This window comes from Homarus americanus, unplaced genomic scaffold (genome assembly GCF_018991925.1).
Source record: "Homarus americanus isolate GMGI-L3 unplaced genomic scaffold, GMGI_Hamer_2.0 scaffold56009, whole genome shotgun sequence".
In the NCBI taxonomy this organism is placed as follows: Eukaryota; Metazoa; Arthropoda; class Malacostraca; order Decapoda; family Nephropidae; genus Homarus; species Homarus americanus.
The window spans coordinates 811,177-883,265 of NW_024739542.1; the positions used below are offsets into that span (position 1 = coordinate 811,177).

The following is a 72,089-nucleotide window of genomic DNA, read 5'->3' on the forward strand; positions in this document are numbered from 1 at the left end:
GTTACCTGTATATTATTTGTCAATCAAGAGACCCATTCCGCAAACATGCAACTTTATTTTCAGCCTTCCGGCTGCCATGCTCTTTCAATAAACCGTTAATTATTATTATTATTATTATTATTATTATTATTATTATTATTATTATTACACACACACACACACACACACACACACACACACACACACACACACACACACACAACGTTTAGTTCAATATGTTTCTGACTTTTTGAAGAAAAATAGAATTGATGTATACAGCACATAGGAACAACAACCTCACCTATCCGTGTCTCACCTAGTATAAGTCGAGTTCAGTACTTTAGCTTAGATAAGGCTAGGTGAGGTTAGGTTAAGTTAGGCTCGGAGAGATAAGGTTAGGTGAGGTTGTAGGATTAGCTTCGGTGATTTGAGAGGAGTGAAGGGGGGTTTGGGGGGAGAGAGGGGACTGGAGGGAAGGGCTTAAGGTAATAGTAATTAGGCCAGTGCTATTATATGATATCTCTAGTAATTTGAAAACATCTGTACAGAAATAAGTGCACCTTTCATTACAACAGCCTTTCTTTTTTCTTTTTTACGGAGATTAGTCCACCCGGGCACAGATCACTGACCCACATCAGGGCCTGGGGGGTATATAATAATAATAATAATAATAATAATAATAATAATAATAATAATAATAATAATAATAATAATAATGATAATAATAATAATAATAATAATAATAATAATAATAATAATAATAATAATAGTAATAATAATAATAATAATAATAATAATAATAATAATAATAAATAATAATAAATAATACACAAATGAAAGAATATATCAAGAGTGAGAAACGATATACAGTATGCATGTTGTGTTGTCAATATTAAGAGAAACAATTGAGACCCTGCAATTGTGTGTAAATGAAGCAGAAAGTCAGATCAGCAACCTGAGACTTGGTCACAATTTTTGTGATGCCATATGGCAGCAGGGTTTACCATTAGACAACACATTATGCTTCCAATACCTTCCCAGGCGGTAGTACCTCCTGTTTGATAACTGCCTACTACCTACTACCTGGCCTGGCGGCCATCTTGAGAGAGCGAAGGACATCTTAAAGAAAGTCAGGTGTACCATATGGACACTAATGACAAAAGTTTATATCTTCCCATTGTTTTTTTTTTTAAGATGGTTAATATTTAAAACACGACAGACACATACAGTATACTGTAAATAAGTGTATTACTGGAATATCATTGACTCAAGTTTGTGTCTAGACAAAAGTATACTGTATACTCAGAAACTGTATATTCATCAATAATAACTAAATTGTAGAAGGCAATGCTACTTGTCTAACTGGAACTTTACCTAAAAACACTTACTACTGAAATGAAAGGAATTATAAAACTAGTGAAAGACTATTGTACAAAATTACAAAGATTATTAGACATTACATAAACTCATTTTTTTTTTAGATTTTCACTGGGAAACTTTCTCTGGTATACTGCAGGTTCTAGAGTCTTGGTTTACATGTTATCTGTTGTGGTGTTCCTTGTTCATCTACATCAACTGCTTCGAAGATTTATAATGAGTAGCTTGTAGTTCAATACGGTTACCATAGAAAACATTTAAGGGGGAACGTATGTAATTATCTAGGGAGGCGGTCAGTCAGTTGGTAATGATGAGTATGAGTTTCATGCTGGCCATCAGTATTCATACGTTTTAATTATACCCTGATGAAAATTACCCTTTCATCGATGTGGTTATGTGAGATAGAATAAATATGAACTTACTTAACCCTTTAAGGACATATTAACCCTTTGAGTACGATGTTTTAACCTTTTGGGTGCGATTTTTTATTCCCTTTAAAGGCGATGCTTTAACGCCTTGAAGATTTTAGTTTAAATATTTAATTATGATGGTTAATCTGCATTTGAGAACGATGGCATGACCTTTTCGGAAGAATAATTCAACCTCTGGGAAAGATAGTCAATCTGAGTATACAGTGAACGATAAGGATAAAAAAGAGGAGACCCAGTTGTTGAAAGATGATTTAATCCCCTTAAATACTGTCATTTTACTCATGGGAATAAATCAACATATTCAGGAACAAAGGTATTGCACTCCAGGGGTTAATTCACCTTACTGAGACGGGGATTCAGGTATGTTACTCACTGGTCTAATTCATTATGTTTAATCGGGGATTTTTGTCTGCATGGGGAACTAAATTTGCTCAATGTAAAATGTTTGAGAATTATCCCGAATCTTTTTGTGACATTAACACACACTGGTACTCAAACCTCTCCCTGGAGGATCTGTAAGAGAGTTTTTGTGCACTTTTCGAAGGATTTAATTTTTTCAAGTTAGTTTTTGGTATTCATGTTGCCTCTCGTGCGTAGTGTGAGTGTTTGAGAGTGTTTGCCAGTTTTTTTTTCTAATTCTTTGGATCCCTGTACTGTACCGAACCAATTTACTCTGCTAAAACTCTACTTTGGTGTAACTCTACTTTGCTGAGACTCTACTTCCCTGAGACTGTACTTTGCTGAGACCCTGTACTTTGCCGAGACTGTACTTTGCTGAGATTGTACTTTGCTGAGCCTTTGTACTTTACGGAGACAGTACTTTGCTGAGACTGAACTTTGCTGAGACTATGTACTTTACTGAGACTGTACTTTGATGCGACTGTTCTTTGCTGAGATTCTGTACTTTGCCGAGACTGTACTTTGCTGAGAATGTACTTTGCTGACCCTCTGTACTTTACGGAGACAGTACTTTGCTGAGACTGAACTTTGCTGAGCCTATGTACTTTACTGAGACTGTACTTTGCTGCAACTGTTCTTTGCTGAGACTCTGTACTTTGCTGAGACTCTGTACTTTGCTGAGCCTCTGTACTTTGCTGAGCCTCTGTACTTTACTGAGACTGTACTTTGCTGAGACTGTACTTTGATGAGACTGTACTTTGCTGAGACTTTACTTTGCAGAGACTGCACTTTGCTGAGCCTCTATTCTTTGCTGAGACTCTGTACTTTGCTTAGCCTCTGCACTTTCCTAAGATTTTATACTTTGCTGAGCTTCTGTACTTTACTGAAAGTGTACTTTGCTGAGACTATACTTTGCTGAGACTGTACCTTGCTGAGCCTTTGTTCTTTGCTGATACTCTATGCTTTGCTGAGCCCCTGTTCTTTGCTGAGACTCTGTACTTTACTGAGACTGTACTTTGCTGAGACTGTACCTTGCTGAGCCTTTGTTCTTTGCTGATACTCAATGCTTTGCTGAGACCCTGTTCTTTGCTGAGACTCTGTACTTTACTGAAAGTGTACTTTGCTGAGACTATACTTTGCTGAGACTGTACCTTGCTGAGCCTTTGTTCTTTGCTGATACTCTGTACTTTACTGAGACTGTACTTTCCCGAAAGTGTACTTTGCTGAGACTCTCTACTTTGCTGAGACTGCACTTTGCTGAAACTCTATACTTTGCTGAGACTGTACTTTGCTGAGTCTGTACTTTGCTGAGGCTCTATACTTTGCTGAGACTGTACTTTCCCGAGAGTGTACTTTCCTGAGACTGTACTTTGCTGAGACTGTACTTTCCTGAGAGTGTACTGTGCTGAGACTCTACAATTTGCTGAGACTGTACTTTGCTGAGACTGTACTTTGCTGAGGCTGTGTAGTTTGCTGCGACTGTACTTTGCTGCGACTGTACTTTGCTGAGACTCTATACTTTGCTTAGACTGTACTTTGCTGAGACTGTACTTTGCTGAGCCCCTGTTCTTTGCTGACACAATGTACTTTGCTGAGACTCTGTACTTTGCTGAGACTGTCTTTTGCTGAACCTCTATAATTTCCCAAGACTATTTTGCTGAGCCTCTGTACTTTGCTGAGACTGTATTTTGCCGAGCCTCTGTACTTTCCCGAGACTGTATTTTGCTGAGACTCTTTACTTTGCTGAGACTGTACTTTGCTGAGAATGTACTTTGATGAGATTGCACTTTGCTGAGCCTCTGTGGTTTGCTGATACTGTACTTTGCTGAGCCTCTTTACTTTCGAGACTGTACTTTGCTGAGCCTCTGTACTTTGCTGAGACTTTGTACTTTGCTGAGCCTGTAATTTTCTGAGACTATACTTTGCTGAGACTCTGTACTTTGCTGAGACCCTGTACTGTGTTGAGACTCTGTACTTTGCTGAGACTCTGTACTTTGCTTAAACTCAGTACTTTGCTGAGACTCTGTATTCTGCTGAGACTGTACTTTGCTGAAACTCTGTACTTTGCTGAGAGTCTTTACTTTGCTGAGACTCTATACTTTACTGAGACTTTGTACTTTGCTGAGATTCTGTACTTTACCATTATTTAAACTTTCCCTTAAAATCAAGACCATTTTCCGATAGTTACTCATTTCCTGATAACTGCCTTCCCGCTATTCACCTCCCCTACACTCTGGTCATTGTCCTATGTCCTCTTTATTTCCCTGTCTCGTGCTTCCATCCTGACATTATCCTCTTCTCCCTTCACCCTAAAATTTCCCTCGTGATTTGCTCGTTTCTCCAGTTTTGTTTTACCTTTACCCTCATAATTATCATTGATTTAACTTCTTGTGTCTTTGCGGACATTTTCGCTTCTATTATTGATTTTATTTTTATTTTATTTATTTTATTTGGGGGGGGGGGTTATGAAGGTTATTTTAGTAATTTTTTCACAACTTTATTAATTTTTTGTCCTTAATGTTATAACGCTGAGGTACAAATCGATTCGTTATTGAGAATACTGACTGGTCGATTATGCATCACAGCACCCAATCCGCCACAGTCGATACAGTGACCTCTTGATGTGCGAGGCCGTGGAAATTGGCTCCAGGTTCCAGTTACTATTATTGTTTTCATTCGTTTTGGCATTAACAACACTATAGATATGAATATTTATTTACATATGTGATTATTATTTATTCTGTGGACGGGCGACAAGAATATGCCAGAGAAAACAATATAAATGAAAATAAAACAATGTCAAGTACTTAATTGTAAAATGAATGAGTGAATGAAAATGCATGAGAAGATGGATGATAGTGAATGTTTAAGACGATGTTTGGATGTGATGGAGGACACAAGAGTAAGTGAATAAGACTGTGTGGGGAGAAGGGAGCCAGCGTGGGGGAGCAAAGGTGTAAGAAAAACCTTTGATGTGAAGTGAATTATTATTAAAGGATGATGGTAAGGAGTAGACGAAAGACCACTATTGATCTTAGGAAGAATTGAATGATAATTACTTGGAGAATTATAGGAATTTGATAGAAAACAAAGTAACTAATACAGTTAAAAGGATGGTGTAAACACTGAACTAGCGACTATAAAGAAAACTATAATATACAAAAATACTATTTTGTAGATGAAGAGAGATATCACTGTATAGCAAGATTGACAATTAGGAGACACTGGAAGGTAACGAGCAAGTATTAAAAAATACCAAAGTTAAGTAAACAATAGAATTCAGACGTCAAAACCAAAAAATCAAGCGTTTGTAAATATGCGAAAGATGGGAGGAGTGAACGTGGCACTGAAACGTGTAGGTAAGGCATAACGCTTGACAGATGTGAAGAACGACTGCAAAAAAAAAAATAGAATCGTGCAGTGTATAAAAGTATAGGAAACAACAGGTGCTTAACTTTTGCTTAATAAAGTTAACAATATCTCGAAAGTATTGGGATTATGAGCCTTGTATCACAGAACCTCTACAAGTTGTAAGAAACCAGGAGAATTTTGTGAGAGAGGAAGCTGTATGGATTTCAATTGTGTCTGTGCGCTATAAACTCAGGTGGGTTGCGGAGTAAGTTCAGATGAGGGAAAGTCTATGCTAATATTAGATCTTCAAAGGGAGGTCATGATAAATTGGATAACGGAGGACTCTTAAGGGTGTTTCAGCTCGCTCGTGCATGGAGGAAACAGTCGTAAAAAGATGAGTGTGTGAGGAGCGTTTGTCCTCGTCGTGCAAATGGATGGGGCAATATGTTTGGTGGATGAGGTATGGCTAGGTGGGGGAACGTAGCTCTTTTGTTAGCTTCATTGACTGGGTTGGACGGAATGGTAAATTGTCGTGGTGGAATACATTAATAAAAAACAATGATTAAATAAAAGTGAACTAATAAATCTGAGATTAAAACAAAGATATTGATCACACACACACACACACACACACACACACACACACACACACACACACACACACACACAGCAACAAAAAGAAAAACGTTACCTCTATTTGGCAATAACGTCAGTTGCTTTTCAAAGCTTAATTGGTGAGCATCACTATTTACCGTGACACTCACAAATACATATAAATGAATTAATAAATCAATATATACGTATATACGGTATATCAGAGCTGTTATGATTTATTTAAATCACGTGATTTAAATCGATTTAAATCAGAGTGAAAAATAATGATTAAATCTAATTAATTTTGTTTACAATGAAATGCAACTTATCTTTATTTAATTAATTTTGTTCGTTTGTGTTATATATAGTTTAAGATCATCTGTCTCTTGTACATGATCTCTACCTGTTCTGAAGCTCTGTTTAACCTTAAATATAAATGTTACGTTTGATACAATAAAAGCAGGAACTATTTTTTTCCCAGTAGACTTCCCCAAGTTAATTTTTAGTTGGTTTTCATTCAATGAAGACCAAAATGGTGTTGTATGTAGCCGAGGTCAATAGCCACTGACAACCAAAATCAGGCGTTATTAGCACCCTCAGAGACATGATTGCTTCCCGGATATGGGGCCATTAACTTGTGTTATACTGAGGGGGAATGAAACGTCACAATCTGTGAACTATAACAGTATGGACGTGTGTGAGGGGACGTAAACACATCCAAGTCAAGTCGACGAAAGTTCTTCATATAAAAACTATTTCAGTCTAGGATAAATTACGTCTTCTGTTTCTTGCAGATAATATATTCTGAAACAAATCATTCTCTTCGTGGTATCGCGTCAGGTAAAGGTGCACTATTTCTTCTCTCTTATCAAGAAGCAAGGAAATATAAAAAAGAATTATAGGGGAGCGAAATGATTTATGAACGGTTCCTACACGGCGGGTTGGGCTGGTTGACTGTCCGGGTCACATTGAAATTTTGCATCAGGCCAGAATACAGTTTTCCTACCAACCATAATAAAGGCTTCGACTCCTGACACACAGGGAGGCGAAATTGGATGTTGTGTATAATTTATGGTGAGGCATTAGAGTGAGAAGGGGGAGGGGGGATTGGTTTGATGTGCTTGTTTCATCACCAACTGACAGTGAGGGGGAGGGGGTTGGGCTTGGAGTGTGTTGTGGGTGATAGCTGCTAAGGGATAAGAAGGTGTTGTGTACTTGTTTACTGGTGGTGGCGTGGGGAGGGGTTTGTCTCTCTCACCAACAACTGTCAGTGTGAAGTTATTGTTGTTATAATGTTATTACTGCGTTTCAACAACTAAGGTATTTAGAGCGTAATTAGGCCAGCAATTACATTATTCCATCATTGGTAGTGTGAAGGGGAAGGTGAAGTTTGCATCGTCGTTGAAATATCATCGTAGTGAAGATAATTTAATAATAAGAAATCACTTCAACAAATAACTTCGATCATTGAGTAAATTATTTTCCCTTGATTATTATCCCCCAACCACATTTTTAATTTAGGTATGAAATTTACTTTTGTAAACAGTGCATATGAATATAAATATATATTAGATGATTTTGACATTAATTTAGATGATGATGCTTGAGGGAAATTTTACCATGGAGTCTGAAGATATTAGAGTAGAGTGCACTGTGAAGTACTGCCTTTGGGTCGGAACTCTCGTGTAATTGAAATACAGTCAAGTTTTAAATATATTACTTGACCTAAATTACTTTCACGACGCTTTTGCTTTTAAGAACTATGAGTTTATATGCAAGTCTTTATGTACAGTATATGTATTCAGGTAGCAAAACTATGATTATAAACCAAGTATAATTATAAACTAATTATAAGCTTTACTAATACGGATAAAGGATATTATTTATTAATTATCCATACCTGGCTATCTAACAGGTATATGTTATTATCAGTGAGACAATCAGATCAGGTGTGAGGTATCTAACACACACACTATACATGAATCTGATACACTTGTATTAAACATGTGGTAGACAAAGGCAACCCTCAACCAGGACAGGTAATCAAGTGATGTAAATAAGAGCGTTACCAAGAGCACTGTAAGACCTGCACCCACTTTGTTAACTATATCTTAAGTGGTTCGCCTCATCTGGCACATGCAGGTCTAAGCCGTGATTAAAACTCCAAGAATAAGGAGTTCCTCATTTGCATATATACATACTACGTAAGAGTGGAAATATTTTCATAATATTGAATAAAATAATGAATTCCTATGCACCGACTTTTAGAACAGTATGGAAATAAGCAGTCCTAAAAGCCACTAAAATGCTTATGAAATTGTAGACAGGATGATATGCCGAGATATCAGGACTACAGAGAAGTTAATAAGTTGAATGAATTTCTAAAAAATTTTAAGAAGCTGCCGGAAAACATTTACATAATATGCGCCAGCCGAATTACCTCTCTTTCATCAAGGCAAATTACATACTGTACTAAGGTTTTTAACAAAGTTGATAGTATACAGAGAGAGAGAGAGAGAGAGAGAGAGAGAGAGAGAGAGAGAGAGAGAGAGACATACATGTGGTGAAAAAAAAGACAGACAAAAGGATATTATACAGTATATAGAGAGAGTGTAGAAACCTACAAGGAAAATTTCCCACCTAAATACATGATTTTTTTTTTACGGGGATTAGCCCACCCGGGCACAGGTCACTGACCCACATGAGAGTGCGAATGGTGTGAATGTGGTTAGGTTAGGTTAGGTTATGGTGAAAGAGTAGCCACGTATGAAGCGGCTAGACAAGATTCATAAAGGGAATATCGGTGCATGGAAGACTTACAGTACGTAGCGGTAACTCTTCCCAGGCATAAACGGTAAGAAGTTTTATAGTATTGTACCCGACAGCATGAAAAATGACCACAGTGGATCGAAGGATAAACATGAGAAGCTATAAAATCAAGGAAGGAAATTTCTCACCAACATTTATGACCTTTTTTTGGTAGATAAAGAAAATTTTTATTTTGCGACATAGACAAATTTCGGTAAAGCGAATAAGAATATGAGATCTCCGATAATATTTGCTTTTTAATTATACATAAAACACTACCAATTGTCTGACCTTTATCTTGAAAGTAAGAATACCACTGTTAAGGTTTGGCGAAGCAGTAAATGGTAGTACGAGTTAATGGTATGAACAAAACGGGGTGGATGAGACGGTAGGGGAGGTGACAGGATGGAAGTAAGAGAATGTGGGATGCGGCAGAAGCTCAGAGGGAAGGGAGGAAGGAAATAATGAATGGTGGTTGTCACTTTTTCTGCAGGAGAAGGATGTTGTTCCGGTGTCTCTATGACTGCCAGCGTTTGTTAAGATAAAATATAGTTCTACCAAAGTGATACATAAGAGGGCACAATTAGATAGTGAATGTGTAAGGTACTAAAGTTTAACACTTCGAGTAAGTGCTTTGAAGAGAAAAGATCCTTGTGTTTACTTATCATAGTTTTCATTAAATCGGTAAGGAAAAAGGAAGTTGTGACCAAGTTGATATTCATTGAAATAATGTTCAATTAGTGTGACGATGGGAGATCTCTGAAGGTGATGAAAAAGGTAGGCGTGCCAGTAGTCAGTTGTTTTAGATAAGTTATATTCTTATGTTCTTATGCTTTAGATCGATGGAAAGTCTTCATGTGCTTACAGAAATCTATTTCTGTTATATATATGTGTATATATATATATATATATATATATATATATATATATATATATATATATATATATATATAATAGTATTTATTAATTTTCCACTGACGATTTAAAAATGGTTTTCAAACGAGGAACAAAGGATTAGAGTTTTCTATGTATCAATTCACCTGCAGTGCCATAATACATGCAAGAAATGCTGCAAATATTTATATATTATTTTATAACTAGCTCTTTGATTAAAACTTTATATGAACTACAAAATATCATCAATTTCGTAGACGTTTCAGTCATATATCTTATCAAGAATGTATTCTATTAAAAATTTTAATACTTATCTGGAAGTCAAATTCTGTTATCTCTGCCAGCACGGGGCGTGAGCATGGTGTATCACATATCCTCTCACGAAAGATTTGAAAAAAAAATGTGAAAATACTTTTTAGAAGACCTAGGTGATGAATGGTGAACCAGCCCCACGGGGGAAGGAGGTGGGATGGGGAAGCTAAAGCGTGGAACTTGTGCTGTGAAAAAACTACTGTGTACCAGGATACAATTTGTGGCCTGCAATAACCACGAGCAAGATCAGTCCCACTTAAGGACGCGAAATTGCATACTGTGTATAGTTTATAGGCGAGTCATTAGAGCCAAGTGGGCTGAGGTGGGGGGGGGGGAGAGGTGTTCTTTGCTTCACTTGCTGACAGCATGCAGTGAAGAGAGAGGAGGAGGTTCTCTGGGGGTGCGGCGGGGTGAGTCACGCGCTGCAGTGCTTATCCATAAATTTAAAGAATATTATGTAGATCCAACGATCACGTCAGAGAGAAAGTTTAGAATATAACCAAATCCCTTCAGATCTTTCCTGCAGTCCTTATTATTCGTTCTTATTTTTTTAACACAGCATATATAGGTCAATGTGCATGGGGAAAGAGAATATCATGGACGATCATTTGCAAGGGAGCAACTAATATGAGAAATTGCCTTTTGTTAAAAGAAATAACAGTAAATCATCAATGTTTCTATCACTTGTCAAGACAGAGGTTTCATTCATGTACATATTATACAGCCTTACTATAGTCTTCCCTGGGATAGACATAGAAATGTCAGTTGTTTAGACAATTTCTCGTTCTTAACATTACTTCATTGATCGTTAAATGAAAGTATTTAGTTTCCCTACAGCTTTTAACGAGGGACCCAACTCCGCTTGGTCATTAAGACAGTGGACTGGTGATTCATACTTCAGGATTGCACGGGACATGCAATTCGACAATGATCATTCGTCGAAACGGTGTATCGTGGGGTGCCCTCACCAGTAATTTCTTCTTCCTCTGTTAGACAAATTGCCCCGAAGGCAAAATGGGGGAAGTCCTCCTGCCTGAAATTGTTATGTATACGACACACGCTGATTGATGCCGTAGTGAAGGTTATATTAGACGATCTTAAAGTACAGGTATATCAATAGCAGCATCGGCCAGTGATGATATAAAGTGCAAGAGAGTTTCCCTCTTTATCTATAGACTAATGACTCAGCAGATGAATTCACCATAACCAGATAAAATAGATTTTCATTGAATTAAACAATGTATGGTGTAGCAGAAGTGGGACCTTTATTCTGACTCGAGTAACTAACATAAGGTGAGTATCGATCATCGAGCCAGGAGCCAGACTCAAGGTGCTGACCATCCAGCCGCGGGCCACAGCAGTAGTCAGTTTTAGTTCTTGTGAATGGCTATATATCCACAGTTGTTTATGGCCAAGCGATGACAAGTTTATCGCCTAAGATGATGTCTTACAATTGTTATATCGGTCAGTTTTATCAATCGCCTGCCAGCGCAATTGTGAAATATACCTTCATAACTCTCAGCTGTCGGGGCAACAGTATTTTTCTACACAATGCTGGAGAGAGACATAAAAAATGACTCAAACTCCGCAAGCACAGCAAGAGCCATCAGCCACACCACAATATGACAACGATCTCGCGGGAGGATACAGGAGAACCTTAGGGCCTTGCAGTCCAAGAACCGCCACCCACACCATAATAGAACTTGGACTCTTGCGGGAGGTGCACGGGAACCACAGAACCAGGCAGTAGAAGGGCCACACCTCCGAACCATTAATTATCTCGAGTGAATATTGAAGGTCATTTGAGACAACTGGAATACCAAGTACCGTTCAAGATAATAGAGATGATATTTCTTCTTCTTTTTCAAACTTAAGTCGATTGAGTAGAAATTTATATTTAATATTTCAGACACAGATGGCCTTCATATACTGTACCGGGAAAGTTGTAGTCGCACAACAATGTTATTTATACCTAAACGGTGAGCTGCTGTGTATAACTCAGGTACATGTGCACACTCATTATACAAGTACAGTTTACAAGATTGGGTGATACAATATAATTAAATTATCCAGAAAGATACTGCTTCCCTGGGTAACTGCCTCAACTGCCCCGACACAGAAGCAAGGTCCGGAAATACTCTCACATAGATCGTAGTTCTCCCAAGATAGATGTCTTCAAAGAAGCATCACGTCAGTAAAACTGTTTATCGGGGAAGACATATTCCAGACAAGTTTTTATTTAGTGATAATGTGTCTGGGAGACGTCTAAAAGAACCAAACAATGTCGTGGAAGCTTTTTTTTACGGCACATTCTCTCGGGAAAGATGTCTCACAGCAGCTATCACTCATGGAATCCGAGTCTCAAGGCCCCTACCGTCCGAGAAAAACATCTCTCAGAATAATTATATCCCAGGGCAACTGTCTCTAGGACACCTTCTTCTCAGAACACCTGTCTTCTAGGGCTGACATCAGACGAGGTAGTTGTCCCCTGCAGCACTCCCCTTACACAGAGAGCTTGCCTTTTAAGATACCATATTTCAGGGACATTTTTATTTTTCAGGATACTCTTGCCTATCAGTGCCGCAGTTGGACCTCACAGGACGTGCGGCTCTAGGGAACGAGCCCCAACAATGGCGCACTTCCGGAATATATCCTCGGCGACTGAGACAATTTGGTCTGTAACGGCCAATAACAGCCTCTATTTATTGTTTATATTGGTCTCTAACATGCGACTCCCTCGAGTAATATCCCCCGTGTGTGTATCTGACTGTGTGTACAGTACGTAGACGCGGCTTTACACATATAAACTGGGATATCACCCTCATTTATTTACTCACGGTAATACTTATATAAGCGTATTTGAGAAGACAGACAGTGACGTCTAGCAAGATGGAGGAAAGTACTATAGCATCGTTTAAAGAATGTTTGTACGTAAAGAAATACCTCATTTTAACCTCTCACAGCTCTTGAAAACCTCTGAGAACGTTAAAGAGAGAGAGAGAGAGAGAGATCACCAGGAACACTAATATGATAAATTTAGGTCATACAAATCACCAAAACTCTTATGACAACAGGAGTGAAGTACACCACCAATGATCCTTTTCAAGATCACCAAGCCACATTACTGTAAGATCACCAACCCGTTATAAACACTAGACCAATGATAATTACCAATTCAGGAGGATCACCAAACCAAATTCACGGAACCACAACTTTTACCTCATTATTCTCATTAATTAAGCATTTGTGCAACAGCATTGTCATTAAATCTGCATTTTTGGACGAAATATATCAGTATTTCAGCATTTTTATATAAGTATTGTCATCGAGTTAGAATACACTTTCAAATAGTCAAGAAAAATCCTGAACTAATAAGGGTTTTAATTATCTTTTATTTTTATGTATCTCTTAATGAGTAATTTATTAAGGGTTCATCGGAAAGCTTTTTTTTTTTACCCCGTGCATGTGTGTACGTGGGGGTGGTGTACATGAGTGTGTGTGTGTGTGTATTTTTGTGTATGTATGTGGATTTATGTGTTTATCTCTCTGTCTGCCTTTGTGTGTGTCTGTGTTTCCTTGTTCGTGTGTGTCTCTGTGCATTAACTGACATCTTGCTTTATCTACCTGTTTTTATTTACAACAATTGTTTCTAATAGTAAACAAAACGTTATTTACAGTCAGAATCACCTCAATCACCTGAAAGTTTAACTCCGTCACCTTTTTGTTTATAAGAAATTCTATAACTTCCTTCTCAGATACTTTCGTAACATCAAAGAATTTATCCTAAGACATCTCATCCCTCCCCAACGCTTCCACTTCCTCAAGCGTAAATTATATCCTTCGTACGTCGCCTGGACAAATTGGTCACATATATATTTTCTGAGCTGAAACCCGAGCATTCATGTCCTTCTACTTGCCTCCATAATTCTCCCTGTTTATTGCAAATCTCTTGAGGCAGACTGAAATTCTTTAGAAAACGGATAATTATGATTTCACTATTATTATTAATATTATCATTATTATTATTATTTGAAATGGCCGTCGACCTTGGTCTAGAGAAGGCTCATACACAACGATTGGACGACCGGATTAATATGACATACATCCCACGCTACTCATTGGACGACCCAATATGTAATTTGATATTGATTGGACGACCACACAAGTATCTTGGCTATGATTAGACGGCGATACATGTAGCTTAAGGCTGACTCAACGACAAGACATATACTTTCTCGCGAGTAATTGGGAAAATCTAGAAAGTTTAGGTACTTTTAATTACGCTAAAGTATATTTAATCACTGTAACGCACTCACGTACAAGAAAACAAAAAGATTTACTGTCTCCAGGTCATGCATAAATAAAGTTAACTTAAATTGTTCTTCATAGAAGCAGAGTAGAAGAAGAATACAAGTCAAAGACTATTTTTATTTATATATTTTCCTGTTTTCTAAGACAACTAGCGTTAAAAGTATATGATATCAATATGCTGGATTTTCCTTAAGTTGTGTTTATTCCTGGGGAAATTTTGGGGATATTATTTAAGGTCGTTTTCAACATACTTAAGAATGACAGGTTACTAACACTATCTCCATCCCAATCTGCCATTTCACCACCCAAATTACCACCCTGTCAACCCTCAACTGCAGCCCTATCCAAATTTTATTATCATTGCTTGTCTTGGTCCTGGTTCCTCCCTACAGATTCCTAAGAAAAATGAATCTGGTTTTAAGCAAATTGTACATTATTAAAACCTACTTCATATACAAAATTCACTAAATTCAGTTCCTTAGATAAGTTTTTATCAGATAGTTCAGTTAGATGTTCCAGCATTAATAGGTGAACACACTCCTCCTACGTCCCGACAGCCTCTGGTATGAATGGTCTCCAAAATCAGTGTGTGGACCAGCTGAGATGTTATCCACCCTGGTCTGACTCACTGCCAACTTCATCATAACTATGAGCCTCATAGATTGTGACTCCACATCTCTGCTCTCAGAAGATAATATGTCCAGGAGAGGCGTTTTTCTCTCATGCTCCATACAGCGATAACGTGAGTTGTTGACGACGTGTACTGAATCCTTTATGCTCCATGTGATCATGATGTGTGTTGTTGACGACGTGTACTGCTTCCGTTATGCTCCAGGTGGTGATGACGTGTGTTGTTGATGACGTGTACTGCTTCCCTAATGCTCCAGGTAAGGATGATGTGTGTTGTTGATGAAAAGTGTTGACAAAACCTAATGCGTTGGACTGTCAAACTCATCAGCTTCCTCCGACATTTTCCCTTGAACAGTAAAAGTGTAAATTGCACCAAAGAATCGGATGGACTCTGAGAATAAATGAAGTTAAGCGTAAATCCAGAGCCAACAGAGGTCAACAAGCAGCTCCCAACATCCGACTTTATCCGTTAACTTTACTCTTTAGGTAAAGTAACGTGAGTGCTTTCAGACGTGAAGGAACTTGTTTATCCTGTTCTGGCAAAGATGCCTCAGTACTCTGTTCTGTACTCACTCTCGTCTACAGGACAAAATATGAATGTCACTCAATGAAATTATCTGTGTGTTGATTTTTTTAAGCTATATAGTGGTATGTATGTCCCTCAACTACCGAGCTCTTCGATTCATTGTCCTCAAACTCTCAGGATAAGTTTACGAGGGTCTTTGTTTTTGTTATGTCGAGAGTCAAGATCATGTACATTGTAGACCACTAACTTTTATCCTGGAGGTCAGAATGTCGGTATATTAGTGTGTGTTGTTGAGAGCTGCCGTTGGTAAAATGTCTATGGTCGACTAGGCTGATATATTGTCAACTATTTAGATTTATTTCTTGAATTTAATTCTCGTGTCTGGTGAAGTACAAATCAATTCTGAATACAAACATGATAAGTTAATAGTATATAACTAACATTTTATTTCTAAAACCACATAGCTAAGAAATTACAAATTATAATGACTTTACTTCCTCGAAAAGAAACTTCGTAACTTTAATTTCGGGAGGAACATAAATTATTCTAGTTCTTCTGTCACCTAAATGTCCGCAAACTAATTAACACTCGGGGCAATCTTGTCATGATCCTTCACTCGCCTGACTTAGTGACGTTAAACTCCGGCTTCTCGACGTATAACTAACAAAATTACGCCTCAGTACTTGGTAATCACAGTGCCCTTAACACACACACCCCTGTAGTAGTTGAGGGCTGTAACTATAACCCAAATTCCTGTATTAAAATGAACTCTGTAATTTTAAACCTCACCCTCTGAGTAGACGTAATCCTCGGTACACAGCTCCCGCACCCGCTGTACCATCAACCTCCTTCCTCCACCCTCCAGTAATTATGCATTACTTGCTCTGTCAACATGTTCGCTATTCCCAGCTCTGAACCCGAAGTATGGTTTAGCAACACTGCCTCATCGCGCACCTCCCATCAGGTGTATGTTGAAACTCATCTCATGTGGTCATCATCAACTGGGTATTGGCAGCCCTGTCACCTCACGCCCTAATCACTAAAAACTTATATAATGTTATTTTTCACCTCACATCATCATCCTCATCACCTATCAGTTTGTGATAGCTGTTTTGGTATCACATTAATTGTTCTAAATAAGTTCTGGAACACTTTAAGTGGTAGGGCTTGATTGTAACACTTCTTGTTGGTTTTCCTTTATTGGCGAAGCAAATACTCGTATATACATAGTTGTAATCTGAGAGAATAAATTATGAATTCTCTCCAGGGAAGTGTTGTGAATGCACTTTCAGAGAACACTTGAGTTATGTCTTCTTTCTGATCAAGTGGTAAGGATCTGTCCCTCCTCTGAGCGTGAGAGGGGAGGCGTGGGAGGGAGCTAGCTGTTTTGATTAATCAGCTGACCTGCACTCGACCCCTGTGATAGTTACAAGGTCAGCCGTGAATAATCATCAACAACTGAGTCATTGTTGAATAACTTGGTGTTATTTATTTGGGTGAATATTCATATAATGCAAAGGTGCTGTTACAAGCTTGCATGACTCCATACTCACATCCCTGGTGTTGTGTCGTCAGTGTTCATTATGCTATGCCTCCTTGTGTATTTAGGTCGTCTAATTAACGTATTGATTCGGGTTAATCATTTCTTACCTCTTCCTGTGGTCTATTTACGCCCAGTTCTCACACACGCCAAGCAACCTCATTCATTTTTCCTGTGGCTGCAGTCATAACTCCCCAGTGGCACATCTTTCAAGGAAATAAACAAGTACTCTGGAGGACCACATTCTTGTCTGACCTCAAAGCCCCATAAACAAGTAAATTTAACCGTTTCTGAGAAAATTTTCGCATTTTGTTCGAGTCATTCCTTTCTGCTCCCCCTTGCCGCTGTTCTGGTTATGGAAATTTCCATTTAAGATGTTTTAATTACGTCTTTTCAGTTTTCTCTTCGAAGCATTGAAGATCTTCACATACTTGCAAGTAAGTGTTACGTGTTCTGCAATAAGTAGGTTTATGAGTATATCTTGAAGGTGTCATGTGGCCGAGTTACACCAGCATGGTTTTGATTGAAATATCTTCTTTTTTTTGTGTAAAATTTAATCACATAAACCTTCTGCTGGTAACTTGGAAAATATCGCTGGACTGGGGATATACATGAATCAAAAGAGGGCGTCAAGCTTGTTACCGCTGGGAACACAGTCATCTGTGGAGCGCAGTGCTTGCAAGCAGAGTTATGGTGTCAGCTATAATTCACATCAGATATAATGGTTCAAAAACATGGTAGAGGGTTTATAACTTCTTAGATTCCATAAATATTATACATACATATCATTTTTAATTTAAACATTATATACGAAAGATTTTATGCCATCACTTCCGCCAGTAGAGAAATCAGTCAAATTGAAATCTTTTGGGGGGGATGTAAGGTTGGATATAGACAAAGGCGTTGTTCTACGCTTCATCCTTTTTACTTAACCCGGTAACAAATGTAGTTGAGAAGTATTTTCAGATATATTAACGAATTGAGGGACGGACGGATAAACAGGCAAACGAATAGGTGGACATTAATATTTTCCCCCTTCATACACAGTGCTGACAAAAAAGAGGGTATCCTGGCTTATTGTAACAAGTACTTTACTTAAAACAAAAAAATAATAAGACTAAAAATCTATGAATAACATCACGATCCCTGTTTATAAAGGAAAAAACCGTTTCTTGCTGTTCGTGGCAGCAGATAAAGATACCTACTCATGAGAACCTTCGACTAGGTTCACAAGGAACATCTTGAAGGTACGAGGGTAACAGGCCACAGTCCCTGCTGGTTCTTTAAACTGGATGAGATATTTATTGGTAGAATTATTTGTCATTTATAAAAAAAAAAGATGAAGGATCCTTTTCGTCAAGGAGGAACACGAAGAGTGACGTGTGCATAAAATATATTTACTTTCTAAACACGAGATGGTGGCCTTGAAGATGTCTTTTTCATCTTTATACTGACAGTGTCGTCCGTACGTGAGTAGAAAATGAAATAACTTTTTGAGATAGCATGTAAGTATATATACTTCCGTCACGTCCCACATATTGCAGGTGAAGGTGGATATAGAGTGTCAGTTGAGAGTGAAGTGTGAGGCAGGTGTAAACCTCCAGCCAGTCGGCAACTGCCTCACAAAGTTCCTTGTATACACATGTTAGTGGACGTGTGGAAAGACGTACGACATCGTTTATACCTGATGACGAACGGGTGAGGAAACATACAACGTCGTATGTGCCTGATGGGATTCGCGTGGGAGACGGACGTCGACGTAATGCACATGTTGAGAAATGTGTGTGAAGACACATGACATCGTGTGCCCAGATGGAGAACACTTGTGAAGGCCTGAGCTTAATATACTCAGTTTAGTAACGAGTCACGAAGTCGTAAAAGCATGTCGAGGGACCATAGTAATTTCATCTGTATTTATAGGCGACGGTTGCAAATGTTCACCACGTGGCTTATACCTACTGTATTGAGGGCCATAAGTGACAGTAGTGGGAAGTTGAGGCAATAGTTCAGTCGTCTGAGTCAAGAGTATTCCCACTTACCCATATTACCTGACTCTCACATCTTTAGAGTGAACATCGTACTAAGTGTGGCGTCTTGTCCCTTGCCCGCCAGAATTCACAGTTAACTTGGACGAGTGACGAAAATAACAGAACCATAACTATCTCACGTAAGAATACACACCCAAGTGCTAAGCCACAGTCTCTTTTATCAAGGTAGAACATCGGCGGAGATCACAAACAGTACTCTAGTAACTGAGTCCAGAAAACACATAAAAAAAAAAAATGCATCCTCGAAACTATCTGCCAAACACGACACCAATAGAGAATTATAGACCGACTTCTCCTTCAGTAAGATATTGCCACCATAACTTGCCCACTTGGCTGATATACTCTATACTTCCGCCAACCCCAAACTGGTGCCGACATTAATTGCAAATAAACTTCATAAGCAGAAATAACCATGCCATCTTTTGTTGCACCTTAATTTACGAGGGCAATTGTGGTACTAATTTAAGAAAATCCCAATAAATCACTGTTAAGGAATAGATGTAAAAGGAAAGTGAGAATAAGGTGATATGAGACGTGAAATAGTAGGGAGGTAAAGAGGAAATAATGACGGAGAATAAGATGAGTGTGGTGGGTAGAGGTGGTCAGGTGAGTGTGGTGGGTACAGGTGGTTCAGGTGAGTGTGGCGGGTACAGGTGGTTCAGGTGAGTAAGGTGGAAACAGATGGTCAGGTGAGTGTGGTGGGTACAGGTGGTTCAGGTGAGTGTGGTCACGATAGTTTAGGTTAGGTTAGGTAACATTCGTGGGTAAAATTCCTAAGGCAATACGTCCTCATTAAGGTTTAGCGAGCGCGGAGCATCAGGGGAGTACCACAAGAAAAATGATATCATCACTACACGCTCCTACTTGAGTAATGACCTGCCAATACCCGCAGCAGTAGGCATCTGCCCTGACTGTTGTTGTTGTTGTTCAGAGTGTTTTGGTGCATCGACAGCTCGGGTCCTGAAGCACAATATTTAAGCCAACTATAAAAACGCAAGACCAATATTCCTTCCGTATTGAACTGATTGTTGTTGTTATGAGATGCGTCTATGCTTTAACAACTCAAATTTTAAGCATGTACACTAAAGCACTTCATATACTAAAAACAACTATTAAACTCTATGTTTTAAAGGATTGTTCAAACTCTAGTGGCTAGAATTTAAGCGCCTGAATATGTGTAGCTAGTTATGTATGGCAGCTTTAACAGGCGATCAACCATACGTTAAACATGTTGAATTTTAATAATATAGGGATATATTTATTTTAGAATATAATGTAGTAAAATATTTGCATTAATCTGAGAACATTTTATCCAACAGGTCTTAGTGTATACCACAATACTGGGTTCACCACAACACAATATATAGGGGGTATGAAGGGCGACGAGACATGAATAACGAAAACAATCATATAGAAAATCGAAAATGAAATAACACAATAAACTACAACTTAGGCTACTTTACCACAAGGTCGTAGGCCTCCCTGCACCCGTTCACCAATCCTATCGTGAGGACGAAAGATGGTCTGACCCACTGGTACTGAGGATGAGTGTGAACTGACTGTGTGGGATGACTAGGGTCGCACATTGCCTTACTAAACTTCGCATTTATGAAAATGGGAATCCGGTCAAGCACCTTCAAGTAGTTTGCAACACAATTTATCGCCTTTCCTTACTAAAACAATTGTTACTTTGGCTTTATATTAAATCTCCTGTATTATAAGCACTTCATTCCCTTACATTACTTATAATATTTACACAACTTGCATAAATAAATCAGTAATATGAACACACGAGGCCTACATTCAATACATACACAGACGCAGGCGTGACACCACCCTATATAAACAATGGTCATCATGGGCTGGTAGTAAAACAAAACCACACAATAAACTCGGTACTTCACTTAAAGTCGATGTCTTTAGCGTGTTTAAGACAGCTGTTGTTGCATCTGGTGACACTCGGACACTCTTGCCTGCTGAGTCGAAGTTGCTGGTTACAGTGTTTATCACCCTCTCACCCGTCCTCAGGTTTACTACCAGAGGAAAACACTAAGAGTGTTTGTCTGCCTGAGGACACGACATCGTCGCCTGAATCCTCGCGACAGTATTTCACTCTGTTGTACGTTTTTTTTTTCTCTCTCTCCTCTCTCTTCTAATATTCTCTTTTCTTTTTAAATTGCTATTTACCTAATGTACATATTTACTACTACTACAGTGAGCAAAAGGATCTGGAGTTCAGATTTTGTTTCGTTCGTCATATTGTTTTCTGCCCGTTTTCACTTTATCATATGAACATAATCTGTTCTCCCCACACTCATTATTTCTTCCTAAGTCCGACACTCAGTAAAATGCTAATGGAATAATCCTACACTAATGCCCAATTCCTGTCTTTATACAAATATTATAAATTGGCCAATAAAGGTCAAACACAAACATTCAACTCACCCCACGTGTCTTACCACTCAGCTGTACAGTAACTATGAACAACAACTCATCACAGTTATCCTCAGGGTCCCTCTTGAGCTCCGTTAAGTCAGGATCAGAGGGTCAACACCACAATATATTGACCATAAAAACATGTAAGTCCTGTGACCCGACAATTGAAGACCAATATTTATTATGGTGTTAGAGGACGAGGAGGAGGAACACTGTGGTAATGTAGTAATTGTGTGAGAAAACTTCCTCCATTCATTCCTGCTTGTAACGTCCACAGACAAATATTTCACTTATTCATTTAGTTTAATTAGAATGCTTACATAAACGCGTTTCTATGATCATCTCAAACCAGTGCCAAAAATTCTTCTTAAAAGTTACTGTTTCTGCCCTATTAGGTGTTTTTTGTTTGTTATATCAATGATTCTTATTGGCAAAATATAGCTACAAAGTAGGGACAGGTAAGGTTCACTCTCGGCTGTGCTAATATATATATATATGATTTATTGCAGGAAAAATGCTGTGGGTGTGTTTCTGTACAAATATTTTTACTCATCATTGAACAATAATTTGGTGAGAAATATCGTTCTCAGGATATTCTGGGAACAAGTTATATTGTCAATATTATAAAAGTGATTTGTGTAAGTGAATCGTAAAAAAATACAAGTAAAAAGGAAAGGACAAAACCTAGCATAATATTCTATATAACACTGTAACACGACAAGATCCAATCGCTATCGTGATCATTTACTGAAAGTTACTTTAATACGTTTAAGTACACCTGATTACTATAAATGCCGCTATTTTCTGAAAAGTTGTTGTACACTTTTATCTACACAATTCTGAACACTTAAACTAATGTGAAATTAATCGTTCCTGCATATATATACTGTTCATAACTCAATCATTTAGTTCACTTTCACAAAACTGTCCAGTAATATTACCAACAACAGATAATTTTGCATTTAATTCAATATTGACAGTGCTCATCCTTAATTAACAAATGTGAAACACAACTACATTATTACATTGTATTTATATCAAAGGTTATCATGGAGGCGAAGTTTGTCATATATACCGCAGAGCAAACTTTTAATCAAGCAAGAGCAACACCGTAGAAGGGCCTAAACCAAGACACAGCTACACCACCGAGTTTGTTATGGTGAAAAATATACTTGCCTCTCAAGCCAAAAATCAACTAACTCTTCCTCTATTATTCACTCCGCTGACGTGAGAGATCCATTAAGGATCTTGGAGCTTCTGTTATGCCTTTGTACCTAAGGCATTTTTCCTCCAGGTCTTTAGGGGCCTCTTCAGAAAGTAGCACGTCCTCATTTACAACACGCTGTCTAGCTTTGGGTCCATTGGGTCTCCTACCTCACACGTCTCTTTCGGATATTATTTTTGTGTATTTGTAGTAGTTGGCACAGAGGAATGCATAATATGACATTCAAACACTTTGTAATGAAATACAATGTTATCTTCACCTTCATAATCTTCACTAACGTCTGTCTGCAACAGCTTGAAACAATATTACCTCAGGAAATATTCGGAGAGAATCCCATCGTGCAACTTGGTAAGAGTGTGGATGATCCTGGTGCTACGGTGGTTGATGACAAGAATCTCCTCCTTTGAAGTCAGTGAGAAGTTTTGTCATTAGTCCACAGTGTCGGCGAACTCCTAGAAAAACAAAAACAAAAAAGGACTTATATGTAAAAAGTATTCTTAATTACACACGAGGGAGTTGACATCATGAATCCTTGCTTAGGGGGCGAGACAGCTGAGTGAACCTGACCCAACGGTAGTAGGTTCGACTCGTGCGACCGGCCATTGAGTGAGGCACCCCCAATCGACCCAACTGTAAAAGGGATTCTTAACTCACCCCATAATACCTCCTTCCTTATCTTCTTTTTCCCCCATTTATATCTATCAGTATTGCTCTCTCATTATATTTCCCTCTGCTTTTTCCTCCTCCTCCTCCTCCTCCTACTCTTCCTCTTTCCATCCATTTCGTCTTTCTCCAAACTTCCTAAATCACAAACCTCATCTCTCCCTTCTTCCTCATTCTCACTCTCTCATTCTCAAATGCATTCCCTCTTCCACCTCACTCCCTGACTGACGCTCCCTCCAAAATTTCTTTCTTTTACTCCTCCCCCCTTTTCCATTTCACTCCCCTTTCCACGTCACGCTTTATCTCTCCCCTTTCCTTCCTATCATCTACTCGTTCCATATCTCATTTTTTTCTACCCTTTTGTATATAAATTCCCCTTCTCTGTCTCCCTACCTCCCTCTCAATTTCTCACTACCTGATGTCTCTCCAGTGCATACTAACTCCCGTCTTCCCTCACCCTCATTCATTATCATCATTTCACCCCACAATCATTATCCACTTCCGCAGCAGCAGCAGCAGCATCTTGAATCTCCCTGTTCACATCACATGCTACCCATCCTTCACACTCGTTACATAGTCTTGTGAATTCCTAAACTCATCTTTCCTTTTCACTCACCTTCGTCCCATCTTACGAGGGTTTGATAGATTATAGACTTGTAAGTAGTGGAGAATCACATGGATATTACTAACAATATAACACTAGTGGGACAATACCAGTTATATATCTAGCCAGAATTATTGAAGTCTTACATGGTCAGTGACGTGTAGCGTTTTTGTTTTCTTCTTCAGTTTGTTACAGTTTGACATTGTTTGTGTACTATTTCTTTTGTATCATTATGAATAAAGGAAGAGATATTTGTTTGGCTTCCCCTCAACGCCAATTAAAAGTTACTACCATGTATAGTGAACCAGAGAGATATATTGAAACGCTCCCCAGAGTAATAAATAACTGACTTGTTTTTCAGGTTGAACTGGAAGCTGTTGTAGATGGATTTCTTTTTATAAGTTTGTAATATTACGATCTAAACTGGACATGAGTTATAATTATACCTATCTGTGGTTCCAGTTTATTCAAAATCTATGTCTGTGCTGTGGATGCTTGTATAATTCATTCTACTCTTCACCCAAATGCTGTCTATGCCTTACAACCCAACTTTTTTTCATGACTATGTCAGTTTGGATGGGTCACTAGTCTCCGTTATTGTTATATATATATCTCGCTATATCTTATATTGGTTTGTATAGCTAACTTTTAACTATTCTTGGTTTATTTTCGTATACTACAAAATGTTGAGTTTTTGTAAATCAAAGTCCACATATTTAGTAATTTGATATAAAAGATCTGATATAGAATTTTGGTACAATTCATATTCCCTATTTGTTATTATTATTTCAGGTTCGTTTTAGAATTCAGTAAGTTTTCTTCAATTCCCCAAAAGAATTGAAGATACTGTGACTTTACTAGACAGGGGACCGTCTTAACTTCCTCAAGTAAATTTTATGTGCTACTATTTCTTACTGAAGATAAAAAAGTAAGAAATTAAAAGTTAAATTTTCATGAGGACAAACGTTTACACATAGGACGAACAATTTCTGTCTTGGAACTGAAGGAGCCTGAAGAAACACAGTGACTCAAGTGGGTCTCTCAGAGGAGAAAAAATATCATATGATGAAGGGAAAAACTTGTAGTCTGCAGTTTCATTTAAAAACCCAGAGGCTAAAAGAGAGGCTCTTGTGGCAGGGTAGTGGATACGACCAGAGAGTGAGTGTTGTAGAGCTGCGGGTCCTGCAGCGTTCTTACATTAGCGTCGCCTGGAGTACCTCATTTATATGTGAGAGGAAAGTAGGAATTTCCAGTAACAATCTGCATTCATAATGAACTGATATAAATGTTACATGTGGTGTCAGGTCATGAACCTTTAACGTGTTAACTCACTGTAAATTTGATGCATAAATGTTACATGTGGTGTCAGGTCATGAACCTTTAACGTGTTAACTCACTGTAAATTTCCGGAGCATTAAATTGCACGTCCTTAGTGACTGCTATCTATCATATATATATATATATATATATATATATATATATATATATATGTTAGCGTGTGTGAAAATTGCAAGTTAGAATTCGCCCGCCTGGGGGGACTAGTGGACCAAAATATCCTGGTGGATGACTTTTTGCACTTAGGAAGTGGAGAAACTTGTGTTCTCTAGGAAAACAGAAAATTCACTTTAATAAAACTTTTGACTGTCACTTTCATAAATAATGTATCTAAGCTAAAGCGAAAAAATCTAACTCGTTAAGTGTAACTAAAAATATGTAATTTTGGTTATTTTCTAACATTATGTTACATATTCTGTAACACTTAATGATAAATACGTATCTTGTGTGGTGCCCTACCTCTAGTGGACATGATTTATACACACACACACACACACACACACACACACAAACATATAGATGTGTGTGTGTGTGTGTATGTGTATGTGTATGTGTGTGTGTGTGTGTATATGTGTGTGTGTGTGTGTGTGTGTATGTGTGTGTGTGTGTGTGTGTGTGTGTGTGTGTTACGTTAAACAGGGTTAATCGGGGATTAAGTAAGCTTTAAAAAACAACTGACGTTTTTGCTAAGTATAAATAATTCTTTAACGCTACAACTTAATGGAAATGAAATCTTGTCTGGTAAAATTTGTTCTTTATTTAAGGCGTCCATTTCACGCTCATGGGATTAGATAATTTTGCTTTATCAACGTTTTTATTCACAACAAAATCTAATTATAGGAAAAAAAAAACTACACCTACAATTCTTTTTATCGAGTAAAAATCTTTCACTCCTCGATGAGAACTTCAATTATTTGCAAGTGAATTAATTTCTAGTTAATTAATGACTGTAGTTTTCTAGCTTCTTCCTAATTATTGGTTCATTGTAGTGATTGTTTTTCACATTATTCAGTTAATTACTACATTTCGTTACACTTTATGTATGAATTCACCCACTAACAAACATCATATTTCTCAATTCCAGGTTGGTGACGGCAGTAAACATCACACTTACCAATACTTCAATAAATAATATGAACTCCAAATACGACGATAAAGTTTCTCCGAGTTAAATAAACGTTAAAGATATTCAGTTCTCTAAATATTTTGTCTAATATAAAAAAAAAACTACTGCTAGTAAGCGGAAGATATACAGACATATGTGAGCGGTGGCCGGAACTGGTGACGTCATCAAGATATCATGATCAGTGTGAAGCAGGTGCGGGATGAGTGACTGAGAGCAGGATGATAAAACTGATGACTGCTTCCCGCTACTACTGCTGCTCCTGCTGCCCGCTCCTTTGGCTTCTCTTCTGCTGCTGTCTAGGTAAATGTTTGTTTTTTTCTCTTTCATTATTCACACGTACGTTCAGGCGTCGGGTAAACTTGGGTACTACACTATGTTCTAATTAAAAATAGACAACAAACCAATCAATAATGAACAGATGAGCTTTGTGGTTAAGCCATTGCGTGGCTTACAACGGTAACTCTCACTAAATCTGCCGCGCTGTATAGAAAACTCCTGAGTCCAAAATGTTTTCCTCGGTAAAAAAAAAATGAAAATATGATACTTTTTCTTTGGGCCAATTACTGCAGCTGAAAGCTGGATACTGATCCACATTGCATAGCTGATTGACTCAGGCCTCTGCCAGTGAATTGGAACCTAGATGGTGTAAGTGAAACTGGGAAGATTGAAATACGAAGTGTAGGAAACATTTTCGATGACGTGATGGTAGATATACGGAAGAAATCAAAACAAGAATTGGACCAACAAACAGCATTTAATAATCTAAAAGACCTAATGAAAAGGGATTTTAACTTCAATTTGAGAAAAAGGCTGCTGAAAATCTCTATTAGGAGAATTTCAGCAGACACCAGAAAGAAGTTTGTACGTAGAAACAGATTTTGTCGCATACGCTGAGACAACAAAGTTCACATGAGTAATTATAACCGACATGATATACTCTGTTGTATATCCGTCCAAACACACACACACACACACACACACTACTATTACTACTACTACTACTACTTTGCTGTCACTCGGAATCGAGCACGACGATCATCCAGCTATGATACAATGATATGAGTTATTAGGGATGTCTCCTAGGTTGGTGAGTTTTGAGGTAACTAAAGAGACCGATACGGGACCCGCAGCGTCGTTCACATTCGTTGCACGTGTGGAGGGCTCCATCTACTCTGCCCCCGTTCTGTGAGTTGGCCCTCATCTAGGAGCCGGGAGTCACTGATGACTGCTATGTCGATGTTATGCCTAGCCAGCTCTTTTGCCACAAGAGCAGTTCTTCTTTTTGGATGCGCATTTGTGACTATATCCAGAAGGGTCCTGACATTCCATGCAGCGACCATAAGTGGTATTATGGTTTGTTTTTGCTTGGATCTGTGATTTTGGTTGTGTTTTCGACCGCATAAGGATGACCTTACTGGGTGCGGTTGCCGAGTCAGGTTGGGTTTCAGGCAGGCGATGTTTAGGGCACCTTTTCTAGCCCCCTCCCCATGTGGGGTGAGCAGAGTGGCTCCCCGAAAGCGCTGCTCAGTCGCACAGACAGGACCGGATTGCACTGCTGCCTAGATCCCAGTGAATAAACGAACATCTTATCTGTGCCGCCCATGTGCAGAGTTGTGGGATAGAGATTCCCGTCGCCACTCGCCTTTCACCAAAGGACTTTTGGGGTGTATGGGGGAGGGGGGTAATGATGATGAGAGGTATGATGTGTTATGTGATGGCTGCGAGTAAGTTGATTTATGTGGTGAGGCAGGAGAACAGGCTGCAACCATACATCTTGGCTCTCCCTTTTCCTGATCCAGTGGTGCAAGTGTTGCAACGACTGGGGAGAGGGATAGTCGCAATGGACTGCTGATAGCCCAGTTTGTTGGGTTTCGCCTTAGTAGCCTGTCCATCAGGCATTGCCTTCGTCCGCCGGTGTAGTCGTTGGGTTTCCATGGTGGTCACCTCTTCCGCCTATACCGCCGTTGGGGGTCTTGTTGGAGCTCTGTAAGCATGCCTGCCTGATGCGGGGCCCCATCACAGATTTTTCGTTTGGAGTTTAACCTGACAAGGTTAATCCACAAGGCAGCGAGGCGCTGGTTGGTAGGCGTCAGGATGTATCCACATGCCAGTGGGCCTATGCGCCATCCCTCTGGGGCCCACTGCTACTCCGAGATCCCGTGCTGATCTAGCCTGGGCCCACTAGGAGGCACAGCAGGAGTCTTGATGGTAAGGAGGCTGTGTACTGGCAGGGGAAGACTTATGCAAGTTGCTTCCCTGTTCGCCACGAGGGCTAGCCAGCGGCGGCAGCTAAAAGCGAGAGGGAGCAAGCAGTGCTTGCACCTTAACACAAACATAATGTTGCCACTCTAGACGCATTTCACCACCCTCTTTGTGGCTGTACGCACACACACACACACACACACATACACATAAACATACATGTAGGCACACGCACATACACCAAAAACTATTGAGAAGCGCGCCATCTGCTGATAAACAGAACAACTTGTTTATGAATGTTTAGACGCAACAGTTCACAGTTTCAATGTTTCATATCCTACAAATCAGAGTTTGCGAACCTTTGGCAACGACTATACATATATAATCATCTTTAAGAGTACAGAAGATCACATCATTGCTATTGATCTACTCTATACATGTGTAGAAAAACATTAAACAAAAAAATAATGATATTTTCACAAAGACATTGATTAAGTATAGAAGTGCTCTTGAAAACAGTCGATCCTTTTAACCGTACGTGTAACTTTCTCCTAACAAAAAGATATCATTCTCCTGTGGATCATTGCCGAGAAGAGAACGTGCAAATACCAGACAACAGATAACATCCTCTACACGTACTGATTTTAATTAACGCATCAGGGGCCCCACAATACATACACCTTGAAGCAGATTAATTAACATCACACCAAACGCCCAGATGACCAAAATCATTCATGTGATCGTAAATCCAAAATTTTTAAGTCTCTTCTGACACAAGAAATTTATAAATGGGTCTTGGGAAGATATATTATGTCTTAACAGTTTCTCAAGAGTATTTTACAGGAATTTCCCCATTCAATGATTTTATAGTTGCACATTAAGGAAAAAAATATATTGAGGTGAATACAAAATTAGTCAAGACATATGCATTTAGAATACTTCAGACATGTTTATTAAGACTAAATGGTAGATTATATTCTGCAGTAGACCTCTTACAGACCTCATATTTTATTCCTTTTACTCTAAGTTGCAAGAACTACACAAGGAAACAGCAGAATTTACCAGTTGTTCATAAGGCGTATCTGTGGGTTAACTCTCACTGGGGGCATCACCCTCTTGGATCACAGTAATGACCCTCACTAGCGCATCTTCTCCTGGCATGAGTCTTCACGTTCGCTGAGCAAGATTTTTCATTTTTCCTCCACTTTATAAAAGCTTCCCTGAGCCAGCCAGTAACTTCATGAACTTCGTCATCAAGGAAGTCTTTGGGGTGAGAAAATGGTTTACTTCCCCTCAAGCTAAAGTAATGTAAAAATATTATATACTATACTATACACGGTAAAACATTGCCTAGTCTCCAACACACGGTAAAGTATAGGCTACATTTATAGCCACACTTGAGAAAAAACATCCCTCACTAGTGAACAAAATCCATCAGTCAATAGATAAAGGGTAAGACAGCCTGGAGATTTGTCATTATTTTTAAAACATTTGTTCTTTCTTATGAGACATTAAATCCTCTTTTGACTCTTAAATGTTACACCACACTGCTGCATCTGCCCAGTTATTATCAGAGTTACATAAACTATCAAAGACTTTATTGATAACATCCATATCCGTAAACGTTATCAAATCGCATATTGGACAGGAGGAGGAAGGGAGGAATAAATAAGAGGAGGAGAGGGGAGATAAGAAGAACGAAGGGTAGGCAAGACGAGGGAGAGAAAGGAGGGGGGTGGATGGAGGAAAGGAGAGAGAGTGAGGGAGGGTTAAGAGTGGTTGGTGAGGGAATTAGAGACAAGGATAAAGGAGAAGTGAAGACGAAGGAAAGGGAAAGTGAAAGAAGGAGAACAAGGATGAAGGAAACAGAAGAAGTGAGAAGGGAGGGATGAATCAAGGGAAATAAAAGAAGGTGAGAAAAGGGAACAGAGGAAACATGAAAGAAAGAATGGTGGAAACAATGAAAAGAAGATGAAAAAAAGAGAGGAAAGATGGGGTGAGGAAAGTAGTGGAGCATTAGATGGGAGACCAATGAAGGATAGAGAGGAAGGGAGGAGGGAAGGGAGAAACGAAAGGGAGATTACAGAAAGAGCAGAGAGTGTATTAAGGACAACGTAAGGGAATAAGGGAGACAGAGGAATATTTAGGGACGCCCGAGTACGAAAAGAAATAAGGGACGAGGAAGAGTGAGAGTGAAAAGAGGCATAAAAGACGAGGAGAAATGAGAGATGAGGACTTGTGGAGAAGGAGGGGGAGAAGAAGGAGGAGGAGGAGGAGGAGGAAGAAGAAGAGGAGGAGGAGGAATAAAGAAGAGGATAGAGGCAAGAGAAGATGAGAGAGGCGCTTCAGGAAGAAGAAAAATCATTTAAGGTCGCCTCCGTCTCATCTGTTCCAAGCGTGAGTTTAAGGAGAGTCAACAGAAGTGAATAATTATGAAATTATTAATGAATATCGCATTGTAAAGATCATGAATACGACGGTAATGAAAAAAATATATAGTTTCATAAAAAAAATAAATAATAAATATCCAACGAGTCAAAAGACCGTCCAGGACAAAGAGAAAAAACACATAGACAAAATGGTGAAATATGACGGGGAAATGAACCACTAAAATGAAGGTAAATAAGGAAAAGAATTCTTAGGCAAGGGAAAGGATAGGATGAAGGGAGAGAGGAAGGGAGGGAAGAGGGAGAGGAACTAATGAACTGGAGAGAGAGAAGAAAGGCTGACGATGAAGGGGGAGAGACTATAAGGATGTGAGGAAAATGATAATGGAAGCAGACCTGACTTGCTTTAGAACAGAGGATGGGTGGGGAAGCGAATGTACATAATGGTTATTAATATGAGAAGAAACACACAATAGCAATTTACTTTGATCCTTATAGTAACACCTCTTATATGTGTCACTCTTATTTCCCATAAAGGCCAACTCAAAATCTTTTACAAGTAGCTTTTTTTTTTCTCTCTCGCAGTTGTGAGTCTTAATTATGAGTAACATTGCCGTCTCTTCCTCACAAGTGGCACTTTCAACTCTCTTAAGTGACACTCACACATTTCATAATCTCTCCTCTTAACTCTCGCCTCGTATAGTGTTCCCATAAACTGCCGGGTATAAATCACTGATGGAGAATCATTGTGTTCTGTAATTTGACAAGAGTTGTAAGTATTCAAGTGAGTTGTGCCAGTTGGAAGACATGTTTCTAGGTCATATTACTCGCTGCGACAAGATATTTTTTTTTTATTTATCCTTAGAAATACTGTAATAAAAAAATAATTAAAAAGGTTAATAGAAAAATTATCACATCTAAGAGCATTTCGTCAAGGTAGTGGACGTTTCCTCCAAATGGCAATGTAATCAGTGTGTCGATGATGGTGTGCTGTCCGTTGTATTGTGTTGGAGGAGGAGAGGTGACAAAATATGTAAGGGAAAAACAGAGAGAGAGAGAGAGAGAGAGAGAGAGAGAGAGAAATGAGTAAGCAATATCATAACACAAGCAGCAGATATATCGATCATCTCGGTCCATCCGGAAAAAAACAACACTGTGAAGGTGACAAGAAAAAGGAATAGGTCATTTTCTTCACAAATACACCGGGTCTCTCTGAGCAAGGTCCTATTACACGGAAGGGCAAGGAATTGTTTTTCTAGGTTAAACTTTCTTTGTTTAACAAATTTTCCAGTCAAAATGTTAAATCAGTACAATATTTCCTTCAGGAGTTTCTCTTACGTTGCTCATTTAGTTATGATACAGTTCTGTGTGTAGCAAGGAGGACTGCTTGACTTTAATAAGGTGAAGAAGAAATTGGAAATACAAGTAGTAAGACAACTTTCACATTGACTCTAAAATTATACTATAGCCATCGAGGACAGCTGATACCGAAATCACAAAGTTCCTGTCAAATGCATAATACATTGAAAAAAAAAATGTGTGTGTGTTTGTGTGTAACTCCTTATTTATGGAATGCAAATATAACACAGATACGTAGATATATCCAGTAATGTTTCCAAATAAAGCTACAGATATCCAATAGATGATTATATTTGATAATAGTAAATAACAGCAATGAGGTGGTGTCTTATGTAAAACACTGAGTCTATTACCATGCAACATCCAGGTGGTATCAACGCCGTACCACAGGACTAAGGATGAGCCCAATCCATAATGCATCCTTATTTAATACCCTGTAATACCGGAGGTCATCAAAGAGATCGTCGTCTTTAAACTCAACACTGCCAACACCGACGCAGTAAATCACTGTAAGAGTCCCGGAGTGCGAGATCTTCCTCCCTCGGGATCATTACCAACACAACATCATTATCCTTTGAGCGCCGCACCCTACTTCAGTAATACATTACCGCGTCTTCACTCTTCCCTGAGTCATCAGCTGTGCTTTGTTCCAGGTGTACCTAGATAAAGTGTTTCGAGGAGTAAATTGTTCATGGGTATACTTCCGAGACGGATAGGTTGACTTCTGCCATTCATAATCTAGTCTCATGGCGCTGGTTTATTTAATTTATTTTTTCTCTCTCAACCCATATTGGAGCGTGGGAGGAGTGTGGGAGTTGGAGCATGGCTGAACCCGGTCTAGGAATCTGGGTGGGGTACAAAGGCCGTCTCACACCGAAAGCTGGGCTAGCACGCTAAGCACGTGTGCTACGTCATGCGCCAGTGTAAGCTACCTAATTTAAAACCAATGCAAAAATTCAAAGACGCGGCTTAAGAGTTTGGAGTGTGACTGGTTCTCCGTCTTGGGGCGTGGGAGAATATTGACGGCTGTAGTGTGCCTACTCCATCGTCTTGGGCCATAAAAGTGGTCCTTAGTACAAAGTTTATTGGATATTCTGTTCTTACTGGTGATTATTGAAAACTGGATGTGTATGATAATGAGGGTCGTTTGGAAGTTGTGTTTTGTGTTGGTATGTAATAATTTAAGACTACGAGGAATATAGCAATCTAAACGTTATATAAATAACTATTTTGACAGTGGACCAAATTTGGTTTTCCTATTGTCTGGTCTTACTCCAAAATGTCCTCTGTTGTCACCAATTTTCACGTCATATAATGGCCGAAGTGGCCCTCGTCCTCATCTGCGTTAAACGTAAACACCATCTCCAGTTTCCCTCCTGATGACGTCGTTTCATCCCAACATATTGGTAAATTCCTTCCCGTTGCCATTAACCTCTACCGCCACCCTGATGATATTTGTCTTACCGAGATCCCAAGCTTGATATGTCTCATTGTGCCTTTTATTCTTCGTCTTGTGTTTCACTTATCTCGTCTATCCCTTTGTCGAGAGTATTCCTCATTCTCTTTTTTTTTTTTTGTCGTGTACATCCTTTTTCTCTCTGATCCCTTTCTAGTTGTCGCATGTCCACTTCATTCCTTTGTCGTGTGTCCCCTCCACCTCATCATATTAGCTTCTGGTCTGTTCACCTCTGTTGATTCAGTAATGATCCTAATTGGATTGTAACATTGTTCTGTCTTCATGACCAACATCTCAGAGCTTTCATGTGTTTTATATCACAATTAGTTGACCAGGTGCACTATTATTGCTGTGTCCTGTGAACATTACACATACTTCAATCCCACAGGGAAAAAAATAATCTTACAACGTTCATGAATTGTGGCCTCGGTTCACAAGTGACTTCTCTTGAATAGATTTCAAGCCCATTATATTTCTGTTATATTTTGCCAGCGCTGTTCGTGTACAATTGCAAGATTATAACAATTATATATATATATATATATATATATATATATATATATATATATATATATATATATATATATATATATATATATATATATATATATATTTATATATATATATATGTCGTTATATCGGAGAGAAAGAGAGAGTGAGAGAGAGTGTGTGTGTGTGTGTGTGTGTGTGTGTTGCCTTGATTTTTTATGATAGGACTATATTCTGCAACGCCTCCACTTCATCAGCGAGTAGTACTGATTAATTTGCCACAATGGGGGGATGTCAGATGGGTACCGGCTCTCAGTTTCCAGGGACGAGTCCTCAGGCAAACCTGACAACCCCACGCGACGCCACCTTAACTCACACTTAGTATACAAAAGCGTCGTTATTCTGCATCTTGTTTCGTTACTTTTTACATTGATTACTTTATTCACCGTTGCTAACACTTTATTCACCGCTGCTATTACTGTATTCACTGTTGCTATTAAATGTGCAATTTGAGGGAAGTGAAAAGTTTCAAATAGGTAATATTAGATATACAAAATACGGAAGGTAGAACATCTTCCATGAAATGTGTCTCACTATAAACCGTAGAGAGCGAGGGACAATACAAGAGGACAAAATCTGTTCCAGTAATACCATTGTCAGCAGCGGAGAACAACTTTTACACGAAACAAAAATATATCTTCTAGGTTCCACATGGCTTTTCATCTGAAATACAAAGGGCTCATGGAAAAGAAAACAGCAGATCCAATATTCAGTCTTGAACTTTTGGGGAAAGTTGCTGCATTAATGCGTCCTTCTGAACAAAGTTGAATTGGACAGACGTTATAAAGTGTGTTCGTGAAAGATTTTGACGTTAGCTTAGGTTAGATTAGGTTGGGTTATTGATACAATGTGATTAATGAAGTTTTTTTTTTGTGCAACCCAATTACTCCATCGTTATAACACGTAAGACCATGACATCTATGACAAAAAGCTCAACGCACAAAATTAACTCTCAGTTCTCTACTTCCTTAAGGACAGAAATCTGTTCACTTATGATAACGGCAAAAAATGACTGTACTTCTCGTGGAGCAACAACAGGGAAAGCGGCGCATGAGGACAAAACTATACATGTAAGCACTTAGATCATGATGGCCCATGATAGTGCAAGACTTTCAGAGGTATAGGCAAAAAAAAAAAAATAGGGAGTTAACGTTATAATTCAAGTTGGCTCCCTGATGTTACTAAGACAGAGCTGATCTAACAACTGTAATATCGGAGACTGAATATTGATGAAGACGTATGACGACTCTCATCCCCATCTGCACTGTTTGTCTCCTACGCCCGAGTGTGACAAGCAAACAACACTGTGTGGACTGAGGCAATCTCTGCTCTTGTCCTTGACACTCAACATTAACCTCGGATAATGTTGAATATATTCTAAGCGGCCCCCTGTTACTAACTTATTAGGGTGTGAATTTAGCTGTAAACTGAATATATTATTAGAGGAACACCCTGGATGGCCACGAAGTAAATTAAACTTAGAGAAAATTTCAGTTTATTGAACAAATTATAACCTTTGTTAATATCTCAGGACCCAGAACTTAGTACAGTTGAGTGAGTATATCTAGCTTCATTGTGACATTGATACTGCACATTTCTTGATTATTAAAACAACAACGGAATATTATTTATCAGCCTGTAAGGTGATCTGGTAATGCTGGAGGTCCGTATCATCAACTCTAACAATGCGGATGTCGTGGGTTCGTTCCCTATATGGGCCCTATATGAACCAACCACCGTGGCTCAGTGGCTAAGAGTCTGGCCTTCCATTCCAACATAGACTTACAAAGGTTTGGTTGGACAAAGACTGCATAGTTGTGATTATTAGTCTCTGTTAATTATATCCGGTACAACTATAACCAGTTTAGTAGAATTGGTTCCAATGTAGTTCAAAGGTAATAAATATTATACAGAATTCTACGATGTTAACACAGGCCGCCTCCTCCTCTTTTGAATTCAATGGTCATGTTAATATCCACGAGTCACTGTTCGTCTCTAAGTAATTGTATTTGGACTACCCCTGTGCCGCACTATAACTTGGTGGCCGAACTTCTTACCCTTTAGTCAAATAGTTGATAAGTTAAGATTAACTAATCTTTAACACTAGAAGCTAAGACTGCATATAAATTCTTTATTTTAGCTTCTAGAATAATTAAATATAAGTTCTGAAACGTCTATGGTCCGGAGTCGATGGAAATGCACTAAACTAACACGGAGGAAGGACTTGAAGCAAAGAATGGTACAACTATAATGTTCTCACCTGTGTTTTGCAGGTACAGGTGCGGACGGTAGGTGGAGAGGTCCTCAGCCGGAGTTCGGAGAGGCAGAGAACACGGTGAAGGTCCAGGAGGGTCAGACTGCCCGGCTGCCTTGTGTTGTGTTACATCTTAACGACAGGGCGGTGAGTGTTGTATTAAGTGCTATGTAACCCACAAATAACATAGTAGTGAATGCTGTCAAAATTCACTCCGAAAGGACGGTGATTGTTTTAGGTTCTGTGTATTTTGTGTCGTGTTTTCAGTTCTCCCTTTGTAAATTGTGCTGTAGTTAAAATGGTGTTTATTTATGCTACGTATAGTTCTGTGTTGTGGTGTATGTTGTTTTATCTATCCCCTTCCATTATTTTCTTACTTTCCCATATAATCTACAGAGCAGCTTGCCGATTGTTTTTTTTATTACGTGTTGCTGAGTGTTACATATACTGCTTTTTGTAGAAAATGAAGAACAGCAACGAGGAATAGGAGTAACTGACATTCGCAAGGGAAGCAGGGTACAGGAAAACAGGAAAAAACAAGAGAAACAAGGGAATGTGAAGAAACAAGAGAACAGGAGACAGCTTCCTCCCTTCCCTGGGACCCGGCATTAGCAGCACGTCTCACGCTTAAAGTTGCACGGGTCAGCATGCAGCCTTACGTCTCCCTATCTAATGACCTCCAGCTATGGCACATGTCTAACAGAGTGTGACGCTACTGCTTGGTGCGTGTGTGTGTGTGTGTGTGTGTGTGCGTGTGTGTGTGTGAAATAAGCACCCCACAAACACCTCGGGTACAACTGCATTATGTTCACATTTTGATTGTTTAGTGTTCAGTCTTTTGGTTTACTGTATATTGTGTTCTGTTTTGCGTTGCCTGTCGTGTACTGACTTGTCCTGTGGGTCTTGTATTATGCAAGATCCTGTTGTCTCGCTTTCTCTGTTGTATTCTGTGTACTGAATAGAGTTCTTTAGTCTGAGATGCATCCTCTGTTTCATGCTCTAGTTAACCTCAATGCCAATCGTTGTACTAGAAGAGGGAGAGAGAGAAAACAAGACAGGGAATCCTCATGAAGATTTCATTAATAGAACTGTGTGATAGCTTGCTTAACGCTCTCGAGGCAGACTTACCACCCCATAAAAATTGGAGTAATTCTCACTTGTCACCTCAAGGAGTACGGACATAATCCCTGTTACTCCTCCAGCTAAATCCCTCCTCACTGTGTAACAATGAGAGGTCAACTGATTTACTTTCTTTTTAATATTTATTATCTAACCGCCTACATTTCTATAACTACGCTGGACATTTTGGTAATGTTAAATAGTAAAACATGCATGGAATTTAATTTAAAATTCAGCTGGACAAGAGATTAATATATTATTAAAGAACGACATGCGCTTTAGAGAGATGTAATATTATTTATTATATCAACCTTCTATGAATTTAATTTTATTGTCAAAGTCGTGTCTAAAGAGCGAACAGTTTCCATGAGCCTTGTAAAAGAGAATAGAGGTCAGGTAGAAATTTATGGCATATTCATGTTAAAAAGAAATAAATCCAAAATATATAAAAGCCTCCATTTTGATACTCACTTGGAAATTTGTGTTCATACATTACAACATTTCTATTTCCATCAAGTATAATCATTATTTCACTGATTCGCCTGGTAGAATGTCACGCACACACACACACACACACACACACACACACAAGCACAGCGGTATATAAGAGTGTAACGAGCAAGTCAACAATTTGTATAATACCTTGAGTGCCACATGACCTAACAAATTGAACAACTGTGTATAGAGCAGCACAAGGGACGGGTGAAGGGGATGAAAATGATATATTTTATTCAAGTTTACCTTCTTTCAGAGTCTATTCAAAAGTTACATACCATCAGCAACCCAGTCCGTGTATATGTAGTGTTGCCTTGTTCTCAGAGACGTAAAAAAAGTCACTAATTGAATGTTTACTTGTTAAGTTCAGGTGACTTAAGATACCGAGATGTTAAGATTATGTTTGTAAGTTGTTCCATAGAGAGAAATCTGATAAAAAGAAGAAGAAGAAGAAGAAGAAGAAGACATCATAAAGAGACTGAACAACGCAGACGAGATAAGTCGAAGGAAAAACTCGACTAACCAACCGCTCTCCAATTTCCAAACAGTCATAGAAAACCCTAATCGGACTATTTCACATTTTGTGCGCTCTTTTGAGATACTTGGAACAAATGGCAAACCATTCAGACTTTTTCCTCGAGCATTCCATCTGATACTGTTTCAGCCGAACTATTGAAGCCCATGATGACTCTTCAATGAACGAATACTGCCGTGTTGTTCCCGTTTCTTCATCTCCACAAATAGTAAAAAAATGCACAGTGCCAGTGGCCAGACTATCAGGAGTATTGGAGCCACAAGAAGCTATGGATATGAGCCAAGGGAGAACTACAACCCTATCATCCCCATGGTGAGACAGACGCGAGACAATCAGCTTAAAAGGTAATGGAACGAACACTGCAAACACAAAACACAGGACATTCTCGAACCAACACCAACCAACACAGTAACGGTGAGATACACTGCAACCATTTATGGCTTCTGAAAACATTTCATTGAGTGTAATGGATAGGGAGATGTACAATGCTGTCAGCTAGAGTCTTCAGGTGTAGTGAATGAAAAGTAAGGTGTCAAGGATAACCAGACACTGAGGAGAATGTGAGGTGCGGCTGGAGGTCCCTGGTGAGAAAGGATCAGAGGAGTACTTGGGTATTGTCACGTGGACTGCTCCTGGATAACGTGAAATACCTGTCGGCGCTTCTCAGAGGACTGTAGTCACTCTGGTTCGTCATAGTTTTCAACGTTTCGAAGGACAACATCTTTTCAATTTTCATTAATGTGAAAGAATCGTTGTTCCCGGTTGTGTTGGTGTCAGTTCTCGTATGAAGCATATGATAGCAACACGCACAGGGATGTTGTTAACAGCTTGAGTCTGGTGTCAGGGGCCGCAATGTTAAATAAAATAGAAGATACGTGAAGTTAAAGATACAGCTGTTGTTTCTAGCGTCACCAAACAACCAAAGTCTGAGAACATTACCACAATCCCTTCTTCTTTTATAATTGCCACCGCCATTGTCATAACCACAATAAAATCACCATCCACCATCATCATCATCATCATCATCATCATCATCATCATCATCATCCCTACTGCCAAAAGTAACACTGTTCTTACCACCACCATCATCTTCATCACCACCACCACCACTATCATCACCTCCTTCATCATATCTAACCACCACCTTCATCCCCACTACCACTATAACCACCACCACCTTCATAATTTCCATAAACTCCTTCACCACCAACTTCCGTGTTGCCGCCTGTGAAATATACAAACAGAAACAACTCAGCTACACCGTCTTCCCCGAAACATCAAACTACTTCCACACCAACATGAGGTTGGTTCTCCTCTCGCTGAGGCTCTCTATGGTGGGACATTATTAAGATAATTCAGTGGCAAAGTTTTGATGTAGGACTCGGAGGAAATCTACAAAGTGGTCAAAGTTTTAGTTGGACTGAATTTGTACGTCTTTGAACACGGGGAAAAATATGAGATAAGTTAGGTAATTGCTATGTCAATAATGGTAGTCGGGAACTGTTTTAGTGAGGGACGTATGGCCCGTATCTCAGGTGGTATACAGGTAATGCGTAACGTAGTTCTTGTTTAGCTATTTTTTTCAAGTTGGGGACATTGAAGACGTGGCAATACAAGACTGTGATAAGTCACATATTGTGGACGAGTAGGCCTAATATTATCTGCCATAACGGCTACACACACTAAGAAAACTACTGATGAGTTAACACCATCGGAATTGATGATCAAGTGACCCTAGATAACTCGTAACTGGAAATTGAAAGTTAAGACAGGTAGCAAAAACAGCTGTCCTTGTAAAGAACTCACAGAGCATACTCAATTAACAAACTTATATTATTTCATAGAAGCAAATATATAAAATATGATTTTCAGATATAATTCTTTTGGGTAATGACAGTATTTAAGCGGATTATAAGACCTTTGAGTTTAGAATATTAAGCCAAAGCCCAGAGCATATTAGTGTGTGCTTAATTTTTAGAATTGGGTCATATAAGTTGATGGAATTCGGCGTGAAGTATAAAAATATTGACAATATTTCAGGAAAATTGTGTGGAAGAGACAAACTCGACTCCCTCAAATAACTGTATGAAGGGATGTAATATAAAAACTATTCCAAACTGCAGTTAGGCTAGAGGAGGGAGTGTCCAGTTATATGTATCAAAAAAGTAAAAAAAAAAAAAAAAATAGGTAGATAGAACAAACTGACATACAGCATTCGGGATAAACCTGACAACTTGGCTGTCAAGCACTGACACATGATACGAGGAAGTTAAAGGGAAACTTTTGGAAGTGACTCTCAGATATTCAGCTCACACAAAGGGTGGGGGTGATGTTAGCGCACAGGAACTCCAGAACAGATGCTAGACAACAACAATAAAGTCAGTGTTAATGGTTCTCTGGGAATGAAAGTAAAGAAAACTCCCTATTTGGGCTTCCTGTGTTCACTGTCCCAACCTAAACATTAAAATTGCGCCCCAGTCCTAAGGAACTCCAACCACAATGTGCTCTTAAAAGGTATTTGTCGAACATGTGTTCCAGTTAAGTGATTTCCCTAATACTAGAAAGTCTTTTAATCAAGTTTTTGTGTAGTGTTAGACCTCCTACTATTCTGTATTCATGTTACTTAATCCTACACATCAGGAAGTATCTTCTCTCCTCCCTCATTTCTTTACAGAACCTTCCCATTACACCTTCACAGGAAACACATAACAGAGCCCCGAGGTTACAAATATATGCAGTACAATTCCATACCTCTAACTTGTATCTATGTAATCTATACCGAAATTAACCTTGCTCAGTACACCATAGAATATACGAGTCATCTCAGGTTAAGTCACGTACGTTGGACGTCAGACAGTATACAGACATGTTAAGATATGATAGGTGTAACTCCTCGTATAGTCTAAATATTTATGAACAAATTGGTCTTTTACGACAAGCTGGTGAGATATTTGTTTACATCACAGGTTCTGACTCACTACGGATATCAGTTATATATATTAATAGACGTTTACTTTTTATGTGTCATCATTGTACACGCATATTTTTGGTTTTCAGTTACGACCTAGAAAGGGAGCCACCAAAGAATTATTTTTTCATCGCTGCTTCATACATGAATGTTTTAAAATTCTCCCATGACAAAAATACGTTTATATAAAAGTTGTTAGATTCAACTTTCATTTTTGTAGGTGTGATAGTGTCGGAACAGTTCATAAAATGGGTAAAAAAAAAATCTACTGTTTCAGCGTAAATCCCATTTTTAAATTTAGCAAGTGGAAAAAAAATCCCTTACTTCTGCCTCAGGCACTGAACTCATGAGTGGCGTCACCCACTGGCACCGAGAGGCCTAACAGACCTTGATGTCCATTTGATGAAGTTAATGCTTATGTCTGGTGCATCTCTGAAAGGAAACAAAATCAAACATTCTTACTAAGGTTTTAACTGAGCAAGACGTTTCTGTCAAGAGAGACAGTATTTAGTTTTATCTGCTCATTATTATTAGAAGAGATGTTGGATGAGCTACACCGAGACTGTAAGTGTGAGAAGGACATGGAAACATGGTAACAATTCACTCGTTATCTCCTTTAAGAAATGTCAGAAATACTTGAACTGAGATGCAACAATCCAGTTACACCAAGTTCAATTAACACCACAATTGGCGGCACTGCTGTCTGAAAATTATTTAAACTGACATTCGGTAGTTGTTCTCATTCGCTGCTGGCAATGTACACTAGCATGAACAGTCCCCAAATTATCAAGACTGGATGGCCTAGAGAGGTTCACTTCCTAATGTATCACGAAGACTGGGTAGCACAGATGCTCTGGCGCTGCTAGAGCTTGGGTGTGGGTTATTTGGTCTCCTTCAGTTCAGGAGAGAGAGAGAGAGAGAGAGATTTCAGGTCTATTCCCACAGGAGCTACACATTATTGAGTTCCTGCTGTCCTCCATTCCTAAGTTATGGTGTAGACTATAGGCAGGCAAACAGACAGATAATTATAAAGACAGTCGGACAAACTGATGAAAGAACAAACGCTAACAACGATGTGACCAGGTAATAAAGATTGTGTGATTAAGTGGGCTTCTAAATTTGGTATAAGAAAATATATACGTAATATAGACTAAACAAATAACATATTCAAGCATTTCCCTGATGCTTCTCCTCATTTATTTTCGTTTAGTTCCATATGCATGGGGAAGATACATAAATTCGTGATCAATACTTTAATCCAATTTGCAAAAAAAAACCTGTTGCACATCTGCATAAATTTGCAAGGTAAGCGCCTGGCCGCAGCTGAACTATATCCACCGTGACCGCTTAGTCAGATTCTATTCTGAGGGTCCGTCTATAAACGTCCAGGGAAACGTTTCCCACATGCACCCTAGGGTGGTCCTGACGTAATCCAATTTTCTCGAATATTATCCTCACGGTATACAGCATAGATATGCAGGTAGTGGCCAATCCAGGCACCAGCCAGGAAGTGTCTGGGACTATGGGAGCCACATAGCCCCCAGGCACCAGGCAGAGAATGAAGGACACTGCAATATACTATTAGATGAGGCTTCTTTATACGTCTAACATTTATAAGGTATATTTTGTTGTCTATGTTCATAGTTTAAACTTAGCAGCTGCAACATCTTCACTGTAAAGTACTTGCTGCGAGACATTCCTGTATCGCATGACTCAAGTGATATCAGCAGATGTTAGGATGTCGAACATACTGTGAAAACTTAGATTTCAGTCAGGTGTGGCTTTCAAAAGATGTCCCGGGTATTATAGTTCCTTTACATGTGTAGTGGTAACCAGAAAATATATTAATTGTCTATGACAGTACGTCTCTCAGTTCTAAATCAATTAATTGGTATTTATTTTTTTCTACCAACGTTGTGAAAATGTACTACCTAACCTAACCTTGGAATATATTTTAGTTAAGGTTGGAAGGTAATCTTTATCCTACCAGCCTATAGGACTAGAAATGTTTAATATCGTAGTTTAAAGGTCAATAGTATGGATTATCAAAGGCTGTGTGTTAATAACGCTACACAATGTTCAGAAAACGAGTATCATACTGTTTACTAACTTTATTAATGTTATTATCATTTGTAAAATTTAATTATTTCCTGAAGTCGACAGTAAGTAGATTATTTTAACAACGGGGTAAAAACAGTAAAACATAAACATTTCAAACATATATTAAAAGTGATTGAAAAATTGAGTCTCAATAAAAAGAATATTGTTACTGCAGCCAAACCAATAATTAGACTATGACCACTTATTAAGCTTTGAACTAGTTAACATCACTCTGTGTATATGTTTAATTACTTTAAAATAAACGCTGTATACTCGGGAAAAAAATGGAAACAAAATTCATTGTTTAAAGTAGTTATGAAGAGCGTCCAAACATTTTACTTACCAGGTTTATTAATATTCTAAAATATAGGTCAGCTGGTCTATTCTACGCGGTAACTTTATATATCCTACAAAATACAGGTAAGAGAAATAAATTACCTTGGGTGTTAAGGTATAAATATAAATAAAGTTATATGAAGGAGTTTCCCTTAGACCTTAAACTGCTATAGGTAACTGTTATAGAATATATGACTGCTATAAGAAACTAAAAGAAAACTTAGCATTGATCCTTAAGGTAAAAAAAACTCCATCAATTTACTTGGAAAATGTTGTGATGTGTAGTTTAGTTTTTGTATACAACATATATAAAACCTAAAATACGCAAACTTTATATTATATGATTGTTATTCCAATGTGTTACTTGACTGTAATGTTGCAGAAATTGACTCTTTGTTGATCGTCAGTGAAAGAACATGTGTTGTAGCTCCAAGTCAATCTCAAGTTCTTAAAAAAAATTGTGTCTTTTAATCCTGTAAATACCTTTGTCTAGTGTTTTAGTTTACACATGTTTAAGTCTAGTGTACGAACAGATTTTGTGTGTTATGTTTGAAGACCTTACCTGTTGAATCGTGTCCGCATATAAAATAAACACAGAGGCATGAACGATGTGACGCGGCAAACTAGTCATAACAGAACTAATTTTTATACTATTTAGAAAGTTAATTTTGTACGGAACTATATTGAACAGAACTAACCACCAAAAATGTCTAAGTGCCTTGTTGTTATTATTGTTGATATAGGTAACGTGGCTCAGGAGGCGAGACCTTCACATCTTAACCACCGGCCACCACACCTACTCAGCTGACGACAGATTTCAGGTGTGTGTCTCTACACTTCATCTCTTTCCCTGTATTTACTTTCATATGTCTATATTTCTCTGTTTGTTCTTTTTACGCTTTTATCTATGATTGTATCCAGAGAGAGAGAGAGAGAGAGAGAGAGAGAGAGAAAGAAAGTAGCAGAAAGTAGCTTTAGTCTCTCCATTAACTTATTTATCTACTTTTTCATCAATTATAAAACACAAAGTGGTTTCCTCTCCGTCATCCATCAAGATCAGAAGTCTTTGTAACATAGTTGGGGAGATAACGTGATAGATGGTTCTCGCTATCTACCAGTATCAAGGAAACTATTGTTTGATGACATTTATAAGATATATATAGTAATCATCAGTTATTTCCGCAACATTTGTTCCAGGAGCATGATTGACAATAAGACTATTGGCAATTCAAAATCTCACAAAATTGACGAAATATCCATGAAAAAATAATAAAAACACAGCAATTATAATACTTTTTGTACAATAAACAACGGGATTTATAAGTAATTTAAATGCAATAATTATCTTTAATATTATCTTAAAAAATTATATTAAACACTGATAATTTTTTTTCTGTTTTTAAAAGTAAATCGAATATTGTATACGGCAATAGTGCTCCACAGGAACTCGTATTTTGACCGAGGTTTGGAAGCCTATCAGAGTGATTGCTGGCGTATCGATTATGTGGTGTATGATGCATTTATTTCTTATGTGCTGTTATTCACTTTTCTTTCTAATGATACTGCGTGTTGTTGATAAGTCTATTATTTGCATTCATAACCTGTAGGATAATTTACAGGCGATATGTTATAAAATCGTGCAATATTGCCATCAACATGAACATATGAACACACCTGAACTGCATGGTCAATTTGTAGGTGCGATTAAATAATTACAAATGATATAACGACTAATACTATCCACACAGTTGAATTACCTTTCCACTACAGGATAACCATTTAGAGAGTGACTGTGTCCTGTTTCTACAGCTGCCATAGAATGTAACCCCATTAACGTTTCTCTCTACTCACTATTGTGATAGTTGATTAGTTTAATTGAAATATCTGTATAAAATACGTTAACTATATTATATCTATGTCAACCTAAAGGGCATGACCTCTTGTTGACCCAGACCAGCCCTAAATGCACTTTCCAGCATCAAAGACCTTTCAGCTGGTGAGAGGCTTGGCTAACCCTTGGGTGATCCTGGCTCAGTAAACATATCTTGCTGGATCTGGCACAAGTATTTTACTTCCTTCAAAAGGCACTTTCTCTCTCTTTCGCACCGACAGCCGTATTCCTTATACTTAAAAAAATTTCAGTACCGCTTGTAATTACTATTGTTAATATCCTCATTATTATATATATATATATATATGAAATAAAATTACCCAATCTATCTCCTACATTCAACAGTACCGCCGTAAAGTGTGTTTGGAGGCGTGTTAGTGTAAAAAAAATTTTATCTGTCTATAAACATTTTATCAAATAGTTTGACTCTGCTAAAAAATAATTCCTCTGAACATGACCAAACAAATTAAGAACTTTAAAACGTAAACAATAGATGAGGACTCTCTAAAATCAGTAAATAAGAAAATAAATATGCTTACAGAAGGTTAACTTTGGTAATTTGTAACTGAGAGTCAGGGTGTGACTCAGGGCAGCAGAGACCCATCAGTGAGAGCTTCTCGGTGTGGGGCGGACCTGCGGACAATTTCCACGGGACTGTCAAGTCTTAGACAACAAATTAGAAAAACCCCAAAAGAGCAAAGCCTCATTACCCAGACGGCGCATTATCTTGCCTCCTGGGGTTAAGTCAGATTAAGGTTGGGTCCCAATAACACCACGAGAAGTGGACGCTCCTCCGAGGTGCTGCAGCTCCCAATCTTGTCCAATTTCTGTCTTATTTCTGTCTCACCCGCAGAGTTTACCGGTGATGTATTGTCCCTATTCCTTGTTGCTAACGATGCTGATGTACTGATTGTTTGGCATTGTTTATTTCCCTCCCATATTATTTGTACAATTCTCTCTTTCTCTGGGCGTGAGTACGACTGGGAAACGGAATTCTATACTCAAAGGCAATATGTCCTTTGTCTGAAAAAGAAAACATTTGACCAGTGCCTGCTGGCTTTTGTGAACCCAAATGAAACGTGTTACATGTGTTGACTTGAATTCCACGTGGTCATTTCTTCTAAAACGAGAGCAAATAATGGCGTGGAATAATTGTACACTATTATTAGACCAGAAAATAAATTAATAAGATATGTGACTTTTAAAAGACAAATCCAAAACATCGTAACTCAGCTGCAGGTAGTCCTATTGTCTCCCTTAATGTAATTCAATCCTTAACACGGGAAATTAACTCCCGTTCTCCCTTATTAATGATCGTAGACTGTTACAATACCCATCTTCTGACCTTCTCCCCCAGGTGGTCCACAGCCCCGGCAGCGATCAGTGGCCGCTGGTGGTGACCTACACCCAGCTGAGAGACTCCGGCATCTATGAGTGTCAGATTAACACTGACCCTAAACTCTCTAGACCTGTCATGCTTAATGTGTATAGTAAGTACATGTTGGTATTGACGTTATAATATATTACTGTTGCTTCATTAGCTATAGTCTATAAGCGAATGTTTTAGATTAGTAAATAAACTAATTTTCAGCAATTAGACATTCAGTACATATAGGGTGTCCCAGGAAAATGTTCCTCCCTCCCTCCCTCCCTCCCTGCCTGCTCCCTGAGACCTGTGAGTTGGAGGGAGGCAGGGAGCAGGCAGGGAGGGAGGGAGGCAGGGAGCAGGCAGGGAGGAAGGGAGGCAGGGAGTAGGCAGGAAGGGAGGGAGGCAGGGAGTAGACAGGGAGGGAGGTAGGAAGCAGGCAGGGAGGGAGGCAGGAAGCAGGCAGGGAGGGAGGGAGGGAGCAGGCAGGAAGGAAGGCAGGGAGCAGGCAGGGAGGGAGGCAGGAAGCAGGCAGGGAGGGAGGGAGGTAGGGACATCCTATATTCTTTCGTTGTAATACTCGAGTCGGCTTCTGTGGTGTAGAGGAGATAGGGTGTGAGTGTGATTCATGACACCTTCAGTTCACAAAATTATACAACCTAAGACACTACCTAAGTCAATCTCTCTGGTTTTCACATGAACATGATTTACTTTAAACATAACATTACATTACATCTCCTGAACTATCAACAAGAATTCCCCCATTACGTCTCCAAGCGGTTAATAACACTATATCATTAACAATGACTGGGAACATTGCGTGCCGTGTAACCACGGGCGTGTTGGACCATTATATGAAACTGGAAATTAGGATGAATGCAAATTGGAGTTAAATTCCCAGTAGCGGTGCAATACACCGAGGAGGTAAGGGACACCGGCTGTGTTATACCTGGCTAAATACCTTTAATTATCTCGGTTATTACTTGCGTTAACCCGTGTATTAAGTATTCCTATACATTTTTTTTAATATTAAGAAGTTTATCATAACATTAAATAGTACACGTTGGTCGCAGCCATACCAAACGTTGACCGGAAAACAGTAAATATGCAACAGGAATAAAAACTAAATAAAATTCTCTAAATCAATAAAGTGTCAACCATACACAGTGTTACACGTTTAATTGGACGTTCCGAGGAAAATACGGTGACAAATTAAAAATAGTAACACAACTATTATTTGCACGCGTTCATCTCCAATATATATTACCGATAAATAATTTACCTTTTTATATTTGGAATCTATATTTCACTCAGTAAACACGTAATTCGTATATGGAATAAAACTTTACACTGCTATTTGTTGATTGACGCATAAAGAAAAATGAAGAGTTTCAAATTTTCATCAATATTAAAAAAAAAATGAAAATCACTCATAAAGGCTCTATATTTTCATATGTACTTCACCGTCGCTTAGTAATGCCAGTCATTCTTGGTTGTAGTAGATTAATGTGTCAAAGTAATTAGTATTTGGTTTACTTGGTTATATACTTGACAAAAGCTTCATCAACTTCTCTGACATTACGCGACATCAAGGCTGGAGGGTAAGTGGTTTTTTAATGGATATTCCAAGCCTGTAGTCGAACATGACATCTTGTCGTGCCTGGTGTTTGTTCCGTCTTTTGGCAAAGTTAAATACATTTGGAGACGTGACCACCGTGCGTAATGAGAAGTTGTCTTGTCTTAACTTGGTATGTGGACAAGTCTTGGGCAGTTTTAAGACTATGACTTCTTGTAATTTCATTGTGTGGTCTCGGTGGTGAATAGTAACATTAAATAAGGGTTTTTATTCGTGTCGGATCCCTGAACATAGACTTTCATTAAACCGCATCAACACCCCACTAGATGACGGCAGCTTAAGGCGCTAAGTACAATAATATCGTACTCGAAGGAACCGATCACCACATTTAAAGTGTTAAGACATCGTTCTCATTGGATTAAGTCGTCGTACTCTTGAAGGTTATCTTAATGGACTAACTCACTGTCCTCAGGTGGATGGAATTGTCCTGAAGGAATTAAGGTTCTCTCTCTGGTAAGGAAGATAATCTAAAAGTTTCTAAAAGTTAGTGTAATAAATGAAAGCATAAGACCTGTTCCCCAGATCCTGAGTAAGACGTCTGGAAATTAAATGGAAATAGACAAATTGAAAATACCATATGAAATAATGTATCTAAATCTTGGTATAATACTACGATAATAACTAGTAAATTAAAGTTAATCCCTGTTGTCATTTCTTATATATTCGGGTATTTTAGTTATTGGTAGCCAGGCAAGGCTTTGTGTGTGTGTGTGTGTGTGTGTGATGGTCTCATATACATGCTTAAAGACCCTAGTGGTTGAAACACATACAAACAACATCAATCATTTTCACACAGACGAAAACCAAGATATTCTCTAATACTACTTTAATGATCATCTTCATCCCCAACAAGAGATGTTATTACAATCAACTTTATTTCTTTATCTCTTGTCAGACTCTTCTCAGCCGATCAGCGTGAGCAAGAGTAAAGTATTTGTGGCCAATAACACCGCTTCCACCAAAGACGGTAAGTAGTGTTGTATGTACAGGTCATATGTATGTATGTATGTATGTATGTATGTATGTATGTAATCTCATCAATTCATATAGTGCGCGGACTTCCATATGCAAACAATACCTCACTGGACCTCTGTGTGTGAATAGGGTTCGCTACCACCGCGTATGTACGTACGTCCGTATGTATGTATGTGTGTATGTACACAGGGCCAAAAGTTAGTGTGAAACAGTGTAACTGAGCTACTGGAATGCGGCTCCAAACTCACCTACCCTAAATGTCGTCTGGTGCGGTTGTGCTGTTTTGTCTAATTCAGGGTCGATACTGCTTCACACTGAATTTTCAATTTGACTGGCTGTACAGTTGCCTCCACTTCCAGCTTTAACAGTGAACCTGATCTCCCCGAGCAATGTGGCACCACTGTAAAAAAAATCCCAGCCGAGGGAAGGGTATCAGTGACAGTGAGTCAGTAAAACTCATGTGATTCAGTTGAGCTCGTTTTGAGAGTTTGAACCAGCGTAAAGAAGCTTTAAATTAGCTCCTGTCACGGTGGGAAGGATATAATACGTCTACCGATACTTGTGACACACTGATTATGGAATGTGCATTTTGTTATAATTGAAAGTGACGTTGTTGCCGTCTATAGCTATTTGAAACCAACATTGTTTGTAATGTTTGTCTCAAAACAATATTAGGAGGCGGAGACACAACTTGTCATATTATTTTTCTGCAAACAGTCCTTTTGGAAAGAAAAAATATATATAATTGAGGAAACTGAAGGCAAGGGAAAAACAAGAAGAACTAAGAGGGCAGGAAGGCACCAGACCCTAGGTGCATTATAAGGCTCTCTCACAAGCATCTGGAGAAACTCTCAGGAAAGGCTCACAGTACGATACTAAAGGGAGCAAGATAGTAGGAAGCCACATGAAATAGCGTGTCCAAATAAAACTTAGAATCAATAAATGTGGGACATAGTTTATTTCTGCAAAGTAGCGAGTGTTGTGGATCAGTAAACAAGATGGTCACAAGTAATCAGTGCTTGATGTAAACGAAGAGGAGTGATATTGTCAGTGCCTCAAGAGGTATTAGATTTGAAATATTCTAACTGTACAGAAAAAGAGCTGGACTGCATAAACCCATTTAGTCCATAGAAATGTACTGCTAAGTTCTCGAAGGCGAAAGCTTTTAAGCTGTATACATTTTCCCACTGAGATCTCTGGCCCACAGCTAAGTGAAGTTAATGTTCATCCATTGACATCCAAGAGGCACCGGAGGAGCTCGGAGGGTTATATACAGCACACAGCCGCTGAGTGTCATTGCTGGCAATACCAGAGGTAGTGACGATTTCGACACTGTCCTTTGGGATTCCCTCCTTCCTTACGACACATGCGTCCCAAATGGAATCATTATTAAAACTGGAGCAAAAATTCTATGGCATTGTCATGATTTAGTGAGTCACACCTTCAACCATCCTACAATATGGCCTTATTTTTCAAGTCGAGAAAATATAGTTATGGAACCCGGTTGGAGATAAAAGTTTCAGAAACGCATGACTCCTTTCTCCGTAGGAAGACATTTGTTGGATTTTGGATCATTCGACAACCTCTGCAAATGGAACAATCTGTCAAGAGCGGTAGTTCTCTGTTAAGCCCTTCAAGTGCACAAACACAGAGAACATTTTTTTTAAGATTCAAGTAAAACAAGAACTCAAGATTCAATAAGAAATAATTCGATATACAGTGCAATAAATTAAAATATACTAAATTCTACAGCGAAATGAATATTCAGAAATAAAGGTTGCTATTAAGTATGGTCTGAAGGTACATTGTATATGGTAGTCATTGAAAAAAATGTGATGCAAACATAGCGGGTTGAGTAAAGGTCGGGGTGTGTGGATGTGTGTGGGTGAAGGAGTATTTGGAGTATTTGCTACAGGTATCTGGAGAAAAGGGAAAAATTTGTTAGTGTGGTTTATGGATCTAGGAAAAAGCATATGATCGAACCGATAGAAAACCGATGTGGGAAGTATTGGAAATAATTGGGAGAAATGGAAAATTGTTGAATGATGTTCTCAACTTTTCTCGGGGAAGGAAGAAGTCTTAAAGCGCGTAGGGAAGAGAGTAAGTTGTTCCAAGTGAGAGTAAGATTGTCAGCTGTAAGACGCCATGGTGTCATGGACAGGGGGGGGGGGCTGAGATACAGAGCCTACATGGCTAAAATAGCTGAAAGGGATAACGGTTTATGTGAGAAGTGATCTGGAATGGAAGTGGAAGGTGAGTCAACTGTTGTTTAAACTGTTATACCTTTCGGGGATCCAGAATAAATTTTTGGATGACTTTGTAGTAAGAAAAGTGTAAGAGTACTTCTTTAAAAGTCAAATGATTAGGTTTAAGAAGAGAAACAAAATAAGGAGAAGAATGTTTGTTGGAATATAAAATGAATGGAGGAGAGAAGAAGCTTCACCAATGTGATACCCTATATATTCTGTTTCACAGGTCACCTGCGAGTAGAGATCTTGGGGGCTCGGGAGCTGTACATTGAGGAAGGTTCCTCCCTCACCCTCAAATGCCTGGTGACGTCTTCCTTCGGCCCTTCTACCCTGGTCTACTGGTACCATGACACCCGTCTCATCGATTATGCCTCCCCCAGAGGCGGCATCAAGCTCAAGGTGAGTGTCCCCCCTCCTCTGATGTGGTGGAATAAGAGCTCAGGAATTACAGGACGTGGCCTTGGGATAGTGATATAATGTATACATTATTTGTTTTTGAGATACTTGTGAGACACTGGCATATGATTTAAACAAAACAAAAAATTGCGGGGAACTTGAGTTTAGATGTAACATTACGCCTTTTACAACTAGCAAAGCACCAAATAATTCAAGACACTACATAAGCAGTGAAAATTCCTGTTTAATATATTCCTGAAATACTTCCCAGGCAGTATGGTACCGTAATTAATGCTAAACTTTGTCTGTTGACTAAAATCGACTATTTAGTTAAAATTTGATGATAACTACAGATCGACCATGAGCGGGGGGAGACCATTGCCCGGCTGGTGGTGGAGACAGTGACGACTGAGGACTCCGGGATGTACTCATGCGTCCCCTCTGGCTCACATCCCGCGTCCGTCCGCGTCCACGTCCAACAAGGTACGTCCTGCCCACACTTTCACCCCACATCCGACCTCTCAGGTACTGTAGATATCCCACATCTCACCAGTGGTCAAGTCCACTTAGGTACGTCCCTCACTCCTCAGGGTTACACCTCGAATCCGTCTACGGTAAGTTCATCTTCACCAAAGTACATCCCATGTCCTCGTTAGGGGCAAAGTGGATGCAGCAAACTATATACTGAACCTTAGTGGATACAAAGAGGTAGTGCGGCCAACAAACCCTCCATGGTGTTCTGTGGAAATAACATACACATTTGTTCTACCGAAACTCTGCTTATTCCCACACGGAGAAGCTTTTGCTGTTCATTATGTATTTTCATGAATATATAAAGGTATATTTTTTGAAGTGTAATTAATCATGCGGTATTCTTACTTTGTGAGGGAAAGATTGATAGATCATACAAGAAATAACTAATTTACTCTGTCCATAGACTAACCTGTAAACTAAAAATAAATAGATGTTATTAATTTCAATGATATTTATTTTTTTCCACAGCAGGCGAGCAGAAGGCGGCCATTCAACAGGGAGGACTAAATGACACCAGCTCCTCCACGAGACTCACTCCCCTTCCCCTCATGTCCTGTTTCTTGCCTCTCCTCCTCCTTAGCCTCCCTCACCTTATCCTCAGTCTCCCTGTTCTTCCCTCCCTCCTGACATTCCTAGCCAGTGTGGTGTTGTGTGTATCCATCAAGCAAGTCAGTCTCCCGTTCCTTTACATTCCTTTTATCTACCTAACCAGTCTCCTCCTGATCGAGTCAATCTCCTTTACTCACTCTCTCCACCTTCACGTATTCCAGTACCTCAAAAAACATTCATCTACCATCTTTCTCGTATTTTTTCTTCCCTTTAGCTCTGTTCTCTCTTTCTCCAACTTACACAGTGTCCATATTTTGTTTATCTATCGTACCTCAATCTGTTCCTTGAGTATTTTTATTATTCCTGTCCTCTTTAACCTCGTCACACACTTGGGAGTCATACACGTCATAGCGAAGCATCTTGACGTCTTTTCCTCTCCCAGCAGTGGCCTTGCTTCTTTTGGTCCCTTTCCATTCTCATCCATTCCCTTTCTTCCTGTCTCTCCTTCTCCCTCTACCCAACACTCTCTCTATTACGGCAGTGTCTCATGCTTCACTCACCTCTTCTCCGTTTTCTTTTCATCCTTCCTGTTCCATTTTCCTCACCCCTTCCTCACCGCCTTGTCTCTTTTGCTGTGTCTCCATTACATCCATCAAGAAAATGGGATACTGAGGACGGCAGGATCAAGAAAGTCAAAGATTCAACCAAGTATAGAAATTACAAGCATTTATTTGTGTAAAGTGATGTGTGTGTGTGTGTGTGTGTGTGTGTGTGTGTGTGTGTGTGTGTGTGTGTGTGTCATATACAAGACCCTTGAGTTTTTATTTTATATCTGAGTGTTGCTTTAAAACAAACGAATGAGACTTTCTGTAAAAGACGAAATGGAACTATTATTACGAACCTTTGTGTATTCGTCAGGAAGTAGTGAGTCTAAGAAAAACCTCTGAAGAATGAAGTCACATTAAATGGGGGATGAAGTCACATTAAATGAGGGATGAAGTCACATTAAATGAGGGTGAGGTAACATTAAATAGAGCATATACTGAGCACGTTATCATTCAACGCATCATTCAACGCATGACGGACAGATTACTGATTGCCGCTGAGACTGTAATTAGAGCACAGCGGTGTTGATGATGATGGAGGAGTGACAGGTTTGTGCTAACTCTCAAGGTGTGTGTGTCTGTGTGTGAGTCTTAATGATCACTTGGACTCAGCTGTGACTTTATCTCTCACCACCAGGGAGTAACGACGAGTCAGTCCCAGCTGAATGTATCTCACGGAAGCTTAATGTGGTCGGTTATGTGGGTGAACAAGGCAATGTAAACAATGAAACAAGGAACGGAACACCAGGAATAATATGCGGCAAATAAACAGGAAAAATTAATAAAATAAAATTAAATAAAGTTTAGGAAAAGATGAAAGCTGGAGAAACATTTTATATAAATAATGAAAAACTTAAACACTGAACTTAGTTGGTCTGTAAAAGAAAATAATAGTGCATTAAAGAATAAAAAAAATCCTTATATTTTCATTAAGAAAATATTTATTTATTTTTTATGGTGCCATAACTGTAGTTATTTTTCAGTGATAATTACCTCTTTTTTCAAAAACACTTTTCATGTTATGTGTCAGTTTCACAGCCTCTGGAACAAAGGCAAGCACGAGAACTACTGAATGCTCTTCTCACCTTACGTCGCGGCCAAAAATATATGACCCAAGCTGGAGAGAAGGAGAGGCAAACACGAAACTATAAACACGAAGGAAAAGTGTATTAGAAGGAAAAATGTATTTGAAGGAAAAATGTATTTGAAGGAAAAGTGTGTACGACAAAGCTGGTAAACCTCATAATCCTGAAAATATATAAGGAAAGTCCGGCACCTCATTCTCCTCATCCCTAACCCTCACTTCACGGGGAAAACCTAATGACCTGTAGACTGTTTTCACCTGTAATCTTAACCTCTTTCTTGTCTGGTCTCCTTTAGCTACCAAGTGATGACCAAAGTCTCCCCGACTACTTCAGTTTGTGGTTATGGTCTCTGGTCTCAACTCGGTTAACATTGCCCGTGATGATCTGTTCAACTCACATGATGATCGTTTTTAACTGCTCTCATTCATTGGAACTTACATATTACAATAGATATTTCTTAGTGATGGTTGAGTCAGAAAGTGTGAAAATTTGGTATAAGAAAATAAAATCCTTCAAGAAATGTTCGTTGTGCTTGTTCTGATTGAATCAACACAGTGTATAAGATGGGAATCAGATATACGAATGCATACATACCAGCGTAATGTGCACAAGATTTGCGAGATTAATGTCACACACACAGCGGACTCTGGTGATTTACACCACGTAAACGTGAGTTATTGCTCACCAACGTCAGTAACTCTCCGGTACTTTTGGGCGTCATGACTCATAAAGCTAAAGTGTTTTCCTAAAAGCTCACTGGCTCTTCGTGCATTATAGCCTGACGGATGAGTGTGATGTAAGCAGTAATGAAGACTGATGTGATCTACATTATAACTTTCGGCCATGTATGTTGTGATGTAACCACAACACAATCGTCTCTTTTCCTTCAAGTCAAAGTTGTATCTGCTATTTTCATATTCTTTCATTATATTTTATTTCAGACTTATTTGGGGGACATATATCACAGCACCGCGTTGAAGCTACAGCACAGTGGGGTATGGAAGAGTGAAATTTATCGAAACATTACGCATCACATATTGTTGTAAGAATATGGCACAGTACACAGCAGTTTGAGCACACGATAGATTATGAATACATCACACACACTGCTGGCAAAAATCCCAGAGCAAATTATGTAGCGGAACACACAAAAGCAGATGACAATAAGTAGCGTAAGTACATAATATAACAATATTGTGAATACATGACAACAGCATGTACAGTAGATGCTCATGGATGTAATAATTATCAACTTCCCAGTCCCATAATCCACCACACATGAAACATCTCTCTTAAGCTCACACCACTAGGGATAATTCGGCTTTGTCGTGAGTTCATAACACCAAAAACACCTTTGGCTTGTCACGAGATCACAGCATATGCTACAATTATGCTGCACCATACGCTCGCTCATCCACAAGAAGAGACTAGGTTATTGTGTCGTGAGCTTACAGCTTGGGAGAAGTATTATTGTGGATAGTATAAAAGCTAAAATTATGTCATACAGGTACTTAAGACAGCCTCGAAGATACTGAGACAAACGAGTGTATGACACATAATTCAAGTATACAGCGCGAATATATTTTAGGCATCATACACGAATAAAAGAAGAACACATATGCCACGTGCAATTATTTAACAAAAATATTCATGACACATACTGTACAATCACATAGCGAGATAAACTATGACACATTACACCAACACAAGGACACACTTTAAGGAGGAGTTTACACTGTTACACCCACTAAACGTCTAACTTAACTTGGTCAGTGTTGTAAATAGATGAGGAGACTGGTAACACCTGACAACACAGGCTTATATCTATATTTGTTATCGACACACCTTTTGTATGGGTAATAATAAATATTTATAGAGTTTCCAGTATTTATTATTCTCCTTATGTGATATAGATCATCACGTCTATTTAGAGATAATAGATTCTGAAAATTTGATGAAATAGATTTATTGGGTATACTACTACTACTACTATAACTACTACTGTTTTTTGGGCCTTCAGCCTCCCCCAATAGCCATACCTTCGTCACCATTTTATTACCTTAATATTAAATATCTAATACATAAGTAGCTAGCCTAGCTGTGTTGAATTAGTTGAGCCGCAGATCTATGCAACTGTTGTCGGCTTTGGGGCCGATGCTCTCGTTCCCCTGAGGCAGAGCAAAGCCGACCGAAGGAGAGAGAAGGACAATCGACATCTCATCCAGGCTGTAACATAACTCCTGGGCTGCTGCTTCTGTTCGGATATCACCTCCGCGAGTCTGGAGTAGAAGCATCTTGGGCTTGGTCCCATCCCACCAGAGGTTGTGAACACTAGAGGAGTGAAGCTGCTACAACTACTACTACTACTTTTTTTTAACGTGGCCTCCAACCTCCCCAATAGCCACACCTTCGCCGCCATTTTATTACCTTAAAATTAACTATCCTAATACATAGGTAGCTACCCTAGCTGTGTTGAGTTAGTTGAGCCGCACATCTATACGTAAAATTTCAGTTGATAGACTCAATCAACGTTTTCGTGCCCCAAAACCACCCACCACTCCTTATAATTGTCCATATAGCTCTATCTTTTCTTTGTGTGAGTGTGGGGTGGGCGCTGAGTCGTTAACCATTTACATGTCTAGTGGGGCTGAACCAACCAACTACTTTGTTTACAGTGGGGGAATACTGAGTACTTGGCAACAATCTGTTCAGTTACGAGTGGGCCAGCTGAGAGTTTCAGAGATCTTACAGTGAAGTGATGACTTGGTGGGATGTGTCCAATTAATAGTTAAGTCACAAGTTGGGAGGATTTTGGTCGGGGGAGGGGGGTATTGCTGTGAGTACTGAGTGTTGGTTGATGGGTGTAGTGTGTTGCGTCTTCAGGCAGGTGTAGTATGTGGTGTGTTGAGGCAGGTGTAGTGTGCTGTATGTTCTGGCAGGTGTAGTGTGTGGTATCTTCAGGCAGGTGTAGTGTGTGGTGTGTTCAGGCAGGTGTAGTGTGTGGTGTCTTCAGGCAGGTGTAGTGTGTGGTGTCTTCAGGCAGGTGTAGTGTGTGGTGTGTTCAGGCAGGTGTAGTGTGTGGTGTCTTCAGGCAGGTGTAGTGTGTGGTGTGTTCTGGCAGGTGTTGTGCGATGTGTCTTCAGGCAGGTGTAGTGTGATGTGGCTTCAGGCAGGTGTTGTGTGATGTGGCTTCAGGCAGGTGTAGTGTGATGTGTCTTCAGGCAGGTGTGGTGTGCTGTGTGGCAGGGAATTTGGGAATTTCACCTGCATAATTCGCTGGTGGGGAAGTTTTCTTGCAGGTAAATTACCCTGTGAGAAAGTGACCTGAGGGAAATTATCTGCTGATGGTGTATTGGGCGGAAAATAGTCTGGCGAGGAGGTGAGTTGCCTGGTGAGGAAATGTCTGTTTGGTGAGATGTCAGGTGAAGTGTGTGCTTGGTGAGATCACTGATGAATAGTTAACTTCAAAAGGACTATGTTTCGCGATATTTGGGTAAACAAATAGGCCTATTTGTCGCCCCTAATACTGTACGTTCCAGTAATCATATCGATGGATCAGATGTAGAAATACCTCACAGCTAGTCTTCCTACTTTAATCCAGAGAGTAGGACACTGTTGATATTAATTACCTTGAACTGAAGACTATCATTCTTATTCGGGTGTTATAGGGAGTAAATAAAAACATTGACTTCCTCTTTACGTTTCAAAGAAAAAACAAGTGATTGTTTCTCTTTCTGAAAAAAATACAATAAGATACGTGATGTAAATGACTAGAATATGTCACGCAGGGAAAATACATTTATTCTTTGTCTGTGAATTTAAAAAAAATATATTAAAGCCTGGAAATTAGAAAAACGGGACAGAAATATGAATTTTTTAGATAAATAAAGCTGACACTCAAGACAAAAGTGATTTTGCCTAAATGGCCAATAAATAACCAGTGTACTTGAAAGGTAAAAATTAATCTTTTGTGAAAACTTTTAATCACGAGGGAGAAAAAATTATATGCGTTTGATCCTAAATAATTGCTGAAATTGTATATATGATAAAGGTGAAATACTCACTCACTCATATCACCACTCCTTTAAACTCTCACCAAACTATGAAAACAGGTGGAATTTCTCAAACATTTATGAGGCTTGGTAGTAGCAGCCACGACCATGTACTTTAAGACACATTAGGTTAGATACATGAACTCCATATTTGCCTTTCTTTTCCCTCTCTGTGGCTACTAGCACACTAAACGTCTGAAGATGACCTCCTCTCCCTCTGTGTCCACTTCTGAGACAATACACAACACGACCCTCAGCTACCTTCTTTCACTAGCGACCTCGTTCGTCTCTGTGTCTGGAATTGTGGTTCAGGATTCCCGAGAGCGTATTGGCGCCTTACACAAGTTGACGCTCGATATTTCTTCTCAGTTACGACCTGAGAGACGTGTAGGCAACATTGAGCTTGTCCTGTGCGACTTGTACTTACGATGACTGTGAGTATCGTAGGAAGTGTTTGGGTGTGTCCAGTGGATCGATGTTGGGAAGTACATAGGTACACTTCATATTGTGTGTGTGTGTGTGTGTGTGTGTGTGTGTGTGTGTGTGTGTGTGTGCTGATGTTATGTATTTTTAATATACAAGTAAACTTTTATTTTATCTTTCCTTGGGTTAAGACGTTGCTGCAGAACTCGTAAAAGCGCTTCACACAAGCCAGGGTGAAATATTGTGGCCAAGTCTCCGTTTTCAACAGTACGGTCCGACATATCTCCTTGCAACATCAATTCTTATTCCTTTAAGAAACTATACAAAAATAATCTACTTATTGATTAAGCTTTTTCTATCATAGATTTTTATAAAGAATGGAAGGGTAATAAGTAATGCATACTGGGGTGGTAGTGGAAACAATTACAGCATACATAAGTAAATAGTCATAGAATGGATACAGCCATATGGTAAAGCCCTGAAGTTAATGACATTAGAAACAAGAGAATACAAGCAAAAATAGAACAACAGAGATAACGCAATGATAGAGTACAGGGGAAATAAATCACGCGAGGAAAAGAAAAATAAGGAAGAGAGATTAAAGGAGGAAATGGAATATAAAGATGAGATAAAGGAGAAAGAAGAATGAGGGCGATGACGTTGGAGGTAAGATAAGCATTATGGTGACATTCAGGAGCCTTGGGGCTACAATATGACCCTGGGAGACTATGTTCCTGTTGGCATTATTACACAGTATAACACAGTAATAACATCATGTTCCTGTTGGCATTATTGCACAGTATAACACTGTAATAACATCATGTTCTTGTTGGCATTATTACACAGTATAACACTGTAAGGCCATGTTCCTTTTGGCATTATTGCATTTTGGATGACAATATTCACCATAATTTTCTGTTATGGGTTTAGTTTATTATACAGTGCACTAGATCTATAGTTTTCAAGATACGAATAATGTCCTTAATAATTCGTAACAAAACATTCTAGTGTTCTTAAATCGTAGTTCGTGTAAAACCCTTCAACCTTTTACATTTCCATAATACAACCTTAGTAAATAAAAGAACTCATAATGATGAAATCATTATGAGATCGAATATATTTGTCTTCTATTCAAGCGTCAACAAAATCGGCTCTTCTTATGTTGTTTATTTATGCCATGAGAACGAAAAGAAATTGATCTAAATTATGACCTCTATCAGTGACGCAACCTTTACAAATAGCTGCAATGTATTTTCCAAGATAATATTTATGCCACTGATACGAATATTTCTCACGTATCACTTTAAAATCTATGTAGCTACCTGTACCTGTACCTACATCTGTAATTGTACCAACACCTGAAATTGTACCTGCGCCTGTAGTTGTACCTATACCTGTACCTTGGTTGTAAATAGATCCTTGATAATTAATTTTTGTTATTAGGCAACTAGATAGGTATTTAAAAGTGTGTGTGTGTGTGTCATGAGCTGGATGAAGTTACTCATGACGTAATATAGGGAACCCTCGAGATTGTTTGATATCTCTGCTGTTAGTCAAGGTTGTGGCTTCCAACAGGCTGGTCGGCAGAGGGTGACAGGAGGTCGCGGTGTGATCTTCACTGAAGGTGAGAGAGTATCGTGCATTTTAAGGTTATCCAAACCCTCCCGCAGAGTATTTGAAACTGCGTGGATTATACCAGACCGGGAAGCCTGTTGGTGGAAGTCTCGTGTGAGGGACAGGCAGGGAGTAAAGGTAGAGTGCACTTGTAGGTCTCTAGTTGTGTGTGAGGCCGGTTAAGAAGGGGGCGGAGTACTGACACTCTCCAGTGCAGGACCACAGTCGTCATTAACGGTAGGGTTCACCCCCGTTAGATCGTTGATTTAATGTTATTAGGTATTGTCTGTGGTTGTAATATGTTATAGGGATAGGGAAGACTAAATTAGGATTTATTCTTTATAGGAAAATTTTCATTACATCTGTATTTGCTGGTTAGAGTATTTTTACCAATGTATGTTATATTTGGTCCATGTAATCTGTATTTTGTGGGTATTGTATGTTACTAGCATATGTTAGGTTAAGTTGTATTATCTTTTGTATAATGGTTGTACTGCCAGGTGGCTAATTGTTTCTTTATGTTGACTAGGAGGAGGGAGCCATACGATAACTGCAATCGTGGGCTGACAGCGTACAGCGAATGAGGGTGCGCCAAGTCCGTAGACTTGCATCGTTTTCCAGCATAAATAAAATGGTAAATTAATGGCTTCCTAAAGAAACCATCGATATGGGACCAGGTTTGTTCCACTCTACGAATTTTTTGCGATTTTTCCACAAAGTTTGAAGAAAAACGATTGTGCCGTTTCGGCTGCCCAGAACAGACACACACTCACACAAACAGACAGACAGACAGACAGACAGATACACGCCTAGTCCTATAGTATATTAGAATACATCTAAGCTTACCAGGGAGTCTGTTTCGACTTATCACTTATTAAAACAATTTATTCTCCAGTACTGGTTGTAATAAATAGGTTTTGGGAAGTATTAGCAGTGTCATCATGGGAAGTCATTCAATATTAATAACCCATAATGTGGGACTATTTAGGGTTATACTGTAATACACTTTAAAGATATATTTAAGGGATTGAACGATGTATGGAAATTATAAAAAAACAAGCTTTCTGACCATGCAACTTAATGTACAATTAATTTGACATTTCATTAGCAGTAAAATAGATAATCGTGAATTACGCCGCTAATTATTCGTTAATTACAGTTAAGGGGGTAAATAATTATTATTTCTAAATCATGGGCTCTAATTTTGTGTACCAATAATTTATGTTATGTTGGATGGATAATTAGTGGTAAAAGCTGTGCTTGTGTTACTCTGGCCACCAACGGTATCATTAAACTGAACAACAAAATAAGCAGGTTCCTACATAAAAAGTACAATGAGGATACAGCACACTGTATGTTATGCCATCAGTACACAAGGAGGTAGTGTGACCGACACTGCACTCGACCTCCTTCTCCATAACTGTAAAGTTAGTCATCCTTTCATCTATCCTAATGAAGGTGTTACTGTTTTCACCAAAAAGTTTTCAAACAGGATCTAATATTCCCAAATGAGAGAGAAATAAAAATGGAAGCTCAAAGAACAGTGATGAGTTAAAATGAGGACGAGGGCGACGCTCAGTGAGTTAATGATAAATCAATTTTATCGAAATATCGTGGAAATAAGTGACAGCAATTTCAGATTTTACGCCTCATGAAATAAAAAAAATAGTGTTGTGATATTCCCAGGTCTTAAGGTACAAGAAATGGGAATAATGCTGAAGACTGTACTGTATATACAGTACACTGTAAAAAATATGAAAAGGGTTTTTTGAGTTTCCCTAATGGCAAACCATTTAAAGGGTATAAGTTTACCAATAAACCCTTGCAGATATAAAGGGCATATTACCATTATTTAAACCCTTACTTTATAAGGGATATATCATCATTCTCTAAACCCTGTCTAGAGACTTCTATCTCATAATTTTTAATTGTTGACGGAATAATGTATTTGCTGACCTAGTTACGCGCTTAATGACATTATGCTGAAACGCCGTAATAACAATATAATAACAAATAACTTTTACTCTACAGAGGATGTTTAAATATTATATAAACATCTTCCAAACTCTTAGCATGCCAAAGGATATGCAATTTTTTTTCAAGGCAGCACAGGGTAAATCAGTACAATTAAAAACCTTAGTTTCCAAAAGGGTATATTAAGGTGAAGAGAAGCCCCATGCAAATAACTTGGCACTGGTCTTCCTCACATTAGCGTTTGCACGTCGCTTATCCCTCTCCACCGTCCGATGACACAAACCTTGGCTAAGACAGTCCTCACACGTCTTTCAGTTATACCGTGGGTGATTTAAATATGCAGTACTGTACCACAAACACTATAGGTGGTGCTACACAACTCAGTATAACATAGTGTGAGACTTGTGAGATCCCTGACTGTTGGTGCACACTCACGACATGAGAATAGATCTTTCCTCTTTCTAGCACATCCATGCCCTTCATCAATCGCCAACACTCACTCTCAGACGAACTCATCATCACTTAAAATATTCCCCTTATTGCGCAAAAACAGCTCCAAAAACAATTAGCCTCCTGCCTCCTCGCGGTGGGCTCTGCACCGGTCATGGTGGTGTTGATTGGCTGGGAAAAATAAATGAGAACGTAACCCGGCGCTAATTTGCTCGCTCGGAATATTCGAAATCGAGGGTGTGTTAAATATCTTCCCTTATCCCATATTTATTTATTTCCCTTCTTAGTGCATGTTTGGTGTCTAGTGGCACCGAACCCAACGCAGTTCATCCTTTTCTTTATGTCTAGGAACGTACCAAGGCGCGGAGAGACTTATCCAGTGGCGCCACACCAGACACACTTCTTCCTCGACGGTATGTTCTGGATCACATCTCTGGTTAAGGAGTTGCATATCAGGCGGTATACCACTCGTGGTTCAGCTCACATCTAAACCTCCTCCTCTTATGTTTATATGATACCCTGCATCTACATTACAATTTGTTTCTTTACTCGAACTGGAAAACTATAAAATAATTTTACTTTATAATCGACAGTAATGTTAATAGCGAACATTTCGTTAATGTATCGTCACTAACAGGGTACCATACACATACCCCTTACAGGTGAATTGGCTTTACTAGGTAGTAATTATCTCCGAGTAACTTGTCATTCAAACATGCTCTAGGTTCAGAGCTCAAAGGTTTGTTCATGGAAGATCAAATACATGTATGTAAGATAGCAGATTATTCAGGATTATTCATATGCTCGGTGTGTACATCTATGTGAGTAAAGGTACGTACCATGCACAGTTTGTGTGTGTACCATATTATATAAACACAAAAATGAAAGACCTATAAAAGAATACAAGTTTTTAAACATCAACAGAAAGCACAATAACCAGACTGCCATCTACGTCATGCATCTCCAGTTTTCATTACTCGCCACAGTGAAAACACTAAGGCCAATAACATGTCCTCAACACCAATTTTATGTCCCCAAGACGACAGACCAGCCACACTCTAGTTCCCATGCTCCCCCCACACTACAAGACGAGGGTCCAAATCATGTTCGTCATGCTCCAGCTCTCATGCTCTTTCCATGCTCTGAGACGAGGGAATGTATTACGCTCCAGCTATCATGGTCATCCCTTGGTGGCAACATTTGTGCATCGCAGTGCAATGTTGACTTACACTAAAAATGACATTACTTGGTTGAATTTTTTTCCTTCTGGATTAATGTACAGTTGCAGTACGTGCATCCATGATCTCTCTCTCTCTCTCTCTCTCTCTCTCTCTCTCTCTCTCTCTCTCCCATGGAGTTAGGTATTTCCAAGACAGTTAGCGGGTCATCTGGCGCGAGACAACAACTGAGAGCACACCATTAGGATAGTCTGATGAGGGGCAGCAACTGGGTTAAGAGCTTTGGCTCACGTCAATGCCGCCAACAAATAGTTTCATGGTACTCCATCAACCAAGCAGGTCAGGTGTTTTGTTTACCTGTGATAAAGTGATTATGCTGTCTAGGTACAAGGATGAGAAGAACTATATTATTAATAGTTTGCTTCAAGTTCCGAGTGATTTTGTAAGGAAGAGCACAAACGTCCGCGACTACAAGCGTTCGAATTCTAGCTCTTTGAAGTCTGTTTTAGTGATATGAAAATGGATATAATGGATATATACTGGGTGTGAGGGGATGAAGTGGAAGCGACTCGGGGAGATATGAAGGTGAGTGTACGGATGAGGGTGGTGGACCTCGACATTTGTTAGGCATAATGTAGGATTGTGTTAAAATCAGGGAAAAATACATTTACTAAAAGGTGATTGTTTAATGCATTAATGTGACCATCAGTCCATGACGTAATATTTTCTTATCTGGCTGTTTCACGAAGGTCAAACAAGGTTACTGAACTCTCAAGGGTTACTACAAGTTAAAGCATATTGATGTTACTACCTTCCTCTACTCGTTCTTTGATATAAGACCTAATAATCTTGACTTTGTGATCGGAGGACTTAAGAGCGGTACTCCCTGATATAACTTACAAACAGGAATGAATGGAGGAAGTTTTCTCTCAAAATTACTACATTACCACAGTGTTCCTCCTCCTCGACCTCTAACACCATAATAAATATTGGTCTTCAATTGTCGGTTCACAGGACTTACATGTTTTTATGGTCAATATATTGTGGTGTTGATCCTCTGATCCTGACTTAACGGAGCTCAAGAGGGACCCGGAGGATAACTGTGATGAGTTGTTGTTCATAGTTACTGTACAGCTGAGTGTTAGGATGTATCTATAAGTTCACCCTGTCTGCCTCCCCTGCCACTCTTACCTCAAATACCCCATCTTAACTAATGCACTAGTGTATGATACAGTACTCTGAGTAAGCTGACTTGAGTTTACACATCTGAGACTTCCGCTTTGCCATTGTTGAACATTTATTTAAAGATACGAATATAGGTGAGTTTGCTGTGACAACATTCTCCTATATGTGTCGAAGGTAAGTGGGGAATATTCAGAAATTACAAATGATAACTTGAATAATGGTCAGGAAAGACATTATGATATATCTACGTGCGTGAACATATGGTTATCCTGATTATAATAGAATAAAAAACAAAACAAAAAATGGACTTAAAAACGAAGAAAGGGGAAAGAGAGAGGCCAAAATGTCTTGTCCCCAGAGAGACAAACACGCTTAGTGTGTTTTCCACTGGTAGTAAACTTGAGGATGGTCGTGAGAGCGTTATAAACATTGGTGACACAACTTACACTCAACAGGCAAAAGTCTCCGAGTCTTGCCAGATGGAACAATAGCTTTTCTAAAGACTAAAACAAACAGCGCGACTTGAAGTGTGGAAGAATGTATTTTTTTTTTTTACCAAAGCGTTTATCGGTGGCCACGGCTCTCACAGATATGTGATGTTTTAAAACCAATATTCAACTTCCCTTCTTATTTTCTTCTTACATTATTTGTGTATTGTTAACAGTATTTGCCATAAATAAGAAATCATTATCTGAAATAAGAAAACAATAAGTGCTTGTAATTAGATCTTATTCCTTTAACCTCAAAATCTCTCACAGTTCCTATAATACGGGAATACGTACTACACGATATTTACAAAGGCGAAAATTACGTATTAATAGTAAAATATAGATTGAGGGGAGGAGGGCCGGAAGGAATGTTATTATAACTGGTAGGAATTACAACAAAAATTACATAAAGGAAGAGAGGAGAACGAGATAAACTACTTTCTAAATATCATGAGAGAAAAGTCAGAAAAAAATAATGATATGAACAGCGAAAATGTTACAGGAAAACTGAAGTGAGGAAGGGGGCGCATGTGAAAAGAAGAGAGGTTGAAGAATAGGTAAAATACTAAGAAATAAAGGGATACAGGAAAAACAAAAAGAGGACGAGACAGAAAACGTTGAAGGTAAGGTAATCATTATGGAGACTTTTATGAGCCTTGGGACTACAATATGACAGTACAATCACAGTAATAACATCATGTTCCTGTTGGCATTATTACACAGTATTTCCCAGAAGTAACCATATGTCTGTAAGCATTATTAATCCCTGTATTATCAGATTTGCTTTAATCCTCTTTATTTGGTAAAAATACCTAAAATGTTAACAAAAAAAGACCATTAGAAATTTTACCCGATATATATCTTTGATAATTTAACATAAAATACATAAAAAAAGGAAAGTTATATGATCATTCACTATTTAATCAAAATTGTTTTAGGTACATGAAAACCTCAACCTAATTTTGACATTGCCTAAGCTATATAGGTATATTAAAGGGACTCATGCTTCTAATTATAGGTTAATTTACGATTAATGACACATAAAATTAATATCACTGATTCACTTTCTAATTACCAGCCCCAATAGTAGGTGCTATTTTGGGAAGGTTATTATTATACTCGTATAATTTGTGTATTTATAGCAGTAGCAATCGTAGTAGTAGGGAGGGGTGGGGGTTGAGGGTGTATTAGGAGGGTATGAGGGAGGGGTGAGGGGGTATGAGGGGGAGGTGGGGGGGGGTATGAGGGAGGGGTGGGGGTTGAGGGTGTGGGAGGTATGAGGGAGGGGTGAGGGGATGAAGTGTTGGGGTGTAGGGAGGGGTGAGGAGGGGGGTATGAGGGAGGAGAACGTTTTGCCTTACTAGCATAGCCTTACCTAATATCATAAATCCGTGTACCATAAATTTATCCAAGTGCTTGAAATTGTCGTGTGATTGCCAGGAATAATTGAATATAAAAGTTGATGATGCTTCTCCTATAGCGGACATTTTGGTATCTTATCTGATATACGTTGTGGAAAATAAACCAGGCGGTACGATTTGCACATAATATACCATGTGTGTGTGTGTGAATCCTTACATTTTGTGATAATAAGGACAGGGTTAGCTAATAGGATCTAATAGCCTGAGATAATGTTTGAATCTTTGATGGGATAAGCGAATAAGTGTGTTTGTTTTATACCTTCATAGGAGATATTATTCCCCCCTGCCGTGTTCACTGTCAGTAACTCTCTCCTCTGCTCTGTTATTTTATGTCTGGTTATTTATACTTTTTCCTTTGTCTGTCTGTCTGTCTGTCCGTCCATTCGTCCTTCCGTCTATCTATCTATCCATCTATCTATCTATCTATCTATCTATCTATCTATCAATCTATCTATCTGTCTGTCTGTCTGTCTGTCTGTCTGTCTGTCTGTCTATCTGTCTGTCTGTCTGTCTATCTATCTATCTATCTATCTATCTATCTATCTATCTATGTTATCATCCAGCCTCTAATTGATTAAGCACTCGTACACGGCAATATTCTCCTCAACGATAATGGCCTTGGTGTAATTTCCCAGAGTAGAAGCCAGAGCAACTAATGAACACCTTTAAGGTAAATTTAACTCATTACGGGTAAATACTTGAGCGTGTGTGGAGTATCATTAAAGGGCTTTTTTTTTCTTTCTTATTCTATAGTATAAACAACAGTAATAGCCCTTATGTACTGTCCTCTGGTAGTTAACCTTTTGTAATCTAAGCACACGTACACACACACAGCGAGTGAGAAGAGAGAGAGAGAGAGAGAGAGAGAGAGAGAGAGAGAGAGAGAGAGAGACATACAACCTACCTTTAATGCATAAACTAGTAGTCCAATGTTATTTTCATAGCTATGGACAAGAATACAAAATAAAATTCAAAACATTAACGTAAGCTGAAGGTGCAACATAATTCAATGAGACAAACAAGCAAACAAAATAATTTAGATGTCTACACCTCGTCTTGTTATATGACTTAGGGATGGAGGAGACTCAGACAAACGGACATACTCTCTCCATTCACTGGGTGTATGTACAGGTATATGATATTTCTTTATAGGATAAATTATTAATGTGATATTTTCTCTGCATAAATATTGAATAGGGATTATCACATATGACCATTATCAGAATAAGAGGTACGTTAATCAAGGTAAAATGAAAAGAATTAAAAAATAACACAACACTGACCTCACTCTGTGGTCTATTAACCCGCCTGACTTTTTTCCAGAATTTATAGTTCGGTAAAATTCTAACATATGTGGTACGTTCATCGATTTCTTTCACGCTCAATAAACAAACAAACAAACATGAGCTCCACACACACACACACACGCGGTAGAACACAGTTAACCAGTACATATATGTAAAACAACTGTTTGTCTAATATACACATAATGTAAAATACCTTTATAATTTGTATACAGTATGATTCAGCAAAGAGTACATTAAATTGGAGGATGGAATCCCTTGATAATTCTAAACCACAGTGTCTCTGTGGTAAAATGTGAGATTCTCCATAGTTTCCAGGTTACAATACATTTACGATGTTGTATTAATGAGAGTGAATTTGATGTGAAACCCCCGCAGGATTTTTTTTATAATTTATTTACAGATGTCTTATGTACAGCAGTACATTTCCTTTAGGTTGTAAGAAAGTGGGAGTCACACTGTAGAGATCTGTGAGTAAATAATTACAAAAACTTACAGGGGGGGGGGGTTCACTTCAAATTCACTCTCATTAATACCACATCTTAAATATGTATAACATAAATATATCAATTTGCAAAGAGACATTGTGATTTCTGATAATCAGTCGATCCCAATAGTGTACGAACTTGGCTGAGTCAAAAGGATACTAAAAACATTCCTTTTCTGATTTTATTTGCAGCCCAGTGATATTTGCACTCATTATAAAGTTTAATATAGAAGTACTTTTCAGTTCTCCAGTCTCCATATATTGATGTCCAATTACAACATCTCCACTCTTTCCAGTACATGATGACGCCCTCCCACTCCCGCCATCTATGCCACCTTCAGGAGTAAGGGTGAGGCGCCGCGGGAGATAGAGGTCCTAATATAAACATGCAGAAGCACGCCTTCCTTGTCGTAAATTGGGAAAACTGCAAATTTATGCCAGAATCGCATAAAAAGCTGTTGATCATATCTCAGTAGGCGGGGTGAATGATCCAAGAAGCGGGAACTTATGGTCAACGTTTGTTTACATCCTGCTATTCTTATGATAAAGTGGACATTGCTTACTCTAACAATGGTATCCGTGTTTGGCAAGGTTTCCCACAGCAGGTGCCATCATTTGTCCGGCGTGTAGTCGTCGCCAGTCTCTTGACGCACTGAAGATACTGAGAGTCGTCTGGGGAAACTAATCATAACATTCCCTCCCCTTTCCTCACTCTTTCTTTTTCTGCATTCCTTGCTCCAACTTTTTTCACCATAGTTCCTATTTTAATTTAGAATCTTTCTCTCATTCTTTGTCTTTCTGTTTTCTCTTTTCTCACTTCAGCCATCACTTACATCATCCTCGCTCCTCACAAATCGGCACAGTGTAACAAAAGGTCTACCTTAGTGCAACAAATTATATTTAGACATTGAACGTAACTGTTGCACCCTTAAGATGATTCAACGATCCGATAGTAAAATTAACCTTTTAATTCATATATATTCTTAAACAGTTGTGTTGTAAATTTAAGAATGGTACCTATACTGTTAGATAGATGGCGCAGGGGAAGTTACTGGTAGATAGCACTAGGGAGTTTCCTGTTTTGGTATTATCCAGCCTGTAAAGTTTATATTCAGTAACCCGGCCGTGAGTCAAGACCGAGCAGCCTTTGTACCTACACCTCACTCCGTGTAAGCAGCGACCAAGCCTTGTGTAGTCTTCACCATCGAACACGACTTAACGTTACAATTGGTATGTTATATTGTTGGAGTTTTTCTCAGATAATGGTAAAATATTATACAAGGCAGCGTATTAAGGTGAATATATCTATTTTATCCTGGACTAGAATGTCTTGGAATCTAATGATTAACTCGCGAGATAAGGTCATCCTTTAGAAAGAAATTTAAAATAGAAAAGGAAAAGGATATATTAATCTTCACCACGAATTTGCCGGAAAACATAACTGACGTTGATTAAACATAAGAAAGCAGACAAAAGATTGATGCAACCATTACCCATATACAAGCACTGCATGAAGGATCAACCAGGGAAGTGTAAGGCATCGCTAAATTTATGAGAAAAAAATAGTGCCGAATGACGCTATAAAAACTAATTATAATCACCGACGCACTCAACAACTTGATAATGGCTGTCTGTCTATTTTTAAGAGTTGACTGTTATCTAAGTCGGTGCTTCAGTGAGGTTCTTCCGTCATGGCAAATTTAACATAAAAAAGGCATAGACTTAAATAAATCAACTCATAAGGCAAATAATTGGAAGTAATTTACGTTAACAAGCTTTATTAAGTCTGGTTCAAGGTACCACGAGTAGTAACGCTAAGATAATATTTACTCAGCGTCTCCCTACGAGTATGCAGCCGTGTTCCCTTGTTCTGTTAAC

General features: G+C 38.8%; 1 protein-coding gene across 1 annotated transcript; it reads left to right on the forward strand.

The window, feature by feature from the left end:
- The first annotated feature begins 26,547 nt into the window (after nucleotides 1-26,547).
- On the forward strand, nucleotides 26,548-57,488 carry LOC121874842. Its single transcript, XM_042379126.1, has 8 exons — nucleotides 26,548-26,889; nucleotides 36,816-36,943; nucleotides 45,093-45,170; nucleotides 47,598-47,730; nucleotides 50,138-50,209; nucleotides 52,693-52,865; nucleotides 53,216-53,345; nucleotides 53,865-57,488. Exons 1-8 carry the CDS (start codon nucleotides 26,808-26,810, stop codon nucleotides 54,779-54,781), a joined length of 1,713 nt encoding a protein of 570 aa, XP_042235060.1. The 5' UTR covers nucleotides 26,548-26,807; the 3' UTR covers nucleotides 54,782-57,488.
- Nucleotides 57,489-72,089: the final 14,601 nt, after the last annotated feature.

What these genes read in the sequence shown, in the direction of transcription:
- LOC121874842 (XM_042379126.1), top strand. Translation starts at nt 26,808, where the DNA reads ATGATAAAACTGATGACTGCTTCCCGCTACTACTGCTGCTCCTGCTGC. An exon ending in GAGGCGGCATCAAGCTCAAG is followed by an intron (nt 52,866 to 53,215) that starts GTGAGTGTCCCC and finishes TGATAACTACAG; the next exon opens with ATCGACCATGAGCGGGGGGA. An exon ending in CCGCGTCCACGTCCAACAAG is followed by an intron (nt 53,346 to 53,864) that starts GTACGTCCTGCC and finishes TTTTTTCCACAG; the next exon opens with CAGGCGAGCAGAAGGCGGCC.